Genomic DNA, 72089 nt, shown 5'->3' with positions numbered 1-72089 from the left:
CCCCACTTCTCTTCCTCACAAGGGTCTGTCCTGTGTCCTCTTGCAGCTTGCCAGTTTCTTCTGGCTCCCTCCCTCCTGCCCTCCCCTCCACTCCTCTTCTAATATCTACTTAACCCAGAATTTTCTTTTTGGAGTTTCCATACAGAACAGACAGCTCATGGTTCTAGAGCCACCGCAGTTCTCTAATATTTTACCATGCAAAAGTCCTCTATGACTATTTCTGTTAGCTCACAGATCACAAGGCCAGAACTCCTTTCTGGCCTCTAATGGTATTTGAACATCCTAGGAACCACCACAACGATAGGATGATGGTTTTCTCCATCTCACAGTCCTGTGATGCTCAGAATTACTAACAAAATAATCAAAGGATGTGGCTTAAGAATTTCAACAGTCTTCTGTGGTCGGGGTACCTTTTCCATATCTTCTTCTCACTCCACCTATTGCCTTAAGTCTGGACCCAGGAAAGGCAAATAGCTGGTCTGTTTTGAATAGTTGAAATACACTAAAGTCAAAACTAGGTCCAACTATATTTTGATTTTATATTTCTGAAATATTTGTCCAAAAAGCAGCTACCTCTAAACTAAATATTAAATAAATATCTTGGTCCTACTTAATTTATTTTGGAGAGTTTACAAATAATTATATTTTAAAGATAGATGAAAGAGAAAAAGAAAAATACCATATACATAGTACCATTTAAAAATTATATATCAATAAAGGTCAAAAGATCTGGGGCAGAATAGTATCCAGAGGGCAATGTGGATAAGAAGCAAGAAGCTACCAGAAAGCGTGTCTGAAGACATGGAAAATATCCCCCACTATGACTGCAGGTAGTGGCCATGAATCTTCATTTCTGGATGAGTTGATATGTAGAATTTTGTATAAAATAGAACCTGTATCAATACACTCTGAGCAGGTCCACCATAATATGTGGAAACTGAAAATCATATGTTTATTATATCACTTTATAATTGCACACTAAAGAACAAAGTACCAGAACTATGTTGTATACTAGATAGATAGATAGACCACCAATACCAATACCAACAAAAAAATCTTACAAATTTTTTTCAGTCTAGAAAAAACTATAGTTATTATACCTACTATTCTATAGTCCAAGGATTTGCTGAATGAAATAATTAGAAGAGGTCCCTCTAGAAGGTTCAAATATAGAGATACTTCCTGAAAGACAAACTATGATGGTCCTAGACTGAGGCCATGTAACTGTTCTGAAGCTCTGAGTTGTGTCCATTGTAAATTAAGTGGGGCAGGCTGATTGGAGAGAGAAATGATGGGAGAAGAATTGCCAATGTTTCCATATTTTAAAAGTCCTTTGGCCTAGGGTCTGGGATTTATCATAGCATGCTTGCCTGGGGTAATCTCAGCAGCACAAGTACAGAATGAAAATGACTATGGCCTGTCCAAGCCTTTCTTTGTGGTTATTTTAACCAGAGGTTTCTAGTGAAGAAGCATGACAGCCTAGCCAAGACTGAAGGAGCTGCTTTTGACTGCCATGAGAACAAGAATAATTTGTGTTGTGTGATAATGAATTAATTTTTTTGCTGTCAACGTTCTTATTAGTGTGTAAAGTCTTGTGTATTTTTTTTTAAAGATTTATTTATTTATTATATGTAAGTACACTGTAGCTGTCTTCAGACACTCCAGAAGAGGGCACCGGATCTTGTTACGGATGGTTGTGAGCCACCATGTGGTTGCTGGGATTTGAACTCTGGACCTTCGGAAGAGCAGTCGGGTGCTCTTACCCACTGAGCCATCTCATCAGCCCCATCTTGTGTATTTTCATTGCAGTTGCAAAAGTACTCCTATGTTCAGTTATCTATCCTTATAATAAGCCACCCTCTCAATACTCAAGGTTTAAAATAGTAATTGTGTGTGTGTGTGTCCCTGACATTTGATAGGATTCAATAATGCTAACTGCTGTTTGTTCCTTAATGTCTAGGATTTGACTGAAATGACTCAAACAGTTTGAGCTCTTTTGTAGTCTGAACAAAAAGAAGCAATAGATGTAGAAAACAAGAGAAGAGAAAGAACTCCAGGACTGAAAGAACTCCATCCGGTATGCAGAGTGATGCAAGCTGCAGCACAACATAAGTAACTTTCAAGAGAAACTACTGAGGTCAACTTCTCTTTTCCCCAAAGGACGAGCCTGAAATTTTTCTGGGCTTTCTGTTGCTTCCTCCGAGGTGGCATAGCATTGGGTGTGTGTGTGAGGGGGCTCTAACCCTGATTGGCTCTTTCACTCTCCTGATTTTAGCATAACTGCTTCCCTATTCTGAAGCCCTAGACAATGGAAATTGTCTGTTGAGAAGACTAATCTTTACTTATATAAAATGAGGGCATGACCACTCCAAAATGTAGTTGAGACGTTTTCAACTGTAGATTCAAGGGAAGAGTACAACCAGAGGTATCTGGAGGAGTCCAAAGCAGGAAGAAAAAAGTAATAGACTAAACAGTATCAGTAGACAGAACTGGACCATAGGGGGAGGGGAATCGGAAAAAAAAAAAGAGCAAAGACAAAAGAGGAGCAAGGAAGGGGACCAAGAACCAAGAGAGCAAAAAGAGTGTGTGTGGATGAAATGCCAGGACTACATAGCAGTGAGAAGCTGGGGAGAGAGAAGCCCATGAGCAGGAGAACTTTAGGGTAAGGGGTGGAAAGTTTAGGGTAATGGGCTGAGAATCATGGGGTGAGTCATGAACTCTGTAACAAATACTTGCAATGCTGAGAGAGGCTGGAGGCCAGAATGGTCTTTGGTATGCTAATGGATATCCATTTGTCTTCAGTTTCTTTTGGATCTGACATATTAACATAGATGGAGCACAAAAGAGTGAAAGGAATAAACAATAAGGGCATCTATGTGTCCTCTGTGACCTCTTTCAGTCTTGTGGGGTCAGGCCTTCATGGTCAGAAAAAATCCACTGGAGACAAACCAATGCTCCCTGTATCCTGTTTGTTTGTTTGTTTGTTTGTTTGTTTTCTTTTAGCTTAAAAACAAACAAAATGTAGAGTCTCACTGTGATAAGGTTCCTAGTAGGAGCTACATTTCTCATGAAGGAGACTAAGCTCCAAGTTATCCTATGACCCAAATAGAAGCAGTTCCCCTAATTCCCTTCCTATATTCAGGATAAGGCTCCAGAGGATTCCAGAGAGACCCAACTAGCTGTGAACTCAGTGGATGGATGGATGGATGGATGGATGGATGAATAGATGGATGGATGGATGGGTGGATAGATGGATGGATGGATGGATGGATGGATGGATGGATGAATAGATGGATGGATGGATGGATGGATGGATAGATGGATGGATGGATGAATGGATGGAAGGATGGATAGATGGATGGATGGATAGATGGATGGATGGATGGATGGATGGATAGATGGATAGATGGATGGATGGATGGATGGATGGATGGATGAATAGATGTCCAACAAAGCAGAGAAGTGCCAAGTAACCTGATTAGTGGGTAGTCTAAGGATAGAGAGGCACTAGGAGACTAAAGGAGAAAGGATGGGGGAAGTGAACCAAGGAATATTAAGCCAGGGGAGAGATTATCATTAAGGATAGTCTATTAATGCTAGTGTCAGGACTCATTCAGGAAGAAGTTAAAAATCAGCAGGTGATCTTCCTGAGATGGGTCCACCTTGGATTATAATTCAGGATAGAGTTTCTCTGGTAGGCAAAGCCCAGGAGAAATCCATTTTAGGAAAGATTCTTGCTATTGATATGGTTTCCTGTTATTATTAAATGTATATAACAATCACTAGGTATTATCCCACCCTTTTGAGCAGATCTCCGCAGAAAAACAAAAATGTACTGTCTTATAGTGATGCTATATAGACATATAGATGATTTCATAATCCTTAGTGATGATCTTATAAGAATTCCTAAAATTATATTAGTAATTGTTAAGCTCTTTTATAGTGGGACTACTATTAGGTTCTCTCTGATAATCAAACTGCACTGAGAACTCTGCCAGTCTTTAGTGTCACTAATTGCTTCTGAGATAGCAAGCAGGCATCTACTACTCAGAGCATGTTCCAAAAGGTTGTAAAACCATTAACCAGAAGTCATAAAAAGTGAACCTAATGATTTACTATAGATGCTAGGGCAGAAGATAAAGTATTGACTGACTTTATCTATACAAAAATTAATAACACCTTGGTCACAAAAGTTGCGGTTTTGAGTTCTCCATGAACCTGCAAAGCTGGTGACAAGTGATGTATGATGTAGCCAGATAATATTTCCTAATGGATATGCATGTAAACATTCTGTGTTGTGAACTTCCTGCCCAATTTATGATTTGAATTTATGTGTAAAATTGTTATGAAACTTTTATCTTGTGATCATGTATTCTGAAAGATGTATAAGTGCTGAGGACAAAGAGAGGGGAGCATTCTCTTTATCCCCCCTTTCTTAGCATTCTCCTTGTCCCACTTTTCTTAGCATTATTCTTATCCCTTTTTCTTAGCTCTCCTTATCCTGTTTATTCTTAGATTCCCTTATCCCCTTTTCCTTAAAGATTCCTATTCCCGTTTTCTTAGAGATCTTTCATAGGAAACTAGTTAGAATTCAGAAATAAAAGCTAAAACCACTTTTCCAAAGACCCTTTATCTTCCTGAGACTTCAACTAGCAGACTGGAAGTTAGAGCTGAGCAGTTCCTACAGAGATAGAACAAAGGCGACTTGACTTAATCCCCTGCCTTTAGGCTAAAGGTGTTAATCGCCTAAACCTGCAGCTTTTAACCCTCAGAAAGAGCAAGAAAGTGTTTAGGACCTTTTAGAAGCTATCAAGAGCATTTAGTTAGAGAGCTAGACTGTCTGGAGACCATCAGTGTTTAAAGCCACACCTGAGTCCAACTCTGTGTCTCATTTAACTTGCTCCAGGTCAAGAGGCTCCCAGCACTAAAGTATTTGAGTTCAACATATGATGATGTTTTAATTAATTCTTTATTGAGTCCTCTTATACACTTGTGCATGTACATATGGTGAGAAAGGTTTTTCTTTATTTTTCCTCCATATACCTTTTTTAATTATTTAATTTTCCATACAATATAGTTGATAATATTCTTTTCTTTTTTCCACCTACTCCCAGATCCCCCCACCCAACTTCATGTTCTGTTTCTCTCAAAATGATAACAAAACCAAACAAGCAAAATATAACAAGCCAAAACCAAACCAAACCAAAACCAAGAAAACTTACAATCCCCCTCTCCTACTCTGTGTAGGGTCTTTGATTTGAACCTCTACAGGTCCAGTGCATGCTGTTGCAGTCTCTTTGGATTATATATATATCACTCTTTCCTATCCACTTTTTACTCACAGTCAACTATCTTCCAGGGGTTTCCTATTGTCAGTGAAGAGGAGCACAAAATCTGAAAAGGCTTCTTGTGCTTCTTGTGCCCATGTCTCCCCTAGTCTATCTACCTAGATTCGGCCCACCACCATCCCATAGAGCATCTGCTATAGCCTTGGCATTGTTATTCTCTTCTAGAAATTTATTCTTCCTATTTTCCCTGGTTGATAGGGAAATGGCCCTCCTTCTTCATTTGTGTGTCTCCAAATCTTTCTTCATATTTAATTTCCAGTCAGATAAAACCTTCTCCATCACTCCAGTCAGTAAACTTCTTTGTGTGTGCTAGACAGGAATAGGTATGCAGATAGCAAGTGTCATGCCAAAGCTTATGCTATAGTTACTGTGCATTTCGAGCTGAGCTGTAAGCTCATAGCTCTCTAAGTGAGAGTAACATGATCTCACCTCTTATATCTCTGGAAGGCATGGCATAGCAACTGGAACATATAAAGCACACGATAAACATTCGCTGAATTCTGTAGTTTTGCTAAGTATTTCATATATGTCCTGATACATAATCAGGTTGATATTGTATCCAAAACTGTATTAGCTTTTCTGTTTAGTTTAGCTCAACAAAACAAAAGGAAAATGTTATTTTTCTTCAAATGCCATCTCAAGGAAGTACAAGAGGAAGTCCTGTTTAACAAGATCTTTAAATCATTGTGGTAGAGATCCTTGGGATTTCCACTGCCTAGAATGGAATGGCAAAAGCCATATTTAAACCAAGCAGAAGTACTTATGACAGCAAGTGAAACTGGGTCTCTAAAATGCAATTTTCTACAATGCACCAAGCCAATAATAGCTCAACAAGCTCTACTGAACACTTGCCACAGCCAGGTCCTAAATAATGGAGTCTTGGGTCATTAACACATCTCTCAGAGTGTAAACCAAAAAAAGAAACATGGTCTTTTCTGAGAAGACTGACACAAAACTTGGCTTTTACAGATAAACAAAATGTCGCCAATGAGAAAGTGTACCCTTGTGAGGTGCACCAGTGTGCATCAAGTATGTTTTGTGATGAGCTAAACTGTGGACTGTAGTGTATGGATGTGTTAGGAGAGGGGAATCCTAATCAGGGTAGCCTTGAGTATCAGGCTCTGAGTACTAACTAGGTTGTGAGCTGAAAATAAGAGGGACATTTGATAGGTCTAAAATAGGACTGCAACATGGTTAAATCTGTATTTTAGGATTGCTATTTGCACAACACTATTTCTAGTAGGTTGCATCCTAGGAAAACTGGTATTATGAGGAATAGACTTATATAAACCCTACATATGAAAAGAAAAGTGTGGCATCTGACTTTCTAAGCTCAAGTTATTCCACTACACATAATGATTTCAGTTGCGTCTATTTCCATAACAAATGTCATAATTCCACTTCTTATTTACAGGTTCATAACATTCTGGCTATGTATCATGTTTCCTTTATCCATTTTATTGTTGATGGAGATCTAGGCTAGATCTATTTTAGTCAAGTATAAGTATTGGAACAATAAACATGACATGTAGGTATTTCTGTGTTATGTTGACTTAACTTCCTTCAAATATATATATAAGAGTTACATAGGAGGTTGATATGGTCTTGCTAATTAATTTCTGAGGAGTCTCCATACTTATTTCCATAGTGGCTGCACGGGTTTGCTTTCCTGCCAGCAATGAATAAGGGTTCCCCACATCCTCTCCTGTATTTGTTCTCCTTTGTTTTCTTGATCATAGCCATTCTGACAAGGATGAATTGGAATTTCAAAACTGTTTTTGTGTCTCCCTGATGATACTGATACTGAACACTTTCCCAAGTACTCATTATCCTGTTGTATTTCTTCACTGGGAATGGCCCATTCAGCTTGCTATCCCATTTACTTATTGGAGTGCTCTGTTTTTTATGTGTTTCATTTTTTCAGGTCCTTATATATCCTAAATATTAATGACCTGTCTTATAGGAGGGATTTCCCATTCAGTAGATGTCTCTTGATTTTTCAATTCATGCAATCTCTCATTTGTCAATTTTTAGAACTATTTCTTGTTGTATTAGAGTCTGTTTCTGAAAATGCTTGCCTGTGCCTGTATCTTCAAGTGCTTTACTTAGATTTTCTTCTAACAATTGCAAAGTTCCTGGTCAAAGACTTTAATGTCTTTAGTTCATTTGAATTGATTCTTGTGGAGGGTGAGAAATAGAAATCTAGTTGTGTTCTTTTATATGTAAATCATTTCCCCAGGACTATTTGTAAAAGAGAGTATTTTGTCTCCAATTTATATTTTGGACAGCGTTTTCCAAAACAAGATGACTGTAACTAAATGGCTTTATTTCTGAGTCATCTATTCTAGCCTAACTGGCTTTGTTACAGTACCATGCTGTTTTGTTTTGTTTTGTTTTGTTTTGTTTTGTTTTGTTTTGTTTTGTTTTGTTTTGTTTTTACAATAACTACATGTCTTAGTTAGGGTTTTACTGCTGTGAACAGACACCATGACCAAGGCAAGTCTTATAAAAAACAACATTTAATTGGGGATGGCTTACAGGTTCAGAGGCTCAGTCCATTATCATCAAAGAGGGAGCATGGCAGTATCCAGGCAGGCATGACACAGGAGGAGCTGAGAGTTCTATGTCTTTACCCAAAGGCTGCTAGTAGAAGACTGACTTCCAGGCAACTAGGGAGAGGATCTTATACCCACATCCACAGTGACACACCCATTCCAACCAGGTCACACCTATTCCAACAAGGCCACACCTTCAGATGGTGCCACTCCCTGGTCCAAGGATATACAAATCATCTCACTATGTAATACAATTTGAGTTGGAATATGTGTCACATCCCACACTGTTGTCTCTACTAAGGACTGCATAAGTTATTAAGAGCATTGTGCTTCCATATGAGGCTTAAGATTTCCTTTTCTTACCATAAAAAAAATTCCTTTCCTTATACCCATGGGAAGAGATACAGAGACAAATTGTGAGCAGACACTAAAGGAAAGGCCATCCAGAGACTGCCCCACCTGGGGATTCATCTCACATACAGTCACCAATCCCAGACAATATTGTGGATGCCAATAAGTGATTGCTGACAGGAGCTGTGTCCTGAGAGGCTCTGCCAGTGCCTGACAAATACAGAGGTAGATGCTCTCAGCCAACCAGTGGACTGAGCACAGTGTCCCCAATGGAGGAGCTAGAGAAAGGACCCATAGAGCTGAAGGGGTTTGCAGCCCCATAGGAGGAACAACAATATGAACCAACCAGTCCCCCGCAGAGATCCCAGGAACTAAACCACCAACCAAAGAGTACACATGGAGGGACCCATGGCTCCAGCCACATATGTAGCAGAAGATGGCCTAGTAGGTCATCAATGGGAGGAGAGGCCCTTGGTCCTGTTAAGGGCTCTATGCCCCAGTAGAGGACTGCCAGGGCCAGGAAGCAGGAGTGGGTAGGTTGGTGAACAGGACCAGGAAAGGGGATAACATTTGAAATTTAAACAAAGAAACTATCTAATAAATACAAAAACAAAATTAAAAAAAATCTCTATTCAGGTCATACAGCAATGTAGATTTCCTTTTCTTGTTCTGAGAGGAATGCCATTGCCATTTTGATAAGGATTTCTTTAAATATGTAGATTGCTTTCAGTGACATAACAATATACACAATATTCTGCCTATTAACGAATAAGAAGTAGTTCTGTCTTCTCATGTCTTCCTCAATTTCTATTTTACACTTTCTTACATTTTCATTGTAGAGATCTTTTACCTCCATGGGTAAGCTCATTCACAACAATTTTTTTAAACAATTTCTTATTAGATAATTTCTTCATTTACATTTCAAATGCTATACCAAATGTCCCCTATATAGTCCCCCACCCACCCTGCTCCCAGCTCCTGCTGCCAACTTCAGCTCCTTGGGTACTTTCTCTACATCCTCTATTGGGGGCCCTGGGTTCCATCCAGTAGATGACTGTGAGAATCCACTTTTGTATTTGACAGGCACTGGCATAGCCTCACAAGAGACAGCTGTAACAGGGTCCGGTCAGCAAATTCTTGCTTGTATATGCAATAGTGTTAGTGTCTGCTAACATTATTATGGTATGGATCTCTGGGTGAGGCAGTCTATGGATGATCCTTCCTTCTGTCTCAGCTCCAAACTTTATTCACAACAATTTAAAAACTCTATAATGAGTGGGATTTCCCCCAACTTTGTTTCCAGTGAGTTTGCTATTGATCAATAGGAAGATGATTTATTTTGTATGTTGATTTTTATATCCTGCTACTCTGCTGAGAGTGTTTGTACTTAGCTGGTGGAATCCTTGAATCTAGTAATCTGCCTTTTTTCCCCTTCCTATTTGTATCCCCTTTAATTCTCAGAGTCCTTCCAGTAAATTCTTTTGTCACTGCTGAGTATCCAGATCAAATCAAATATAACAGATTCAAATTCAGTGCTATTGGAGGAATAAGCTTTGGCTCCACTGAGGAAATTCTTGAAAAATGGAACAACAGTGAAGAACCCACTGCTCCTTGTGGAACATCGTGATGAGAGGTGCAACGTGCTGGCTAAGTTGACAGTGTTTTCTCCATCCAGTTCCCCCGCTCTCCTCTGTTGGTGGATAAACCAAACTGCACCTTGAAGTGCAATTCTGTATGGCCTGGGTATTACTTCCCTTAGAATTCCTTCTTATTCCTATGCTCACAACATAAGACAACAAATCCTTTCTTTTTTAGCCTCACTGCTGAGACGTCTTCATTAGCAAGATAGTTTATAATTCATCTCATGTTTAAAAAAGAAATAATCCCCCCTTGATTTGTACCCTCTTGTAGCTTCACCACAGTCTAATACTTGTCCCAAGAATTTACTATAATATTAAATCCTTATGCTCCCATTCCCTTTACATTCTCCTTTAAATTCAGTCTGAAGGTTTCATATCCACCTATTACTAAAATACTGCTCAGGAAGATGTGGCTGGTCAAGAGAGAAATGAGAGGCAAAAGGAAAGTTGATAACTTCTATCTGTGGAGATGAAACACTCATCCAAAGCTTGGGCTTGTAAAAATGAGATGGAGAGTGAAGTCTCAGAAAATAGCATGCCCCTCTGGCTAGAATAAGGGCCTCAGCCATTTCTTTATCCCTGCCATGATATTCCAGAGAAAAATTCCAATTTATAGGGAACTATTATTTTAATGATCTGATAGCCAAAGGGAAGAAAGTAGGTTGTTTTATTTAGAATACTTTTACTCTTGTCAGTACAGTTATCCATAAAACCTTTGGGAGGCATTTATCTATCTTGTCAAGGGTAACTTACAAAGGAAATTCCCTCCCTTTGTCATCTCAGGCACCAACCCTAGTTGTAGGTAGATTTAATAGCCACATGTCTCTACCATTAGAAAATCTTGGGGGGGGGTTCCAGAACCCTTCTTCCCACCTCTCATTTCTCATGCGATTTTAGGTATCACATATTTTTAAGGAGCAGGGGTTGGACATAAAGCAGAAGTCCTAAACAGTTAGCCAAGCCTCCCACCGAGGGGACATTTCTATCCTTAGAACTGAGTTTCACTTGCAGATCATAGTTTAGATGTGAAGAATTAATGATGAGTGGTAAATTCTATCATTTCATTGTGACTATTCTATTCTGCCACCCCTGGAAACTATAGAGGAAGGAGGAAGTGTAAGGGCTCAAGCAATGGTTCCAAGTGCGCAAAGCATCTACTTCTCTAACCATCCTGGCATGTGTGAAATATTATGAAGAGATGCTTGTGTTACTACTCCCTTTGGCACTGAACAGCGTAGACAGAGGATGCCAAGAATCTCATGCCAGGAGAAGGAACAAGCTAGGACCCTTGTGCAAACCAGAAGGAGGACTAATTTTCTGGCAAGAAATGTACAATCTATCATATCACTTTTCAGGAGAGGTTGATTCTCAAAAGGAGGAAATGACTTGACCAGCACTGCCCAGCTCTAGATACTTCTTGACTTTGTTAAAAACTAAACCTCATAGGATTCTGAGGATGGTCTTGGTGGAGGAGTCAATAGACCTTTGTTCCTCTTCCCAATGTACCACCACATCCAACATCAACAGGCTTTCATAGGGTGCCATCTTGTGGTGCTCAGTGGGAATAAAGAAGAGAAGCCCGGGCAACCTTCTTGGAAACCTGTCCAGTTTGGTTGAAGCTAAAAAAATAAAAGAATAAAAAAATTTTAAAAAGAATGTATTAATCTTTCTATTCTGCTTTTCAGTATTAATTGTGTGTTGATGTTTGGTCTGTTGCTATGCATTGTAGTGATAAATGCTGGTCCCCAAGATCTGGCTGCCCGCAATGAGGAGATCCTTGGTCATGAGGAATCATCACATATACCAAGTTTTCTATGTAAACTTGCTCCTTAATTTAAAGCTTTGGTTAAATAAACATGTTGACAGCTTGTAGCTGGGCAGAAGAGAGGAAGGCAAGGCTTCAGGTGCAGGGCTCAGGGTCTGAGGCTGAGAATACCAGGAGAGAAAAGAGAAGAGGAAGGAAGAAGATGCAAGGGGTAGGTGGAAAGTGAGAACATGGCAATGAGGGCCAGACATTTGAAAAGGAGTGGGCCATGAGAAACATGGCAAGTTGTCCCTGAGGGTCATTGACTGGAAAGTAGACTGACTCACATAAAGGGTGAATATCTGCCCAGCTCTAGTGCTTTTGAGGTTTATAAAAAGTTTTGTGTCTTTATTTGGGAGGTAAATGATCAAAAGTGGGATAAAAACCTCCATTTAATTTTTTACATTAATTATGTCGTTCATTGAACTATTAAGGACAGATAGACAAACATGGTTAGGGGCTGTCTTAGTTAGTTTTCTATTTTTTTGTGATAAAACACCATGACCATGTCAACTTGTTAAAGAAAATATTTAACTTAGAGTTTAAAGTTTCAGGGAGTTAGAATACATGGCCATCATATAAGGTAGCAAGGCAGCAGCCAGGCAAAAATGGCACTGGAGCAGTAGCTGACAGCTCACATTTTGATGTGTGATAAAGAGATCGGAAAAGACCTTTGTGAAGTAGGCATTTAAACAGGGTTCTTTAGAACCATGTAAGCAGATGAGAGAAAAATAACTTTGTAGTTGATCGTTCTTAGCTCAAGAACATTGGCATTTATAATAACCCACACTGTAGTCCTGAACTTGTATGAGCAGACTTGCCTAAGTAGCAGATGTTGGCTGTCATGGTATGATTATGAGTTCACTATGCAGACTCTGTGACTTATGGCTGACCCATACCTAGTTATGTTCAGGCCTGAGTGCTGAGTGCCAGTATACTTTGAGATTTCCTCATAGTACAACACGACTATAACTACAGAGCGATAGTAGTGTTCGAATCTGAGTATAATGGGAAACTGTTGTGGTACCAAAGGTATGATATTACTAGCCAATTAGTGCTTTTGCTTCAACTAGACTGGTTAATATTTCTCAAAATATTTTGTGTAAATTCTTATAACTGCTGTATTATTAGAATTATGTTTTATTTTATGTAATTTTTGAGACAGGGTTTCTCTGTGTAGCACTGCCTATCCTGGAACTCACTTTGTAGATAAGGCTGGCATCAAATTCAGAAATATGCCTGCCTCAGCCTACCGAGTGCTGGGATTAAAGGTATGTGCCACCACGCCTGGCTCTAGAATTATGTTTTATTATATATTATATTTTAGTCTACAAAATATTTTGACCTTAGAGTTTAATGTGTTTGTATGTACATATGTGTCTATATATGTCTATATTTCCTCCCTCAAGATTGTGCTTCATAGACATTCCTGTATATAAATACTGTAACACTATATCATAAACATACCAAGAAATAACTAAGGTTCTCTGTTTTGAAATTATTACCCTCAGAAAATTGGAGTGGCTTCACAGTGGTGGGGATAAATTATAAGATAAATCTCCCACTACAATGTGTGCCTATTTTCATTTTTAACAAATATTACCTGTCATTTTCTTACTAGGTGTATTTATTCACTAAAATGTAGGTATGTCTTTTCCACATATGTGACGGTTTAGAGTGTGTACCTACTCCTATTGAATAATTTAAATCCATAATTTATGATTTATCCTGAATTGTAGACGTCACAAATAGGTAACATTGTGACCCACATCTCTTTGGAGTGAGGTATCACCCAATAAGTTGATTATTTTGTTCTGAATGACTGATCACTATTTCAACAAATGAAGTAGAGAATCAGATGAATTAGACTGGTGAACTAACTAGAGAGTCAGTAACTATTTACAGTAATCCGTGAGCATAGTGTTCCTATATGGTGAACAAAAAGAATAGTATGCAGAGGTAATGGTTCTTCTGTGCGTGTAGAAACATGGTGCTGAAAAGATGTATTAACTCTTACTGCTGTTTTCACATGTGATGTGGTTTATTTATCCTGACACTCCATCAGAGGGCTATAGCTTTCTCGATGAATTGGGCAAAACCTAAATATAAAGAGGTTCATATTTGTGAAAAGCTAATTAACCAAGATGGTAGGTTTCCAGTGACATGTCAGGGTGTCTCAATTCTGCAGAAGTCCTAGGCATTATCTACTTTATGACATCAAATCCATGGTCACTTTATCACAGGACAGATACTGCTACATCTGTCACATTTCAGCCTAGTCATTGCAAGGAAGTACCAGCACTTCTCCTCAGCTCACAGATGCTTAGGACTGGGATCCTTATCCTCACACCTGGCCTAAAGCCAACTACAAATAGGGAGATCTTTAATTGATATCTGGTGGAAATAAGAATGTTACCCTCAAAAGTGCAGAGACCTTGGGAGCCACACACCCTGGGAGAGGGACGCATAAGTACTCAGAATATCTACCCGGTTTTTAGAGGCCCCATTACCCTTGGAGCATCTCTCACATGGAGCTGAGTTAGAGGACTTGAATGGCCAGCACGATCCAGATGCTCCTCTTCCTTATCACTGTTCTTTTTCATCTGGATGCTACAAAGTACAGGAGCACAAAAGGAGAAACAAGGCACAGGGTACTTATTATTGTTTTCCAGGAGTCAGTAAATCAGTGAATGTCAAAGGATGAATGGATCAATACAGTTACATCATGTCCCTTATACTAAGTTCACTTCCCCAGTAAAATGTATGTGTTAAAAAGCTAAAATTTGCCGGGCGTGGTGGCGCATGCCTTTAATCCCAGCACTGGGGAGGCAGAGGCAGGGGGATTTCTGAGTTCGAGGCCAGCCTGGTCTACAAAGTGAGTGCCAGGACAGCCAGGGCTACACAGAGGAACCCTGTCTCAAAACAAACAAACAAACAAACAAACAAACAAACAAAAAAAACCAAAAAATAAATAAATAAACGAATAAATAAGCTAAAATTCCGTGTTCTATCTGATGAATGCAGAATCAGAATGTGTCAACTGATGGAGGTTGAAATATGCCTGTGAGATGTGATGAAGAGATTCTTCAGTCCTTTTGGGCTTCACAATGCTTAAAGGAATGATGATCATATGTGGTTTCATCGTGACATTTATTTTAATGAGGAGAATGAGATGTCTTGATAGTATAGGTGCTTGTCATTGCACCTGATATTCTGATTCTAACCCCAGAGCCCCAAATAATGGAAGGCAGAAACTAGATACCAACAGTTGCCCTCAGATGTGCTCCCTCCCAATCTGAATGCATGCGCTAGGTAGTTACAAATTAAAACATAGACTCTTATGTTGCTTTATATTCCCATCCTCTCGAAAGCAAAAGAAAAAAAAATTGGAAAAAAAGCTTTTTAGTTTTCTAATCTTTGCCTATACTCACCATCAGGAAAGACAGCCCAGTAGTAGCCTAAGTAAATCTAATCACATGTACTGATTCAGTACACTTTTACCGATGTCAAAATTGCTTGTGTAAATAAATGGTGCCATGAGCTGACAGTTATTTTCTGTCCCTCTAGTTTTACCTCAAGAATGTACTGACACACCCTTCTCAACTGATGACCATCCTCGTACAAAATCCTCACTGACCGTAAGAAGCCCTCTTCCTTTATATAAGAGAAAATTACTTTAATGATTCCTGCATGTGTTTATGACTATAGCACACTTGAAAAATTAAAGTTGACTGAGTGTTTCATGTATTAAATATTTTATTTAGGAAGAAAAGGAAATGTAATTATATCAGATCGGTGATTTAATAGAACTGTATCAGGTAGTGACTTTGAGTCAGGGCAGACTGTCTTCTGGACAATAATATTCTGCCTTCGATACCAGTATGTAAATTTCACTCAGAAGGTGGCAGGCATATCATTCATGTAGACTTGAATATTTATATAAGCATTTACTTCTTTTATGGCTTCTAGAGCCTGTGATTTAGGTTGAATCTGATTATGTTTCCCAAGATGGATGTAGGGGAAGCATCCTATGTTCTAGGATGGCATGTTCAGGTGCCAAGAACTTAAGACATAAGGATGCATGCAAATTATTGGAGTGCTTCACAAAAGGGGTTAGTATCACTAAATAGGTGTTAGCTTCACCATATTGTAATGTAACTCAGCTATCCTTCAGTAGAAGCCAATGCATAAGGTTGCCTGATGTGGCATTTAGTCAGTAAACATGGGAAACACTCTAGTTTTTGTCACAAAGTAGGCATCTTGAGGTATTCTGTGTCAGTATCACGTAATATCCTAATACGGAACATTTCCCCTGAGTCTCTAATAGGCAGTAAGAGTCAGTAGATTAGTAAGAGATTAGATCAGCTCGCCAGACTTGGTACAATTATGTCCTGTCAAGAGGTGGACCAAAGAGTTGTACAAACAGGATTCAGCATCATCTAAGTCTCTTAAGTGTTTTCTTTCCTGTATGTTACAGGTGGGCTCCAGAAAACGCCGGAACAGTATGTATCCTGCAGTCGCTGAAGACATGTGTTAGATATGAATTGTGTTAATACTGGTTGTCTTTTGTCTGGTTGTACCACAGTGAGCAAATCAGCTTGTATTGATTGAAAGATCAGATGTTTGTTCTAAAAAAAAAGTGATGCCTTCAGTGAGAAATTGTAGCCCTGTGTGTACAGCTGTTGCTTCCAGCTGTGACCTCTTTAGTTTGGTGTTTTGTGCACGAGGCTGCATCTAAACCTATCATATCTACACAGATATCCAAGTTATTCAACTCAATTTACAGGGTAAAAGTTTTGGAAAAAAATCAGAATAGACAATTTACTTATGTGTTTAAAGTTTGCCACAGTCACATTTGGTAGCTTGATTTGCATTTTTCTAGGCAGATGAATAAACCAAGATTCAGAGTAAGTGACAGAGATCTTTAGATATGCAGTGCAGCATTAGATTTAACACAACAGAGGGCATACAAAATAAAAACAGTGAAGAATTTCCAGTTTTCTAGCATCAGCCTGTAATAACTCAAAGTTACAGGAATCCCAAAGACTGCTGTGACTACCACAGTGCTCAGTGTAATCCACCTGCCTGCAGACATTAACAAGGATGAAAGAAAAGCCCATTTTTTTATGCAGATTACTGATTCTGTGCTACATTGAAATTGGCTATATGTATATGAACTGAGGTCGTGCTAGACTTTCTTGGTTCCTTCTAGTAAAACCTGGTGAAAAGCTTAAAAGAATTGACAATATTTAGCATGAACACAAAGAACAAAACAGCTAAGGCAAAGTATTCACTAAGAACTCTGGTCACCACCTAGGTACTGATCTTTGCTATCTAATTTTTAAACAAATATATAGGCTATTTTGTTTTGGTTTTATTTGTTTGTTTGTTTGTTTGTTTCTCTTTTTGAGACAGGATTACTGTGTATCCATGACTCTCCTGGAACTCTCTCTCTCTCTCTCTCTCTCTCTCTCTCTCTCTGGCCTGGAACTCACATAGTTCCATCTGCCGCTGACTACAGGAGTAAACTATCACTTCCATGGAATACACATACAGAAGTTGAGGTACATTCTATGCTCCAAGAGACTTTCCTCTCAGTACTGGTCAGTCTCCACATTTTAAGTGTGAATACTGAGAAGATATATTCAGCAGCGAAACACATGACTCAATATCATTATTTCAAGTGTTTTCTGCATAGTTTATCTATAGTGTTAGCACTTTGCTACACTGTGGTTTGATTAAGGGAAACTAGTGTGAGAATATGAACTAGCCCAGTTGTGTCAGTGTCAGAACATGCTTAGGATGTCCAGGACCCAAAGTCTGTATCCTAGTTCTATTTAAAATGTTCTCAGGATAGCTTCATCCTATTAATACTTATCCTAGAGAAGTGAAGGAAGGAGAAAAACAAGCTCAAGTTCATTCTTTTCTGTAGAGTGAATTACATGCTAGACTAGAATAGACACCTTTCCGGAAAAAAAAAATTGAAAAAACAGAGAAGGTCAGACTGGTGACAGAGGAATGACCAGGTATGGTGCCCTCTCACTGCCCTGGAGTCAGTACCAATATCTAAGCAGAAACTAAGAAAGGCCATACAGATGTGCACTGAGGATGTCACCTACAACGTGATGTGAACACACACTGCCTATTATATTACCAATGCCCCAGGCTGCTGTTCTTGTCAGTTCATGTTGAGGACATGTCCAGGCTTGGCTAACTGAAAGGAAGTTTCTATTCAGCCTAACCATCATGTGACAACTTGGTCTTGAGTAACTTTGAAACTGAGCAGTTTTTAGAAAATATCTCAATGTGGTCATCTGATCAACAAATCACTCACTGAGAGGCACAAGTCAGGTTGAAGTTCTTAGAGAAAGACCACATATAGCTTCTTAGGTAAATAGGGACATTAAATAAGTTCTCTGTTGCCCATGTGAAACCAACTGAAACCTCATGCTCCCTAGATGCATTCATATGTAGATAAGTCTTCTGTCATTTAATAGATACTACAAAGCAATTCTATGTGCTTTTCCTTGAGGGCTAGCCCTGTGTGTTTGTGTGTGTGTGTGTGTGTGTGTGTGTGTGTGTAATTGTATATCCATATACAATTTTGTTTTGAACTAAGATTAATACGGTATCAAATATATAGCATTGTAGTAAACATAACAGAGACCTGGTGCTTTTCTCTGTACATTGTCACACTGACATGAAGTTATGACTTACCTAACCATCAGTGTAATGCATGCTGGTTTGCACAGTGACTGAGTGATCTTTCAAAAGCTCCACTGTAACTCTGATGATGGTGCCTGAGGAATGGTCACGAGACAGAACGTAAAAACATAAACTCATTAATGGGTTTTTGCTGGGTTTTCGGTTTGGTTACTGATTGTATGTTTGTTTGTTTTTGCCATGAAGCTAACATAACTTGTCTTTGTTGTTGATGCATTCCAAGTATTTAGAATCATAAGAAATATCCATCACCAGGATCCTGTTGTTCCCATGGAGGCTGAAGGACATCAAGCCCCAACGTCATCATCTATACAAAAACAACAAAATGAAACAAAAGGTACAGAGGAAATAGAATAATTTTATTACATTATATCTAGTTGTTGTAGATCATAAGGTATGATACAAGAAAAACAAAGATGACCAGCTTAGATACATTTTCTTCTGTACATGATGTTAATTTGCATACTTCACTAGGTTAAATTCAACCACAGAATTTAAAAACGGATTTCAAATGTGCCACTTGTTCTCATTATGTAAGGAGAGAGGAAAAATGAGCTCAGTCCTGTCTGTGTCACTGTCACTTCATCTGCTGCAGACAGGAACAGTTGAGCCACCCTCTCTATTACCTGTTCACAGACACCTGAAATGTGGATGGATTGAATGTCACCCATCTCAAGAGTGACCCTGTGATTATCAAAAGTGTCAAGAATGAAGATAGACTAGGAATTGGATCACAGCATTTCTGGTCTGACCCCTTGGCAGTGGGTCCCTGGAGTGATTTGTTACACCCTATGCTTGGGAGGATTAACAGAATGGGAAAGACCAGTAGAAACAGGGAAATGGCAGGAGGGGTAGGAGGTTTCTGTGGGATACTTTTTCTTTCAATGGCATCAAGGTGACCACTGCCAGGTTGTGTATTCTTGGCTTCTGGCTCTGTGATTTGAAGGCAGGCTTTCACACTTAGCACTTTTCAGCCTATGTCAGTTCTTGCCAAATGACCGAGCCTGGCTGCCCCTGTGGTTAATAGCTCTCCATGGAAGCTGTGCCAAAGGCACTTTCCCAGTTGGTAGTGAAAAGGAATGTCTGTCTCGGCACAGTAGATTGAGTATGGAGTGCATACTTGCTGAGAACCATAGTTGTAGGAGTTTCAGGCAGAGATTCAGTGTAACAGGAGGAAAGAAACAGAGTGTTCATATCCAGCTCACCTTCTTGGACAGTCATGGATCTCAGCCCGAAGAACGGTGGCACTAACAGTGGCCCAGTTTGCTGCCTCAGTTTATCACCACAAGATAAAGTTCCACAGGCATAACCAGGAGACCTCCATCTTATCCAACTGAGAGAAGATTCAGATAAGATCCAACTAAGATAAAATGTCACCACATACAAACTGTTAAGGTCTCTTTGGGTTTTTAGCTTAGGGTAAACCAGTATTGATGGTGAGATATAATCCTCTCCTGTGCACTCAAATGACCTATAGATAAAGACCTTCATTGTGATCCCGAAGATGTAGGATTTAGATCCTGTTCCTGTGGTCTTTTGGGTATTTTTTTTGTAGTAGTAATTCATTCATGGTACCCATGTGACCATTTAGCCCCACTTTAAAGGACAGCTACAAATTAGACTGCCAAATAGCTAATAATGTTCTCTGCCATGACCTCCCTGAAACACTAGCAGTGCCCTGACAAAGACCTAATGTATGTCTTTAGCTTGTAGCAGCCTAAACTCCTCAATTTGACTAGCATATAAAGTGACTGAGTCAAGGGAGATTAGAGGCCGACATTCATCTAGGACCCTTTGACTTAATGCAGGAGAAAAGGTATACAACTGGCCTGTTCTTAGGGTTTCAAGTGGCATCCTTGGTTTCGCCTCCAAGATGCAGAGGCTGGGTTTAAGTGTTCTCCTAACATACTGCCAATGTCCCTCAGGATAAAAGATGCTGACTCTTGCAGATCATTTCTTCAGGAACCCGTCTTGCCATAGGATATTTCTTTCCTCTCTGCTGTCACTACTCAAGTCTTTCATTCTTAACATGGTCTGACCTGTCCCATCTTTTCTGGGGAGATGAGATTAAAATCTAAGGGATGTCTGTCCTCTTAGTAGTTTCACTATAACTTTTTTTGTAGGTTCACATCCTAGGCTCCTCAGAAGTATGTTTGCTTTTTTTGTATTCTCCCATTTCACAGTTGGTTTTGGCCTTCTTTTATAGACTGTATCTGCATATTGCCTATCTGCTTCTGAACCCTGAGTCAGAGATACAGGATTCAGCTTCTAGTCCCACCTTTTCGGACTTCCCTCTTATTACCTCTTACCTCATCCTTCTCCAGCCACTTCTCATTTTTCCTGGTTGCCATGTTGACTCTGGTCTATATGTCTGCCAACCATGGAAGCATCTGTGATCCTTTTCCACTGTTGCATTATTGTCGATGCTGCAAACTTTGTCCACACAGTGTGGCCTAACTCCTAGCCATGTCTCCAGCCTTGGCCCGAGGTATATTTTAGGTCTTTCCCTATTCTCTAAATGTTTCTTCTTCACAAAGCTCATGAGACTGACAAGAGCACTGGAAGAGAACAGAAAAGAACCTTTCTCAAGGAAAGCATCCCAGGAAAGGCAGTGTCAGTACACCATCTGGATTCGACTTTTACTCTATGAACAAAGGTAAAAAACTGCTGTTGGCCAGCAGATGCTGAAGAGGGAATAGTGATTATCCTGTGCTCAAAAGTCATCTCAGGAGCTGTTATCTCTGATTCTTATCATAAGATTTGTTTTGTGGGACCAGTAAGGTACTTGCTGTAAAGACTGAAGACAGGAATTTGAGCCCAGAACCTATATGGTTTACTGAAAGAACTGGGTACAAAAGGTTCACCTCTGCTGGATGGACAGACAGTTACTGAGCCTCCCAAATATAAGAAATATTAAAAAAAGCTTTTGAAAGATTTATTTCATTGTTACATTATGTAACAGATGCTTTTAAGTTGCTTTAGATTATCATTTCCTAGAGAGCAAATTCTGTTCCTCATTTTACTATAGGGTCTGCTTAGATCCATCACAACTCAAAAACCAGGTCAATGGCTGATGACAAATACTTTTTGTAATCAAGCTGCTATACATTGATCAGGGACACAGAACAGACTTGTGAGTTGAACTGTGACCCCAAAGCCAGAATATCAGAGTATTTGAGGTTGCAAATGAAGAGCTTCTGTGTTTAGTTATTGTTACCTTTTCTACCAATAAGGATTTAGGGATAAAGGCTTTCCTTATGTAAACTGATACAGAATATAGGTTTTACAGTATAACCAATCAAATCCACTTGTTACTCTGTAGTTAGAAACAGCCCTTGCGTTTTGGAGAACAAAGGATTAAAAATGGGTGTTGTGGTATAGAAAAATCATTATCTTCTGAAAAAAATGACAGTGCTTGGGGCACGTTTCTTTTGCTTGTTCCCAACAATTTCTCCCCAAATCCTTTCTTTGCCTCTACTTACCTTCCGAGAAAACAGTCCAGCTTTATCCCAACCACCTCGTTTCCTCTATTTAGTTACATATACTAAGTCCACTCACTTTTACCCACATCAAGTAAATAAGCAGTGCCATGAGCTGACAGTTACTCTGTGTTCCCCTACTGTCAGCTAAATGTGGTGACGCTACAACTTCAGAAGAGGACGAGGAAAAGTCACCACTGCGGAGGGTTAAGGTAAGATGGACTTTCCTTCCTGTAAGGTAGAAAGGTCATCTCAGTGGTTCCCTTTTGTTTCAGTGGGTATCACATTTGAGTCATGACACTAGCCAGAAGCATCATAGGTATGAGAGCATTTACTTAGGAAGAGGATGGAATGGAGGAACTGTACCAACTTGGTCTTAGTTCAATACATCACATTGTGCTGCAATGTTATGTCCTGAATTATAAGGCTAATCACTTTCAAGTGGGTTTCTCCAGTTTATCCTACTCCTCATGTTTGAAAGAATACATGAACTGAGCACTCTCCACCCACACGCTAGATACCATAAGTTTCTTATGCACCAAACGTCGGGTCATGTACTCAAGTTAGCTCTAAACCCTGGGCAGTAGAAATAGAATATGGATTACTGAAAATACAAGTTTTCATATGTGATATAGGTTTTGGGACCCTCTAGAGGCCAGACATGTTTGTTTGATCTACCTATGAATCAGAAAAAGTATGAAAGATACAGGTTTTGTCACAAGTACAACGCTCTATATAATTTATGGCAACCACAAATAATGTATCCATTAATATAGTCATCACTTGACTGTGATTTTTCATCCTTACTGCAATTACAACACATATATCAAAACCATTTGCATATATTACCCTGCATGATCGTGGAATATAATGTATTTTTCCTTCTCAATTGCAGGTCGCTTCTAAAAGAAGCAGACATAGTACGTATTGTGGAATTACTAAAATAAGAATTGTTGTAAACAGTAGTTGTGTTTTGTCTGATGCAACACTGTGATCTAAGATGGTAACTGATAATTAAAATTTTGGTTCCTGTGTGTGTGTGTGTGTGTGTGTGTGTGTGTGTGTGTGTGTGAGAGAGAGAGAGAGAGAGAGAGAGAGAGAGAGAGAGAGAGAGAGAGAGAGACAGAGACAGCGACAGTGACAGAGACAGAGACAGAGACAAGAGAGAGAATGTTTTTACAAAAAAGGAGAAGAAAAAAACTTATGGAGATATCTGTGGTCATTGAGCTCATCAAGGTACAATAATCCCTATGAAAGAGTTACTACTTTTAGGATTTTCCTGCAAGATATCAAATTTATAAAGATCTCAAGTACTATCCTGACTGCTATAGTGAGGAGAAGTCTTAGACTGTGTCATTTACCAGGCAGCAGACAGTCAGTTTTGAAAGGTATAGAAGCACACATACTTATTTTCAGGTGACAGGGCCTAAAAATGAAACACAGTGCATGAGAACAGAAATGTAGTGCAGATGTGTCCCAACTGAGTTTCCCATGGTTCATTCTAATAAGGTCAAGAGAAAGGCTTAAGGGATAGACCTTATTAGCATGGACAAAGTACAAACCATTTTAGGCACATGGTCAAATAAAAACTCTAGTCACCACCTAGAGATTGATCATGCTATCACATTCTTTAGGGAATGTAGGAAACTTTACTTCATGAGGCAGGTGTGGTGTGGTGTGGTGTGTGTGTGTGTGTGTGTGTGTGTGTGTGTGTGTGTGTGTGTGTAAGTTTCTGGCCCACATCTCATACAGCTCCACCTGCCTTTGCCTATTGAGTGCTGGTACTTATTAAGGGATTACACTACCACACCCAAAGGGAATATACCTTTAACTGTCAGGTACACTCTATGCTCCAAGAGTTTTATCTCTGAGTGATAGTCAGTCTCCACATTCTGAGTGTTAATACTGAGTAGATACATATTTTTGGCAGTGAAGCATGAAACTCAATATTATTTCAAGTGTTTTCTGCATAATGCAACTACAGTTTCAGTACTTTGGTATGCTGTGGTTTGATTAAAAGGAGCTATTGTACTAATATGAACTGGTGCTTCATCCCAGTTGTCTCAGCACCTATTTAACATGTCAGGACCCAAAGTTTGTATCCTAATTCTGTATAAAACGTGCCCAAGATGGCTCAATTCTATTAATACTTATCCTAGTAAAGTGAAGGAAAGAGAAACACAAGTTCAAGAACATTCTTTTCTGTAGACTGAATTACATGCTATACTAGAATAGACACCTTTCTCCCCCCAAAAATTAGAAAACAGAGAAGGTCAGACTGGTGAGGGAGGCATGACCAGGAATGGTGCACTCTCACTGCCCTGGAGTCAGTACCAATATCTAAGCAGAAACTAAGAAAGGCCACATAGATGGGCAATGAAGATGTCACCTACAAAGTGATATGAACACACATCACCTATTATATTACCAATGCACAAGGCTGCTGTTTGTGTCAGTTCATGTTGAGGACATGTCCAGGTTCGGCTAATTGAAAGGAAGTTTCTATTCATCCCAACCATCATGTGACAACTTGGTCTTGAGTAACTTTGAAACTGAGCAGGTTTTAGAAAATATCTCAATGTGGTCACCTGATCAACAAATCACTCACTGAGAGGCACCAGTCAGGTTGAGGTTCTTAGAGGACGACCACATATTTCTACTAAGCTAGGGCCCTCCTATAGCTTCTTAGGTAAACAGGGAAGATAAATACATTAAAAAAAAAGAATTGGAATCACAAGACTTGAGTCATCAAAGCTTAATCCTCCCTTGCTTCATAATATACAAAATGAGTATCAAACTCTTTTAACAATTTTCTGTACTGTCCCACATGGAATATGTATAAAGTATACAAATGTATGGAAAGCTAGATAGACATAAATATATTTACCTTACATGAAAAAAGATACATTCTCTATTTCCATTTGTAAGTAACTGAAACCTTACCCTACCTAGATTCATTCATATTTAGATGACTCTTCTTTCATTTAACAGACACCACAAGACAATTTTATAATATAAGTGCTTCTTTGAGGGCTGGCTTATTCGAGAGTGTGTCTGTAGATACACACTTGTAAATGAGTAACCAATTAAAACCTCACCCTACCTAGATGTACTCATATGCAACTCATTCTTCTGTCATATAGCAGTGTTTTTTCCTTGAGGGCTAGCTTGTATAATTGTGTGTGTGTGTGTGTGTGTGTGTGTGTGTACACTTGTGTACCAGTAACCAGCTGGAACCTCATACTACCTAGATTTATTCATATGTAGCTGGCTCTTCTATCATTTAACAGACACCACAAATCAATATATACTTGCATATGCATATCCTTTTAACTGAGAATTGTCATAGGATGTATAACTATGTATAACATCATAGTGAACACAACTCAGAAATGAGAGAGAGCATAAATTACACTAAAGATAAATAAAATATACTATATAAATTTCCTTATATATATGAACAAAATATACTATATAAATTATATTCTATATTATATATATACATATTATAGTGCATATGTACTTTGCACTCATATATTTTGCAATGAAGCCTCATAGGGAGTCAAATATTAAACATCCTAGTGAAAACCACACAGGAGTGAATGAGCATATAAATTTCACTTTGTTTATATTGCCCTAAGAGTGATATGGATTCTGTTTACCACGTACAGCACTAACATAAGAGAGCACTGGTTCTCTTCTCTGTACATTGTCACACTGACATGAAGTTTTGACTTACCTATACCATCAGTGTAATGCATGCTGGTGTGTATAATGCACTCTGTGATCTTCCCAAAATACCACTGTAGCTCTGATGATGGTGCTTGAAGAATGGTCATGACATGGAACATACAAACACAAAACCATTGCTGATTTCCTCTGTTTTTCTACAATGAAGCTGACATCATTGTCTCTGTGAATGCATTCCCAGGGTTTATGTTTCTGAGAAATAAGCGCCGGAGTGGCAGTCTTCTCCCAGTTGATGCTCAGGAATGTGACTTTATAAATAAACATTGTGAAGGCAAACCACAAGACGACCTAGAAGGTACAGTGGAAATGAAAGACTGAATCATGTTTCATAGTTATAGAGCATACTGTTATGATACATGTAAAACTGTGAATATATTAGTACTTTTCTATGTACATATTGTTAATTTGCATATTTCATTAGTTGAGAATCAACCACAGAATTTAAAAATGGATATAAGACACACTGTTTGTTCTCATTAAGTAATGAGAAAGAGAGGAAAAATGAGCTCAGTCCTGTCTGTGTCACTGTCACTTCAACTGCTGCAGACAGGAACAGTTGAGCCACCCTCTCTGTTACCTGTTCACAGAAACCTGAAATGTAGATGGATTTAATCTCAACAGTCTCAAGAGTGACCCTGTGATTATCAAAATTGTCAAGAATGAAGACAGACTTGGAATTAGATCACAGCATTTCTAGTCTGACCCCTTGGCAGTGGGGTCCCTGGATTGATGTGTTATACCTAGTGCTTGGGAGGCTTAAGGAAATGGGAAAGAACAGTAGAAACAGGGAAATGGCAGGAGGAATAGAAGGGTTTCTTTTCTTTCAATGGCATCAAGGTGATCCCTGTCAGGTTGTGTATTCTTGGCTTCTGGCTCTATCATTTGAAGGCAGTCTTTCAGTCTATGTCAGTTCTTGCCAAATGGCCAAGCCTGGCTGCCACTGTGGTTAGTAGCTCTCCATGGAAGCTGTGCCAAAGGCACTTTCCCAGTTGGTAGTAAAAAGGAATGTCTGTTTCAGCACTGCAGTTTGAGTATGGAGTGCATACTTGCTGAGAACCATAGTTGTAGGAGTTTCAGGCAGAGATTCAGTGCAACAGGAGGAAAGAAACAGCGTGTTCATGTCCAGCTCACCTTCTTGGACAGTCATGGATCTCAGCCCAGAGAACAGTGACACTAACAATGGCAGTTTGCTACCTCAGTTTATCACCTCAAGATAACGTCCTGCAGATGTGTTTGGGGATCTGGATCTTGTCAGCTTGAATAGTGAGATTAATGGTCACAAGTGCCCACAAACATTTATGGTTATTTTGTGGTTTTATTCTATGGTAGAGCCAATCTCTGTGCTGGTGGATAGCATTCTGTGCACACTAATGACCACTTCTACTATGGTCCTAATGATGCAAAAAAAGCAAATTCTGTCCCCGTAGTTCCTTGGTTTTATCAGAGTAGTGTCTTCTTGGTATGTATATCTTTAGCTTGGAACAGCCTATACTCCTTAATTTGACTAGCATACTAAGTGATTGAGTCAAAGGAAGTTAGAGGTAGACATCTATCTTGGAGCCTGCGACTTCATGGGAGAGAAAATATCTGTATTCTGACCCATCTTTGTTGCTTTCTGAGGTATTCTAGGTTCAACCTCCAAGATGCACAGGGTGGATTCAAGAGTTCCCTTACATTACTGCCTATGTCCCTCAAGATAAAGGACATTGACTCCTGGGATTCAGTTCTCCAGGCACCTATCTGACCACAGGATGTGCCTGTCTGTGTGCTGTCACTTCTTGAGTGTCTCCCTCTTGGCATGGTCTGACCCATGTGTACATGTGGTTATAATTTAAGAAGTCTTTTTCCTCAAAATGGGTTCACTATAGCTTCTTCAGTAGGCTTATAGCCTAACCCCCTCAGGATATGTGCTTCTCCTGGATTCTCTCAGTATGCAGATTGGTTTGGTATAAAATTTCAGTAATGCTTATCGGCTTAATGAACATTGTCTATCAACAGATTGTGAACCATGTGTGTCTGAGACACAGGATTCTGCTTCTACCTCCCTCCCTTTTCAGTCTTTCCTCTTATTACTTCTTGGCCCCATCCTTCTCTAGCCACTTCCTTCTCTTTTGTAATTGCCATGTTGTCCTGTGATCCAGTTCCCTGTTACCTTATTGTTGATGCTGTGTACTAGAACACACTGTCTACACAGTGAGGCCTAACCCCAGCCATGTCCCCATCCTCAGCCCTGGGATAACTAGGTCTTTTTGTATTCACTAAATGTCTCTCCCTCACAAAGCTCATGAGACCGACAAGATCACTGGGAGAGAACTGAACAGAACCCTTCTCAGATACAATATGACAGGAAAAGCTGTTAAGTCTTAGTATGGCATCTGAATCCGACCTTTACCACATGGACAGGTACATCCTCGTTTGTCTTTAGGTCTTCCCTCTGTTTAACTTGCCGTATGAGAAAACAGTCCAGCAGCAGCAGAACCATATTGTTCATCAGGTTTAGTAACATGAACTAAATTCCTACACTTTTACCCACATCAAGTAAAGCCCAGTGTAACAATAAGCAGTACTGTTCACTTCTTGTCCCCTAGTGGTAGTTGAATGTTCTGATGGTGCAACTTTGCCAGTGGACAAGGGGAAAGGACCAGTGAAAATGTCAGAGGTAAGAAGGCCTTTCCTTTCTCTCATCTAGAAAACTTACTTTAATGGTCCCCTTATGGTTCAGTGGGTATCACAATTGAATCCTGACAGTGATCAGGTATATGACTTTTTAAAGCTTCTCAAGTTTTAAAGATCTCACTGGCTGAGCACTTAATATGCACATCCTGGGCACATGGAGCTTTCTTTCAACACATCAAACCCTGGAGCATACACTTAAATTATTTCTAACATAGGTCACAGAAAGAGAAAACTTCTTAATGGAAAATACAAGTTTTCACAGGTGGTATGCGATATAGTTTAGGGAATTTTCCATAGAGGCCAGACTCTGCCTTCGAAGCATGAAAAAAACATGTGAAAGGTCTTTTCCACGAAGTACAGAGCTCCAGCTCTTCTGTTACATCACTAAATAATGGATCCATTAACATAATCTCCACTTGACTGCACCTTTCTATATTGACTGCAACTAGAAATTATCAATGGAAAGACCAAAGATTTTAGCAGGCACTACTTAACAGGATCTAAGCTTTAAAATATTCCATTTTCAATTGCAGATAACATCGAAAAAACGAAGATGTGGTATGTATTATGGAATCACTCTCTAAAACACATTTTAGATGGTAATTGTGTAATACTTTGTCTTTTGTGTGATGGAAAACTGTGATCTAAGCTGCTTACTGATGATGTTGTTGTTGTTGTTGTGTTTTTTTAAAGGAAGCAGCATTCTAAGTCATAAATAATGGCCATGTGTCTGTGGTTTCTGTGTTCAATAGTGATTCCTTTATTTTAAAAGGGGACTTTGTTCACCAAGGCATGTCTACATCTTTTTTCCCAAGAAAAAGACCCCAATTATCCAGACCACTTTCTAGTCAAAAATTTATAAATAAAGAAATTATAATACAGCTTAGCTACAAGACTGTGCTCAAACTTCATCAGGGCCATGCAAGGCCAGACTATGGGCTTGTATTCCGTCATAGATGAATAAACCAGAGTTCAGAGATGATTCTGAGACTGCTTAGCTATACATCTCAAGAGACACTTATTATCCCATCAAGAAAAGTTCCATCTTCTGGCATCTGCCTTGCCATAAGACAAATTGATAGGGCTTTGAAACTCTACCCTGGCTGCTGCAGAGGTCAGAAGCCCATGGTAGTGTGTCACTCAGCAGACAGCCAACAGGCACAGCTCTGAAATGTAGAAAAACACACGCTGCTTTTCAGGTGACAGAGCCTGGAAATTAAATGCTATACATGGAAAAGTGGGGGTGGCTATGTCCCAAGTGGGATTCTCATAGTCGTGGCTCACTCCAGTAAGCTCTGGAGAAATGCTTTAGCAGACTAGATAACATCAGAATAGGCACAAAGAGCCACACAGTTTAGGAGCAGTGTCCACTAAGAACTTCAGTCTTCATTTGCTTGATCTATGCTGGATCATTATTCCAGCAATACATTTCATTTTTTATTTTGTATTTGATTGTTAATATAATTTCATTAATTTTGATAAGAAAATGCAATATGTTTTGTCATATTTATCCCTTATAACTCTCTACACATACTCGCTCTCCCTTTTCAATTTTTCATAAATGCATAATGCATATCCTTAAAAAACCTTTCTAGACCAATTTATGCTAAACATGTATAGGGGCATCCATTGACACATGCGTTGACCTTCAGGGGCAATATCTTTAATTAAAACTGCCCCCTCTCAGACAAAAGCCATAAACTATCAATAAGTTCTTAATTAGGTATGAGAAGAGCTTCTGAACCTCTCCCCTTCAAGCCACAATATTGTCTTCCTTGACTTTGTGAAGGTCCTATATGAGCATCCAGCGATATACATTTAAAGGAGAACTAGACTCTGAACATCAATGATACTTTGTCATGGGTAGTTAAATTCCATGTTTCCTTTTCTATTTTCCTCTCCATGGGTTTACATAGTCATCAGAGAAGAGTGTCACCAGATATCCTCTTGTCCACGTTCGTATGTCTGCTTGCTCACGCTTTCACCAGTAAGGTGATGGGTTAAGAGGATCTATTATGGGTTAGAATAGGTAGCTTCATTGGCTTAGTTCATACCTATCATATCCAAACCCCTGAGTTTCCCAAATATTCCATATAATGAATCCATGATGGCACAATCTGCAATCCTTGGTTTAGAGTTTTGGATGTAGGGAAGTTAAGTTCAAGGTTCTCTCTCTCTCTCTCTCTCTCTCTCTCTCTCTCTCTCTCTCTTTCTCTCTCAATTTTGTTATTGGTTCTTTATGAACTTCACATCATACACCCAAATCTTACTTATCTCCTCCTCCCCTTGTACCTTCCCTCCACTCGTGCTCTAACACCCAACAAAGAAAAAATATTGTGGGAGTTGTAGGGTGTCAGTGTGTCCCACAGTATACCATTTGTCTATACTTCTTTGCTTAAAATAATCATTGTAATGGCTTGTTGATCTGATACATGCTCCTGGCTTCTGATACTCTATCTGAGGTTCCAGTACTGGAACATACTGGGTATCCTCTGGGATAATCTATTGTTGCCAAGTGTCATGGAGATCCTGATATTTTCTATGTATAGTGCCAGACCCTTCACACACCTCAGAAGGTCATTGATGGGTTAGATGTTGGGTTGAGCCAATTAAAAATCCTGAAGACCTGGCAGGTCACTAGTCTGTTCAGCCTCCCAGCTCTCTCACTCTCCCACACCCAGGGACAGCTCACCAGAAAACCCTGCAACCAGAGCTAGCTCTATCCTGTTGCCCAGGCAAGGTACAAAACCCCTCTCCCAAGTGTTGCAGTTAGTGAGGGACATGGTCAGTTCTCCCACTGTCATGACTCGGGGTTTGGGCATCTTTCCCACCTGCTATAGATGGCAGAGGAGCAGAGAGGGGGGAGGGTGGCATCTCTCCTCTTTCTACACCACAGTCCATCAGACAAGAGAGCAGGGCTGGCTCTCCTGCATTCACACGTTCCAGGCTGTCTTACGTGCAAGCCCCTCATGCAGGGCCAGCTCTACTGTACTGTCCAGGCAAGGTACATGATCTGCTCTCCCAAGTGCTGCAGCAAATATAGAGGCAGGGATAGTTCTTCTGCTTTCATGACCCCAGGGCCAGCTCTCCCACCTGCCATAGATGGTAAGGAGGGAGAGGGAGGAAGGGTATCTCTCCCTCATCCACACCACTATATAGGAGATGAGTAGAGCCAGCTCTCTAATGCTCCTGTTCGCAGCAGTGACTCACAGTCTTCAGCCATCAACATGTCCCCGGGCAGTGACCCACACCAGAGACATTTGCCTGGATTTTGGTGGTAACAGATCCCTGATACTGCAGGTCCAAGGTGGCAGCATGGACCAGGACCCCACCATGTTCCCAGGTAGCATCTCTGACTACTCACATCAGGCTGATCCTCACTACCCTCAAGTCTCTGGTTCAGCCTCTTTTCATTGTGCCCTCATCCTTCTGTTTCTCGTTCTCTTCCACTTCTCCACTACTAACTAGCTCTCTTAGTGGTGCCCAGTGCCTCTGAATGTCTGGGATCATTTCATGAGTGGTCCCTAGAGTGTATGTCCCACTTGTGTGTAATGGCACTGAGATTAGCTCCCTGTCCAGGCTTCATGGCACTGGTCTGGTGTTCATCACCAGCTTGTTCTTGCCCAGCTGCCTGAGTGGCTCAATTTGAAGGTCATCTATCTCGGGCTCACACCAGCCCAGGCCCACAGTCCTACAGGGAGTTCTGTCTGGGCCTGAGCAGTGGTGCTGGCACTAGAAGGATGCTTGTCTCAGGCTCACGTTTTCAGTGAATGTTAGACTACTAATCATTCACATGTTCATAAGTCAAAACACTGAGTATAGACATATCTTCTCTCTTCTCTGCCACCCAGTGACACACGTGTGACATAGCAGTCACATCTGCAGTGCCTCCATCTTCCTTTTTTCATAATGAATTTTAAGCCTGCCTAGCCTAGAGGCCTTTTTCTTCATCATCGTTGTCATCATCATCATCATCATCATCATCAATAGCAATGTCTAATGATAACAACAACAACAACATGGCCCCAAAAGGTCTCTTGATGGAAGGAGAGTTTGTAGAAACTAATCTTCCCCTTGGTTGGATGATCAAATTCCTGGATAGACACATGCCCATGAATATATGATTTGCACTAACTGAAATTGGTAGGTTATTAAAATAAAATGAAAAGGACTTGAAGTAGGTAAGGAATGGAGAGATAGAAATGGAACCAGGAGGAGTTGGGATGTAGGGTGGGAATAAATAGGAACAAAATAGATTTTATGGAGTTCTCCATTAAGAAAATATTTTATTAAAAATTTGTTGAAGAAACAATAAGCAGACCCAATGGACATTCATTCCTTGTGTAGCCACGTACACATCTCATGTCAACTCATGTTGAGCGTTTATACAAGTTTGACCAGCTTTCTTTGTCCAACCTTCACGTGACAACTTGATTTAGAATGACTTGGAGTCTGAGGCATCACAGAAGACATGCAAGCATAAATTGCCTCTTGGTGTGGGTATTTGATGGTCACTGGCTGAGAGGAACCTGACAGGCAGAAGACACTGGAGAAAGTATCTATTTTATTTGCTGGTTCAGAGCCTTTCTACAACTTGGAAATTCATATCTTGAGTCAGAAATCAAAGGCAGAGTATCTATTTCTTTGTTTATTTCTGTCAGGGAGTATGGCCAGAGCATCATGGCTAAAACTTACACAGTGCCCAGGCATTGAAAAACCAGAGGAGATGTATTCTCCTTACCTTCCAAACTACAGTGATATAATGTATTCTGCATAAGCTGTCAAATAATCTGGATAGGCAAAAATTTGTAAAGCACACAGCCACTGGCACTGTGGATGTCACAGTCACTTCCAGCAAACAGCCACTGGCACTGTCATAAGTCAGTCACTTCCTGCTCAGGATTCATCCTTGCTGTCTAGTGGGACTATCCTCACCTTCCACACCACCACAGAGCACATGTGCAGTCGTGTGCTTTTCACTGTGATTTAGCACTATATGCTTATCTTGTACACCAGAAAGGTTTCTGTGGGTCTTTATGAAACTTCAAGTTTACTGGCACAATGATGTGATCACAGAGGGAATGCAGGAATGTATGTCTCTGTGTTGTGATGCTCTAAATGGGATTTGAATGCTGCCTATCCAGCACTATACCAACAACATGTAATCAGGTTGTGCCTCTTTCTCTGTTGATGCACCTGAGTTAATTTAGACTTTACCTACAACATCATGTGGTACATAGTAGACTTTATCTACATAGTTATGTGATGTACAGTACATTGTACACTAAATTCAGTGATCTTCCTGCAGCGCCATTCTAATTACAGTGACTTACCTAAAGAGAAATATGATCAAATGTACACTCAATTCTTCTCAGTTTCCTCTGTTTGTTCACCATGAAGCTGGCATAACTCTTCCTATGAATGTATTCCCAGTTTCTGCAATCTTAAAGAAATTTTCTCGAAGGCGAGTTGTGGCCCCCATTAAACTGAGAAAACCTGAAGTCCTCCCTGGCACCTCCAAAAAAACAGCACCCATTACAACAAAAGGTACTGTGGGAATTCTCGACTTCTGTTCAATTACATAACTCTTTGTAAAAGTTTTGCTGTAGTTTTTAATATGTGAATATTGTTAATTTATCTAGCTCATCAGTAGAAATACAAACACGGAATTTAAAGATGCAGTTAACTGTCATCTTTGCTTTTCATTAACTAATGGCAAACCAGAGGAAAGCTGAGACTTACCTTGTACGACTACTCCTGGCTTCTCCTGCAGTAGACGTGAATGACTGAGCTGCATGTCAGCCAGTCTGTTCCAGGCATGGATGACACAGATGTGGAAAGCCTCAAGAATGAGGATGAAATTTGAATTAGATAAAGGCATTCCTTGTCAGGTCCACTGAGGGACAGCCCTAGGAGTAGTCACCTTACAACTTGTGCTTGGGAGACAAAGGGAGTGGGAAAGATCATTAAGGACAGAGAAATATGTGAAGTTTCTGGGCATTTTCTCTTTGAAATGTATATTAGTTAACAGTGGCAAGGTTGAGTGCGCTGTGCTTCTGGCTCTGTTATTTAGAGGCTGTATTTCCTGGAACACTTAGACCTTCCTTCCTCTGCCATGCCTAACACCCAAGTGTGGGACTCTTGTTAGTTTGGGTTTTTTTTAATTAATTATTTTTACACTCCATAGTTTATTCCCTGTCCACCCTCCGACTGTTCCACATCCCATACTTCCTCCCCACCCCACCCCTATGCCTCCATGTGGATGTCCCCACTCCCACTCCACCCGATCTCTAAACTCCATGGGGTCTCCAGTCTCTTGAGGGTTAGGTATATCATCTCTGAATGAACACAGACCCGGAAGTCCTCTATTGTATGTATGTGTGTTGGTGGCCTCATATCAGCTGGAGTATGCTGTCTGTTTGGTGGTCCAGGGTTTGAGAGATCTCAGGAGTCCAGATTAATTAAGACTGCTCATCCTCCTACAGGATCACCCTTCTCCTCAGCTTCTTTCAGCCTTGCCTAATTTAACAACAGGGGTCATCTTGCTATTTATCAATTCTTAATCTTAGATCATGAGCCATTGGAGTTCTGTTTATGAAATTTCCCCCTATTCCAAGAGTTCAAGGGTCTTTCCCACTTTCTGTTCTATTAGATACAGTATATCTGGTTTTATTTTGAGGTCCTTGATCCACCTGGACTTGAGCTTTGTGCATGGGTCTATTTTCATTTTTAGACAGACAGACAGACAGACAGACAGACAGACAGACAGACAGTTAAACCAGAACCATTTATTGAAGATGCTTTCTTTTTTCCATTGTATATTTTTGGCTTCTTTGTCAAAGATCAAGTGTCTGTAAGTGTGTGGTTTTATTTCTGGGTCTTCAATTCTATTCCATTGATCAACATGTTTGTCTCTGTACCAATACTATGCAGTTTTTATCACTTTTGCTCTGTAGTAAAGCTTGAGGTCAGGGATGGTGATTCTACCAGCTGTTCTTTTATTGTTAAGATTTGTTTTCATTATTCTTTTTTTTTTTTTTTTTTTTTTTTTTTTTTTTGCCTATCCAGATGAATTTGAGAATTGCTCTTTCCATGTCTTTGAAGAATTGTGTTGGGATTTTGATGGGGACTGCATTGAACTTATAGATTGACTTTGGTGGGATGGCCATTTCTACTATGTTAATCCTGCCAATCTATGAGCTTGGGAGATCTCTCCATTTTCTGAGATCTTTTTCAATTTCTTTCTTGAGAGACTTGAAGTTATTGTCATACAGGTCTTTCACTTGCTTCGTTAGAGTTACCCCAAGATATTTTATATTATTTGTGGCTATTGTGAAGGGACTTGTTTCCCTAATTTCTTTCTCAGCCTGTTTATTATTTGTATAAAGGAAGGCTACTGATTTATTTGAGTTAATTTTATATCTGGCCACTTTGCTGAAGCTGTTTATCAGCTGGAGAATTTCTCTGGTAGAGTATTTGGGGTCGCTTATGTATCATATCATATCATCTGCAAATAGTGATACCTTTATTTCTTCTTTGCCAATTTGTATCCCCTTGATCTTTTTGTTGTCTTATTGTTCTAGCTAACACTTTGAGTACTATATTGAATAGATATAGGGAGAGTGGGCATCCTTGTCTTGTCCCCGATTTCAGTGGGATTGCTTTAAATATGTCTCCATTTAATTTGATATTGGCTGTTGGTTTGCAGTAAATTGCTTTTATTATGCTTAGGTATGGGCCTTGAATTCCTGATCTCTCCAATACTTTATTATAACTCTCCTTGGAAATTTTGTTGGGCTGACTTTCCCAGAAATAGTGATAAAGTACTCTTAAAAAAAAAAAAACCCCACTGTGTAAGCCAGCCCCAATGACGTGTTTTGCTTATAAGAGTTGCCATGGTTGTGGTGTCCCTTCATAGCAATAGAACCCCTAGTTAAGACACATCTTTAGCAACAGAAAGTTGACTTTGCCATGAAAATTGAGTTTGGAGCCCATAATTAGGAAGTATCAGATGGATGCAGAAAATAAGGGAGAGTGATATTGCAGCCAAACCTTAGAGGCAAAGGAAAATGAGTGAATGTCCTTTGTTGACTTTTCTTCCTCTTATATGGCCCAGGATTCCATCCAAGAAAATGATTGTACCTATAGGAAACAGGTCTTCCCAACCTGAGTTAATCTAATCAAAATAAACCCCAAGGCCATGCCTGGAGGACTCAGATCTCATTAGTTGACAGCTGATGAGCTGTCATTCAGATGGACAACTCATGCCTCCAAGATTCAGAACATGGGCTTTGGAGTTCTAGTAAATTACACCTATTCCCAAGACTAATGAACCATAGCATAGGTGTTTGGACACCAGTTCTCTTAGCACCTCTCTGGTAATAGGGCTGTGTCTGTCCTCCATGCTGTCAATATTTGTGTCTTTCCCTTGTTGCAGGCTTACCCATCTTGCCATTTTTAGGGGAATAAGTTCATAATCTCAGAAATTTGTTTTCTGCAAGTGTCTTCCCTGAAGCTTCTTCATTATGCTCAAGGCCTTTGCTCATCACAAGTGTGTCAGCTTCTCCTGCATCCTCTCATCATTTAGGTGTGTTTGGCTCCACTGGGATAGGCAGTATTAGTAGGGTTAATGCACTGTGTTAGTCACTGCAAACACAGGGCCTCCTGCTTGTATGTAGTAGGTCCTACAGAGCCCCATGCCCCCTCCCCTCTAACCTCATACACCTCAATTGTCCTCCATACAGTTCCTTGCCTTTATCCTTCTACAGATGCTTCTCCATGTTCCAAGTGCCATAGTGGTTCTACAATCTGTACTAGACTATCCATAGAGTCTTGGAGGTTTCTTCCCACAAATTACCTTGTTCTTGATACTGCATAAAAGAATACATTGTTCATAGAATATAGCTTAACCCTCTGGCATGCCCACACCCTCACACGGAGAGATCTTTTCTTTCTGTGTTACGTCTTTCTCACCAAACTCACTGAGCAGATGAGACCACGAAGAAAATAGAGGATAGAAACCTTCTTAGGGACAGTATACCCAGAAATAAAGGCTTTCAACTCTTACCAGTTTATCCCTTATCTGGTGGACAAAGCTAAGGGGATCCTGGTGATTAGTTATGGTACGGCTATTGTCAACAGCAAAGACAGAGTTGAGCTCAATATGCCATCCAGAAGTCTCATACACAGAGCAAGACTATACACATTAGAAGAAAAAGAAACCCAGAAAAAGTTGTTCCAAACTATATGGATAGTAAGGAAGAAGGCCAGGGAGTGACTGACAGGGGGCAGTCACATTAGTCCTTATTGAAATCGCCAGTGCTTTGAACCAAATTGGAGCAGTATCTGGTCCCAAATTTGTTTCAGTGCTTCACTCTGTCTCCACCAGTAACTGTGGTCAAGGCAGCATCTCATGTACAAAACCCCTCTTTTCCATGGGAGGACAGAAATCCCACTGAGATATATCCACCATTCTAGCCTGCTGTAAATGAAGTCAAATTAAAGTATATGTTGTTCACATTGACCTTGTGGGAGAAAAAATCCCCATTTAAATGTGTTATATTTGGACTTTCTTTTGAAATTTTTGTCAACTCTACAAAGCTTATATGTGTACTGCATGGCCTAGGAACAATATAAACTGAAGATAAATGTGCATATATAAATTTTAATTTATATCTTACATTTTATTTCCACAAAATTTATATACAGTATCATCAAAATATTAAACTATCATTTACATATTTACAAGCCATATATAGTGATTCCATTTAAAAGATTTGCAAGCAAAATCAGCACACCCTTTCTAATAGCTTTATAAGATTAGCTTCAGGGTAAGTTAAGGGCTCTGTGGGGAAGAGCAATTGCTGGGAAAGCAGGAGAGCTCAGTTGGAATCTCCTCACACACATAAAAAAGCTGGTCAGAGCTATTCATATTTGTAATCCTAAACTGCTGGGGGACTAGGCAGAGGCATTTCTGATGTTTGCTGCCTGTCAGCCTAGCTCCAGACGCTGTGAGAGAGGCTGTTTTAAAGAAAGGGGATTGATAGGTCACGTTATTCCATGCCCTCTTCTAACCTTTATGTCTTATTGTTCCACTTGACAGGCACATACACACACACACACACACACACACACACACACACACACACACACACATGACAAGTTTATGTTAAGTTCATTATATACAATTATAACAATCTCATAACCAATGTTCATTTCTGTTGTAATAAGGTCAAGAATTTCAAACATATTGTAACATCCTTGGGATTCTAATCCCAAAAGTTGTAATCAATTGTGGCTTTCTCATATAGTTCCCTGCTTATAATATATGTTTTGTTTCAGTTACTATATTTAACCCTTCACTTGATAAATCAAGCTGCCAGACAACAAAAAGCCTAGTATTTGCAGAAGTATTCACAGAAAAGGTTTTTAATTGAGGAAAAGGTGTAAAAAAATTAAAAAAAAAAAAGAGCCCTCCACTCGATTTCTGTATCCACAGTGAGATGTGACATCATTTTCTATAGAGATGATAAAGAGGCCTAACTTTATTTAAAAAAAAAAGACATCAGATATTCTATGTAAAATGTTTATTTCATTAAAGGTTGCATTCCTAGCATCTTGAATTTTCAGGTTACTGGTATTTTGCTTAATTTAAATATCTGTTCCCAAAGAGAAGAGAAAAATGTAACTATATTATAACTTCAAAAGTTACAATGCGGTGTGGGGAATCCCCTTCCCTCTAAAGCTAAGTGTTCTGGATAGTTTTTTTTTTTTAAACTTGTCACAGCCAGAGTGAGTTGGGAAGAGGGAATGTTCGTTCAGACAACAATTCCACCAGATTAACTTGTAGGCAAGCCCGTGGTGCATTTACTTCATTGATGATTGATGTGAGAGAACCCAGATCACTATGGGCAGTGCCAAATCTAAGTTGGTGGTTCTGGGTGCTAAAAGAAGCAGGCTGAGTGAGCTACAGTGAGCAAGCCAGTAAACAGCACTCCTTCATGATCTTTGTGTCTGCTCCTGGTTCCAGGGTCTTGCTCTGTTTACTTCCTATCCTGACTTACCTCAGGAACTGAGTGTAAAGAGAGAGTTGTATCCTGAGATAACCTCTTCCCTCCACAAGTTGTTTATGATCATAGTGCTTTGTCACAGCAATAGACACCTTAAATTCAGACACCACATAAACCATTGAGGAATATGGGATTATGTCATTTTCAGGAAATAGATCTAAGTGCATATAATTGTCATATTAAATGTCTTACATTGATAAAGACAAGGACAAGGTCCTTTTGTTTCATTTGAAGGTCTAGGGTTTTTATGTAAAAATAAAGTTACATGTGTATATGAACAAAGTAAAGGTTTCCTTGGTCAATAAGGAGGACAAATGAGAAGTGGGATGTGAGAAGGAAGCGGGAGGTGCAGGGACAGTACACATGTACTGTATTCTTGAAATCATGTGTCTTTGTGAAGCAGCACACTGTGTGATGAGGTGAGTGCACTATGCCTATTGAAAAGATTATGTTCACAAGCTGAGCAGTGAGGGTACACACCTTGACTCTGAGCACTCAGGAGGCAGGACTGGATCTCTGAGTCTGCGGCAAGCTGACTCTACAAGAGTGAGGTGCAACACAAAGTGCCAAGGCTATACAGAGAAAACCTGTCTCAAAACGCCCCTCCCCCAAAGATAAGGACTTCTTTTCTTATTCAGGACCCTGTGCAGTGATATCCCTGAATTTGAGACATGAAGTTCATTTTGCTCTACCTGCAGTTAGTCCTCAGGTCTCACATGGTGGACAGAGACACCAGACCCTGAAGATCTCCTCTAACTGCCATGTGCACAGAGGCACAACCATGGCTCCTCTAACCAGAAAAATGCAATGCACATTTTGAAAGATTTCTTTATTCTTAACACAATGAGATCCTTCTTCCTCATTGAATCAGATTTTGTTGTCAAGAAATCCAAATGCTCTGCTCCTCATTGGTCCTCCGTGCTTCTCTTTGCAACACTTTGTTTTCAACAATATAATTCACAGTTCTGAAATGAGCAGCAAGCAACCTCTGCCTAATAATTCGACTGAGCCACACATACCAGCCTCATAGACATCTATACACATCAAGCAAAGTCTCTTAGGGTAATTAAAAACAGAACCACAAATTGACAGTTACTTCCTCTCCTTTCAGTGTTACCTGAAAAAGCTGAAACTGTACCTTCAACAAGGGGACAGGAAGAGACACCAGTAGGGATGGTGAAGGTAAGATGACCTTTCCCCCATCTAATATAGAAGGCTTTCACTATCCCCGTATGTTATAATTATGTTGATTAACAAAAGAAATGTGTATCATGGGTATTAAAGGGTTTGCTTAGGAAGAACAGGAAATGGAATTGTACCAGCTTATTCCTAATACAACTGAACATAGAAGCCTGCAGTGTCTTTTAGCACAGTTTGTATGAGGGAGCCATTTCTCCTGGAGATAGAAGTTCCTCTTTACATCAATGTACAATTTTAACTCAGAAGTTGACAACTGCTTCTGGTTCCTATAATTTGAATGAAGTCTCTGTGTGTTCCTCAGAGATCACTGTGAGGGAAGTTTCCAGTGTATGGGTGTGGAGTGCTAAGACATGAGTATTGGTGTAAACCATTGAGGCAGGCCCTGGTGTAGAAAGGGTTAATCTCACAATCAGGTTATAAAGGTGCTTATGCATGCTGCAGTGTGGCTTAGGAAATACTCAGAAGAGACCAAACTGGTTGTTTACTCTGGCCTTCAAACCAACAAAAGTGGTGGGAAGTGCCACAATCTATAAACCCCAGCTGTTCTGTGACACCATCATAAAACATACTAATATATAGGACTTTTGCCCATTTTCCTTGACATCGTACCATGTTGACATGCATTCCAAAGACCCATGGAAATAGAATTCAGCATGGCCTTTGCCTCATACTGTTTCCTTTAAATTTCAGGAGGAGACTAAAAACCGTAGACACAGTATGTATTATAGAATCTCTTAAGATACATTTTAGAAAGGAATTGCATAAACACCGGATATCCTTTTGTCAAGTGTACAGTGGTACTCTAGCTCACCTACTAGGAAGAACTTGTATTCAATTGTTTGTTTGATTTCTTTGTTTGTTTTGTTTGTTTGTTAGTGTTCATTTTTTTCTTAAGTATTACCTTAACTTAAAAGAAAATCTGGAGGTGTATGTCTACCCTAACTGGATTTAAGTATGATATCTCTAAGTTGTTTAAGATGTGATATACCAGGCAGTGTCTAAATCTGTTTTCCCTCAAGATAAGTACCGTAATTACACTGTTCAATCTCCATTGACAAAGTATTGAAGTAACAAGTTAGAGTATAGAGTTTAACCTAAAAATATGAGTTGAAAGTTCATGACATGTGGTGCATTCATTTCTTTATGGTGTTACTCTGTGAGGTGAATGATGAGGCTCTCTACGCAGATCAACAGACACTTTGTGGAACAAGGACTTAGTGATGCCTATATTACATATTTCCAGCATCTTCCTTCAGTAGGTCCAAATTACAGAGAGCCCAGACTCTGCCATGACTACCTCAGTGGGCAGAGCCAGGGCATTGCTGTCCAAGGCCTGCAGACATACATCCACAATCATGAGAGGTAGAAAAGCTCACACACTTCTAGGCAGACCACAGATTCTGACAATTGGAGCCCAACACTGCATGAGGGGACATTTGTCAGCTACATTGGCACCAAGCTGCCTTTCCAGTCTCTTCCAGTAGAGGGTTTATCTAGGTGTGACCAGATAAAAAAGAAGCTCTCCTTTTTTTTTTGCACAGCTTCATGTGAGAACTGGGTTGCACTGACTTGGAGTCTGAGTCATCAGTGGGACTCTGCAGGCTTTGGTACCCTCCCAATTCTGTTCCTCAGTGATCAGTTTCAGTTTCTGATAGCTAGTTGACAGTGTGAGGATGGTGGGGGAAGGCCCTGTTTACTGATCCAGGAATCCCACAACGTCTTTTGGGTAGAAAGGTAGAACATGTGTACCTTCAGTTGTATCTGTCAGAGAAGATGGTCACTGATGCATGAATGCAGCTATCATTGTAAGCTTGGGTGAAAAGTCAGAGGGTCTCATAGCTTGTTACCTCTCTATATCCAACTAAGGCAATACCATACATTGCCCATGAGATTTAGTCGATAACAGTAAAGAGTAAACAAGTGTTGTACAATGTTCTGGAATAAATGCATTCCTGACTCCAGGTACAGTTACTCCTATGCAGCTGAGGTCTTCTGGCATGTCACAGACATCACAGGGCACTCCAGCAATGCCTGTGCTTTTCCTACAGTATACACTAAAGAGATTGATCTGTTCTAGCCTAGTGAGTCTCATGGGAAGTCCTTCTCAACCACCTAAGGAGGAAGTCTTTGTGTTGTAGTGAAGAGTTGGTGGCTGAAGGCAATGCATGGTGTCACTTTGTGCTTGTGGCTCTAAGAAGGGTTAGAGTGATGCCCATTGGATAGCACACTAACACAGCATGCTCATTCGTGTGGCTCTTCCTTCTGTGTTTTCATATCCATCTATATTTAGGCTTTATCTGGGATTCTTGTAATGTCCATTCAATGCCTAACTCCTTGTACATAACATGCAGTTATCCTCCTGAAACACCAGTCTCACTCTGATGACTGCACCAGGAGCAAGCAGTCAGATCAAAGGCACAAATAATTCAGTTGTCGTTAGTTTGCTTGAGTTTTCTGCCACGAAGCTGACATGATTCCCTATTATAACTGCATTCTCAGTTTTTTCTATCTTAAGAGGAATTTGTCATAAGACAACTGTAGTCCCTCAGGACACGCAGAGACCTTCAGTCTCTAAGGCTACATCTACAAGAACAACTGAAATAAAAGCAAAAGGTACTGTGGGAATTTTATAATTTTGTCCAAATATATTTAGTAGCTAAAAATTATTTTGTTTAACATGTAAATCTATAGATAAGTTAATACTATATTTACACATGAATATATACACAAATGAATAATGTTCATTTATATATGTATCATATATAAGTGTATATATAAATATATATGTAATATTAAGTGTAAATATATCCCCAGAATTTTAAATGCATTTAATGTCACCTCGCACTCTAATTCAATGGCATGAACCAGTCTGAAGCTGAGGCTTACCTTATGTGAGTCATTGGGGCGTCCCGTGGTATAGACAGGAATGGGTGAACCACCCTCTCATACTTTCTCTCTCAGTTCCTTGATGTAGTAATTCTTGAATATCTCATGATTAAGGGTAGATTTCAAGTGAAGTACCAGAATTTCTGGTGTGATGTGAGTGGCTAGGATCCTAGGAATGGTCATGTTACACATTGGACTTGAAGAGAGTAAGAATGTGGGAAAGATATCAGTAAAGGGAAGGGAAATGGCTGCTTTTGAGGTCAGGAAGTGCATTTTGTTATTTGAATATGGTTTTTCCCAAGACACTTGCTCTTTTCAGCCAGTGTCACTGACTAACATCCAAGCTTTTGCTTACAATAGCTACACTTTAATGTCTGCCTCACCTATTTTTCCCAGTTGTAGCAAGATACTGTATATAAAACAACCTAAAGAGGAATGGCTTTGTTTTTCAATGAAATTTAATCTTATAGACCATAAACAGGGTAAAGCTATACCCAGACACTGATATTTATGACAGAGTCACAGTACAACCCAGTCCAAGAGAAAGAAACAAAAAAACCAAAATAATGAATGCCTGTTTTCAGCTCACTTTCTTCCTTTTATATAGTCTTGATTCTTTCCTAAGTAATAATGTCACACAGTTTATTTGGCTTCCCACCTCAGCTAGACTAAATGCTATAATCTAACACTTTCATGTCCAGTATCTGAATATCATCTATTTGAGAGCTGAGATTAACCACGACAATGTCCGTGATATATTGTGTGTATATAACCTGGATAGAGGCAGTCTATCTGATGGGGGACAATGTTTTTTACCTGCACTCACAGAATTCTGTAGGTAATAATCTGGCAGTGTAGACCCAGTGCCCCTTCCTGTCATCCTTCAGGACTTATAGCAGCCCATATATGATCTTCTGTTCACTGCTAACTCTTGCTTCATGTGGTACCAACATAGTATAGTTGTTAGATTGCCAAAATGGCTGTTTACACTGACAGAAGTACTATATCTGCAATGTCCTGTTAAGTGAGACCTAGTGTTAAGATGTGCTCATTTCCAACATATGCTCCTCAACCTGGACTGCCATTTGAGATGATTGAAGTATTCAACATATCTGAGTCTCTAATCTATCAAGTGAGGAGAGACCTGCTCTCTGGCCCCAGCATTGGCTCTTTTTAAATGAATATTTGGTTCAGGCTCCTAGATGCAGAGGGTAGCTTAAGGAATTCCCTTAAAGAACTGTCCATATTCCATGAGCAATGGGGTTCACCTCCTCTGGAACCCATCTTGCCATAGGCTGCATCTGTCCTCTGTGTTGGCCATATTTGTGGTCTTCTAATGTGATCATCTGGCCTGCTTCCCTTTGAAGGGACATGAATTTATAACCTGAGGAGTGTGGTTTTTTCCAGTGTCTTCCCTCTTCACTAGGTTCAAGGCCTTTGTCTTCACAAATGTGTCTGATTTTTCTGCATTCCATCATTGTACAACTAGGCGTAGCTCCTCTTTATAGGCAGTCTCTCTGGTGTTAATGCATTGTGTCTCCTCACAATAAACTTGAGAGCTCTTATTTCTGAGCAAAGTGTCCCTAGCATCTACCCCATAATCATCCATCTCCTTTCTCTAGTCCCTTCCTCTGGGTGCCACCTTGTCTCTAGACCCTGTCCTTAGAAACGTATCAAAGTATGGATATTGTTTCTACCTGGTAACAATGAAACGTGGCTCAAAGGAGTCACCATGTTGAGTTTCCATGTGCCTGGTCTTTTTTTCCACATTTTTCTCTTCCTAATAATCTCATCAGAGTCAGAAAACTACCAAAAGGGAAGAGGACAGAACAGAAAACATCTTGGAGAGTACATGCCCAGAAAGATGGTTGAATCTTAATAGGTCACTTGACTCATTGCATTTCCTGGTAGACAGAAGTGTAAGGCTGCTGTGGAACACCTGAGGCACTCGAATATGAGAAACAAGAGGGAGGAATTGAGTCTAAAATCAGTTAGAAGTCTTATAAACAGTGTGATAGAACACAATAAGAGAACATCTAAATAAACAAAAATGTCAAAGAAGCCTGAAAAACGATTTCCCAAACTATGGAGAGGAACAAAGATAAGTCACGGATCTGTGGTCATCTCTTTGGACCCTTTTGAATCACCTGAGCCTTTGACAGCAATTAGTGCAATGTCTGCTCCTAACTTGACCCTGTGGAGCCTTCCATGTACACACTTTTTGTATGTGACTTCATCTTCAATAGAAAGGCCGAACCCTCTAAGATTTGTCTACCTTTGAGCTTTATCTAGGAAAAGTCACATGTCCTTGCAAAAAGGCTTCTGTTCATATTTTGAATTGTATCATTTAAAAGGCTTTCAAATATACTTTACAAATCAGAAATGTCATAATCACAGAATACTGTATGTTCATAAGCACTCAGAACATAGGTAGATCACCCATTTTTCAGTGTACTTCCATAAAATGTAAAATGTGTGATGAAATATTGTGCTTTACTGGAGCATGATATAGCTGTCTCCTGAGACACTCTTCCAGAGCCTGACCAATACAGATGTTGATGCATGCAGCCAACCAACAGACTGACCACAGAGACCCCACTGGAGGAGTTAGGGGACAAACTGAAGGAGCTGAAGTGGTTTGCAACTCTATAGGCAGAACAACAATATTAGCCAACCAGACCCCCCAAATCTCCCAGGGACTAAACCACCAACCAAAGAGTACACATGGAGGGACCCATGTCTCCAGCTGCACACGTAGCAGAGGATTGCCTTATCTGGCATCAATGTGAGAGGAGGCCTTTGGTCCTATGGAGGCTTGATGCCCCAGCATAGGGGAATGGTAGGCTGCTGAGGCAGGAGTGTGTGGATAGATAGGGGAGTTCCCCCATAGAAGCTGGGGTTGGGGTAAATTAATGAAATAACCAATAAAATAAATAAATAAAATTTTAAATTGATTTTTTTTCTTTTTTATTTCTTTTTTGTGTGTGTTTTTGTTTTTGTTTGTTTGTTTGTTTGTTTGTTTCGAGACAGGGTTTCTCAGTATAGCCCTGGCTGTCCTGGAACTCACTTTGTAGACCAGGCTGGCTTTGAACTCTAGCTCCTCCATTGGGGTCCTGTGATCCATCCAATAGCTGACTGTGAGCTTCCACTTATGTGTTTGCTATTCCCCGGCATAGTCTCACTAGAGACCGCTATATCAGGGTCCTATCAGCACAATCTTGCTAGTGTATGCAATGGTGTCAGCTTTTGGAGGCTGATTATGGGATGGATCCCTGGATATGGCAGTCTCTAGATGGTCCATCCTTTTGTCTCAGCTCCAAACTTTGTCTCTGTAACTCCTTCCATGGGTGTTTTGTTCCCAATTCTAAGAAGGGGCAAATTGTCCATACTTGGTTTTGTTCTTCTTGAGTTTCACGTGTTTTGCAAATTGTAACTTATATCTTGGGTATTCTAAGTTTCTGGGCTAATATCCATTTATCAGTGAGTACATATCATTTGAGTTCTTTTTTGATTGGGTTACCTCACTCAGGATAATGCCCTCCAGGTCCAACCATTTGCCTAGGAATTTCATAAATTCATTCTTTTTAATAGCTGAGTAGTTCTCCATTGTGTAAATGTACCACATTTTTTGTATCCATTCCTCTGTTGAGGGGCATCTGGGTTCTTTCCAGCTTCTGACTATTATAAATAAGGCTGCTATGAACAAAGTGGAGCATGTTTCTTTCTTACTAGTTGGAACATCTTTTGGATATATGCCCAGGAGTGGTATTGCAGGATCCTCTGGTAGTACCATGTCCAATTTTCTGAGAAACCGCCAGACTGATTTCCAGAGTAGTTGTACAAGCTTGCAATCTCACCAACAACGGAGGAGTGTTCCTCTTTCTCCACATCCTCGCCAGCATCTGCTGTCACCTGAATTTTTGATCTTAGCCATTCTGACTGGTGTGAGGTGGAATCTCAGGGTTGTTTTGATTTGCATTTCCCTGATGATTAAGGATGTTGAACATTTTTTCAGGTGCTTCTCTGCCATTCGGTATTCCTCAGGTGAGAATTCTTTGTTTAGCTCTGAGCCCCATTTTTTAATGGGGTTATTTGATTTTCTGGAGTCCACCTTCTTGAGTTCTTTATAGATATTGGATATTAGTCCTCTGTCTGATTTAGGATAGGTAAAGATCCTTTCCCAATCTGTTGGTGGCCTTTTTGTCTTATTGACGGTGTCTTTTGTCTTACAGAAGCTTTGCAGTTTCATGAGGTCCCATTTGTCAATTCTCGATCTTACAGCACAAGCCATTGCTGTTCTATTCAGGAATTTTTCCCCTGTGCCAACATCTTCGAGGCTTCTCCCCACTTTCTCTTCCTCTACCATCTTCATTGGATTAGATTTTTCTTGTGTTACAAGTGTGTTAGGATATTCATAGCTTACTTAGTAGCATTGTAGGGTTTTAGTGGTGCCATATTGCCCTGTTTTGTTTTGTTGTGTTTTGTTTCTTTTTGTTTTGTTTTGTTTTGTTTAAAGATTTATTTATTTATTATTTGTAGGTACACAGCAACTGTCTTCAGACACTGCAGAAGAGGGTGTCAGATCTTATTGTTCATGGTTGTGAGCCACCATGTGGTTGCTGGTATTTGAACTCAGGACCTTCAGAAGAGCAGTCAGTACTCTTCACCACTGAGCCATCTCTCCTGTATGGTTTTTGGTTTTTTTATTGCTGTTGGTTCGTGTTTGTTTTATGTTTATTTTTGTTGTTGTTGTTGTTCTTAAGCTGACCTTTAGTTTTGTTATCCTTTGTTTTGTTAGGCCTAATAGATCCTGACGCCAGTAGGCTTCTGGGGTAGCAGATAGAGCTGGTTGGCCGAGATGGCACTAGGCCTCCTAGGACGTTGACAGAGCTGGTCATCTCTGATGGCATCAAGCCTCTGATTGTCTGAGTGACAGCGGGCCTACAGGGATATAGTCAGAACTTATGGTTCCTGATGGCTACAAGCCTCGGAGATTGCAGGTAGGGATATGAATAGGTCTATGGATCACAGAGCGGATGGGGCAGACCTTATGGCTGATGAGCTTGCGGGGGAACCCAGTGGTCAGGGAATTCATGCATGAGGATTTAGCCTGGTTGTCCCAGGTGGCTGCAGGTCTCCAGGGATGCATTCAGAGCTATAGTCCAGGTAAGAAAGTACAAAAGGGACAAAGTAGAAGAACACACTGGTGCTGAGTATGCTGGGTCCACTTTACATCATTCTATTCCTCCTTCTCTCCAGTCCAACTCATCCCATATTCTCCCTTCAAATATATTACCTCTTCTTTTATAACTGTTGTTACATAAGGATAAATCCATTTAATGTTACTCTTAGATGTGTGTGTGTGTGTGTGTGTGTGTGTGTGTGTGTGTATGTGTGTGTGTGTGTGTGTGTGTGTGTTTAGTGCAGTTAGTTTGGAATTAGAAAATCTGTGAGGGGCCCACTCCTGGAGAAAACTGATTCTCTCTAAACACTGATTACCTGTAGCTCTTGCTATACAGTGGCATATCAATAGAGTTGGTCTTGATGCTGGTCCTGTTTAAGCAACTATACAGTTGAGATTTCATGGCCTTATCATCTTTGTCATATCTTTTCATTAGATCATTTTTATACTAAGCCCTTTCTTTTTATAGTTTTTTTTAGATATTCTGGATATGAATGCTGTGTCAGAGATGCAGCGGGCAAAGACTTTCTCTTCTATTTTCATCTTCAGGGTTGATTTTTGTTGTTGTTATACAGCCCTTTTTGTTGTTTTATACGTTATATTTGTCCATTTCGGCCTTAATTACTGAGTAAATGAAGTCGTATTCAGAAAGCCTTTGGGTGCTGCCTCTTTGTTTGTTTGACTGTTTCAGCTTTTAAGCTTTCACTTTTAGGCCTTTGATCCATTTAGAGTTGATTTGGGGCAGAGTAATAGACAAAGCTCTAATTTCATGACTGAACATGTGCTTTCCCCACTTTCTCTGCTTTCCCCTCACCATTAGTTGTAGATGCTGGATATGTTTAGTTAGAATAATGACCAAGTATGAAAAGTTTTAATTGTGTGCATGAGTTGTCTGTGTTATTGATATACATATCTATTTTGTTCCATGACTATGCTATCTTTGTTACTAAAAGTGCAATATAGGATAATATCTTTGATGTTAATCGCTCCAACATGGTCACTTGCACAGGATTGCTTTGGCTACTCTGGATCTTTTTGTGCTTCCACATGAGATTTTAGGACTTTTGTATTTTTGTGAAGAATGTCACATGAATTTTGAATTTCATTGCATTGACTATTGGAATTTCTTTGGTAGGATGATCATTGTTAATTCTACCAATCCAAGAGCATAATGGGGATTCCACTTTCTAGTGTCTCCTTCAGGGCTATAACGTTTTCGCTGTAGAGATCTTTCACTTCCCATTTTAAATTTACTTCTAAATATTTAATTTTGGAGGCTACCATGAATATGAATGTTTCCTTGATCTCTCTTTCAGCTTGCTTTGTATTGGTATAGAGAAAGTGTTCTGATTTTTAAAGTTGAATTTATATTCTAGCACTTTATTGATAATATTTCTGTTGGGATTTTTGAAATCTATACTTACATGAAACATCACCTTACAATAGGGATACTTTTAGTTTTTCTATTTTTATACACTTTGGTGAAGGCTCTGGCTTAGCTTCAGTAAGTCAGAATGCATATACCATCGCTATCCCTGGCCTGAGTCTGAGGGGAAGGCAGCAGGGACAAAGGGAATAGAGTCAGATTTACCAAGAGAAATAGCAGATCCAACTTATACATGGATCTTGAGGAATTTGTGGATACAGAGACATGTGGTAACAATTCTGTTTCAGACTAGTTCAAAAAGCAAATGGATCTGACTACTACTTGGATCTAAAACTGAGAAGTGAGATGGGGTAAGGGTTCTAGATGAGAGCTAAAAGGACAGCCCAAGTCTGTAGACTCCCCCTGTCTCTGAATCTACATGGTCTGAATGGATGGTCAGAGATGCCCAGGGTACTGTGAGTATCCTAGGCTACACTTAGGAAGAAGAGTCATCCTTTCCAAGAAAATGGATGCCTCCACCATGCCCAATGACCTGAAATTGAAATCTCCAGAACATATATGACAAATGAAGAGAAAGGGATCTACAAGTTGTTCTCTGAAATGCAAAAGTGTCCCACCAAACAAAATATGTGTGAAAACGTAATTGAATAATACACAATCAAAGATGGATTATTATGTTACTTTGGGTTCCCCCGACTTGAAATGTAGCATTTCTGTTACTCATATCTCTCTAGGTCTTTCTTTAATGTGCCTTCAAGGGAAGACAAGCTAGCAGCAACCCAAGCAACTTGCTCATTAGGTCTAATCACCTGCATTTGCCCACACTTTTCCCCACAGCAAGCAAGGATGCTGTGTAAGTTGTAAGCAGTTCCATGAGCTGACTGTCACTTTCTGTCCTCTTAGACATACTGGAGAATACTGACAATATACATGCACAAGATGCCCCCAAAAATACATCAGAGACTATGGAGTCGGTAAGAAGGCCTTTCTTTAAGAGAGAAATGTTACTTTAGTGATCTTATTCTTCAGTCAAAAGCCCATTTTAAGAACAACATTGAGCAGGGTTTTCTTGGGTCTTGAGAGACTTAGCTTAAGCAAGGGAAAAGTGGGATTGTAGTAGCCTGGTCCCGATCTTGAGCTAAACAAAGAGCACCAAAGCACCCAGTGTCAAGTGTCACAGTCTGTATGATGGGACTTTTTACTTTGGAGAAAAATGTTCCTCTTTTGGGAAATGTATAAATTTCATGTAGAAGTTGACAAGCATGTCAGGTTTCCTTGACTTATATGCAGTATGTCCCACAAAAGTCAGTGTGGAGGAAGCTTCATATGTCCAGGTGGGGATGCTAAGTGGTAAGACTTACCACAAGCATTATTATAAATAATTGAGACCATATTACAGAAGGGATTAATTCCACAGCTGACTTCTAAAGCTGCTCAAGCATGTTGCAGTGTGACTTTCAGAACACTGGGCAGAGGACAAACAGTTAGTGGTAGTTAATATGGCCTTTGAAATAGGAAAAGTGGGAAGCGGCACAACTAAGAAATTCTGGTCTTCTGTGATACCATCACAGAATATACTAATACATAATCTTTCACTTAAAGATACTTACCTATGTTGATTGGCATTAAGAACATGTTGATATACTTTTCAAAGACCCATGCAAACAGAAACTGGCATGACCTGCACTGCATACTCTTTTTCTCTCCTTTAAATTTCAGGTGGAAAATAAAAACCGCAGACGCAGTATGTATTGCCAAGTCTCTTAAGACATATTTTAGAAACAAATTGTGTCAATTTTGGGTAAACTTATATGTGAATGCAACACTATGATCTAAGTTACCTCATGAGAACAACTTGGATTTTGTTTTTTAAAATGGTAGTTTCCTAAGTTAAAAAAAAAAAATTAGGCTAAAGCCATTTGTGTAGATTCACTGGATCCATCTAGGATCTCTGTAGTTAGTTTACAATGGTGTATATCAGGTTGCATCTAAATCTGTTTTTGTCCAAGATAGTCATCCAGATTATCCACTCTAATCTCTTGTGAGAATCTATTGAATTACCATAATAGGATACACATTTAACCTACAAAACACGAATTGAAAGTTCATGACATGTGGTGCATTCATTTCTTAATTGTGTTACTCTATGAGGTGAACGATGAGGCTCTCCATGCAGATCAACAGACACTTTGTGGAACAAGGACTTCGTGATGCCTGTATTACATATTCCCAGCATCTTCCTTCAGTAGGTCCAAATCACAGAGAGCCCAGACTCTGCCATGACTACCTCAGAGGGCAGAGCCAGGGCATTGCTCTCCATCTGCCCACAGACATACATCCACAAGCATGAGAGGTAGAAAAGCCCACACACTTCTAGGCAGACCACAGATTCTGACAATGGGAGCCCAACACTGCATGAGGGGACATTTGCAACCTACAATGACACCAAGCTGCCTTTCCAGTCTCTTCCAGTTGAGGGTATATCTAGATGTGACCAGATAAAAAGAAGCTCCCCCTTTTTCTTTGCACAGCTTCATGTGAGAACTGGGTTGCATTGACTTGGTGTCTGAGTCATCAGTGGGATTCTGTTCCTCAGTGATCAGACTCAGTTTCTGAGAGCCAGTTGACAGTGTGAGGATGGTGGGGGAAGGCCCTGTTTACTGATCCAGGAATCCCACAACTTCTTTTGAGTTGAAAGGTAGACTATGTGTACCTTCAGTTGTATCTGTCAGGGAAGATGGTCACTGATGCATGAATGTAGCTATCATTGTAAGCTTGGGTGAAAAGTCAGAGGGTCTCACAGCTTGTTACCACTCTACATCCCACTAAGGGAATAACATACATTGCCCATGACATTTAGTCGATAAGAATGAAGAGTAAACAAGTGTTGTACAATGTTCTGGAATAAATGCATTCCTGACTCCAGGTACAGTTACTCCTATGCAGCTGAGGTCTTCTGACATGTCACAGACATCACAGGGCACTCCAGCAATGCCTGTGCTTTTCCTACAGTATACACTAAAGAGATTGATCTGTTCTAGCCTAGTGAGTCTCATGGGAAGTCCTTCTCAACCACCTAAGGAGGAAGTCTTTGTGTTGTAGTGAAGAGTTGGTGGCTGAAGGCATTGCAAGAGTGTGGCTGTGTGCTTGTGGCTCTCAGAAGGGTTAGAGTTATACCCATTGGGCAGGACACTCATGACAGCATGCTCAGTCGTGTGGCTCTTCCTTCTGTGTTTTCATATCCATCTATATTTAGGCTTTATCTGGGATTCCTGTGATGTCCATTCAATGCCTAACTCCTTGTACATGACATGCAGTGATCCTCCTGAAGCACCAATCTCACTCTGATGACTGCACCTGGAACAAGCAGTCAGATCAAAGGCACAAATACTCAGTAGTTGTTAGTTTGCTTGAGTTTTCTACCAAAAGGTGACAAAACTTCCTCTTTTTAATGTATTCCTAGTTTCTGCACTATTAAAAAGAGTTGAAGAGAAGCAAGCTATGGGTCCTCTAGAGGTTTGTGGACCACAAGTCTGCAATATTCCATCACCTAAAACAAATGTAAAGAATGATAAAGGTACTGTGGGAATTGTAATTGTCTATAGTGGTTGATAACTTTTTTATCTCATGTGTCAATTTATAGAAAAGTTTAAGGCTATTTTTCCCATGGAAACAATGCCATATATCTATATCTTTGATTGAAATACAACCACAGAATTTCAAAATGCATTCAGTTTTGGGTCTCTCATTCAATAGCATGAAACAGTGCAAAGCTGAAGCACATCTTCCCTGAGTCGGGAGGAATTCCCCTGTAGAGACAGGATTTGGTGAACTGCCCTCTAGTGCTTTCTCTCCTATGAGAGTGATGTAAATTGATTGTAGCAGATCTTTCTAAAGAGTGACCTGGTATATGTCCAGTGACCCATGATTGAGGGTTAAAGTCAAACCAGGTACCAGAATGCCTCATCTTAATCAAGTGGCAAAGATCCCAGAAATGGTCAGGTTATACCTGTGTTTGGAGATGAGAGTGTGGGGACAATATCTGTAAGGATGGGGAAAGGAGAGGTTCGTGTGCTTTTCCACTTACCGGTGCACACTGCTCATGGTGCCTGGGGTGCTCTGCTTTACTTGCCATTGTGTTGCTTGTACACAGTTTCCCCCAGACTACTGTGATACTACGAAACACCCAGGATTTCAAGTTCAGTGAATAGCAGTACATTTCCATTGTGTTGTGCCCTATCTAAATAATTTTTGCAGTTGTTATAAAATACCAAGAAGGAAACACCGTAAGGAAGTAATATTTTATTTTTCAGTGTAATATAAGCTTACAGATCATTTACATAGGGAAGTTATGTAAATGGAAGTTTGTGGCAGAGTCACATTACAACTTTCCAAAAACGGGGTGGGGTGGTTGCAGATATATACATCACAAAGAAGAAATGTTATAAAGGCCAGAAAACTGCATATTTATAAACGCATAAATGACATATAGATTATCAATTTTGCCATCTACTTCTATAAAATGTGCACCATATATGACAAATTATTACAATTTACCTCTTTTTAGTCACACTTTCCAAGATTGTATCATTCTTTACTTTGAGGGATAATTTCTTGTAATACAAGCCTCCACTTTAAAATAGTTGTGTACAGAAAACTACAGACTGTGCAGATGGCCCCATGGGTAAGAACACTTGCTGTGAACACTAGCTGTGAACTACTAGTTTGAATCCCCAGCACACACACACACACACACACACACACAGACAAAGGGTGGGACACTTCTGTACACACCTGTTACCCCAGCAGAGTCAGGGCCAAAAATGGGAAATTCTGGGTCCAGCATCTACACCTTGATTGAAGGAAGGAAGTGGGGAGACATGGAAAAGCAAGATTGTTTTAATTTACACTTAGAGAATTTAATGCGACTACTTTATTTATATAATTCTACCCCCCTCCCCAGTCCAACATATCCCAAGTTCCCCTTCAAATATATGACCTCTTCTATGATAAATATTATTGCTACATAAACACTTGAGTTTATTTAATGTTGCTCTTAAGTATACATGTTTAGTGCTGCTAATTTGAAATCAAGCTATGAGGGGGGTTCACCCCTAGAGAAAACTGATTCATATTCCATATTCTCTCTCTCTCTCTCTCTCTCTCTCTCTCTCTCTCTCATCACTGATTAGCCATAGTTCTTGATCCAAAGTGGTCAGTCAATAGATGCTGGCATGATGCAGGCCCTGTTTGAACGATTGTATGGGATCTCATGTGTTTATCATCCCTTTCATGTCTAGAAGACACTATCTAGCAGCATCTATCCTATCCCGCCATCTCTTAGAATCATTCCACTCATCTTCCAAAATGTTTCCTGAGCATTTTGACATGTAGGGGTTAGCTTTTCCATGTACAGATTTAGGAACCCACAGTTTGTCCTCTGACCTCAACAGGCAAACTGAGGCACAGTGGTCCCTCCAAATGGAATACATGTGAAGACTTGTGTTTCATCTTACACGGCAAAGACCGGTTATTTTATGCTGATTTGGGTCCCTCCTCTCTGCAAATGGAACAGTTCTGTTACTAATACCTCTCCATGTCTTTCTTTACTTTAATTTACCTTCAAGGGAAAGCAGTTCAGCAGCAGCCCAGCCATCCTGTTCATTAGGTCTAGTCACATGTGCTAAGTCCTTGTACTTTTATCCTCACCAAGCAAAGATGCTGCCTAAGTAGTAGTAGTAAGCAGTACAATGAGCTGACTGTCAATGTCTGTCCCCCTCCTCTTAGCAGAGAATGTCACTGCAGCTTCACCAGTTAGCGAAGACCATATATCAGAGTTCGTGACAAAGGTAAGAAGCCCTTTCTTTTCTATAAGATAGAAAAGTTACTTTGGTGATCTTTAGCTTAAGGAAGAAGAAGACAGAGAGTTGTATGAGCTTGTTCCTGCCTGAATAGAGCATAAAACTTCCAGTGTTGGGCAACATAGTTTGTGGACAGAAACCTTTTTATCTGAATAAAAAGTTCCTCATTAGACACATGGTATATAATATTTATTCAAAAGTTATCAAGCATACCATCTATAAGAATGTGTGTTTTTCCTTAAGGGTCTGCTCCTGCTTGTTTCTTGAGTCTGTCATCTAGAATGAGTTTGAGTCATTCCCCAAAACTATGTAGTGGGAAGCTTCATGCAATGTATATTTGAATGCTGAGGGTGTAATACATTTAAAACATGATCATTCATTGCAACTAATTGGAGCCCCCATAGAGGAATTAATCTCACAAAAGGGATTATTAAGTTGGTCTGCCAACCAAAGGTGGTCTGATCTTACCTCGAGTCAACATAAGTGTGCAACATAATAGTTTCTGCCACTAAGTGCATAGCCTGGGTTTTCTGTGACATCATCACATAAAGTATCATGCAAGCCCTTTTTATGTCTTTTTCCTATGTACTTTACACTGTGCTGTGTCACAAGTGTAAACCAAAGAACTATGCAGACAAAACTTAGCATGTTTTGTCATGAGCCTCAAAGTGTTTTCTTTCCTTTTAATTACAGGTGGAATCCAAACAATTTAAATGTATGTATTATGGAATTTCTTTCTCAGGACACATTTTAGATAAGAATTGTAGAAATACTAGCTGTCTTTTGTCTGGTACACTACAGTGATATAAGATTTCTAGTGGGAGTGAAAATTGGGAGTTAAAAGGGGGAAAAGTGATACCTGAAGTACCCAGTCACGGCCCTGTGTCTACAGTAACTGCTTTCAACTCTAATGCCTTTAGTTTGGGAGGGGGGTGGGTTTTGTGCACCAGGCAGTGACTGCATAGGTTTTTCCCCAAGACAGTTATCCCTGTTACACAATCCACCTCCCAGTGACAAATGTGTCAATTCAAAAAGGAAGATACACATTTTACCTACAAAAATGTGTTTTAACCTCGCCATACCGATGGGCAGCAGATTTATTTCTTTGTGCAGTTCTCAGGAGAATCATAACCCAAAGTGTAGAGGTAATTCATCAGCCTCTGTAGCCATAGAGCTTAAGGAATACTTCATTAAGGGTTCAGCAATCCCTGTGCGAGTGTTCCAGCTTCCTAGCATCTGTCTGCAGTAACCCCACCTAGTGAGATCCCATGCACTGACAAGCACCAACAGTCAGCAGAAGACTGGGCAGTGCTCTTTATCTCCCTGAAGACATTCACAAGTATAGAAGATGAGAAAGTCCACATGCTTGATCAGATCAGAGAGTTTGCGTGTAGGAAGACACTACATTAAAATAAATAGATTGAGTGTGTTTGATAACTGGACTTACAATAGAAATGTCTCATTACAGTTAGAACTGGTGAAAAGGCTTAACAGACTAGTCAACATTAACAGGATCTCAAAGAGCAATGTCATGGACAATTTCTGGGCAATGTCCACTAAGAACTCCAGTCAGCCCTTGGTTATTGGGCAGTGCTGGATCAGTCTTTTGTTATTTATATTTCTTTAAATGTAAGCTCAATTTTGAGTTCCAATATTACTTCTATCACTGGTGGTCAGTCTTCATGCTGCCTGTTAAGTCTGAGCACTCAGTGCAACATTATAGGCAACTCTGAGTTATGTGGGCAACTCTGACTTATATAGGCAGCGTTTGGCTGGGATGCTGGATGTGTTAAAGTACCTTCACAGTCAGGCCTTTGACTTGAAAAGAATTTGTCATAGAGAGCTAAAGTGGGCAGGATGTATAGTCCAGTTGGTTTAGTGTATTCCTTGTATGTGAAAGGTCCTAGTTTTGATCCCACGGACTATAATATGTGCCCATGGGGGCACACTGTGTGAACCCAGATCTGCTGAACTAGAGTAAAGAGAATCATAAATTCAAACTCATCCTTTTATACATTGGTATTTTAAGCCTAATCTTGTATCAAAGGCATTCTGGAACTTAAAAATGTACATATAAAGAGTGGGCTTGAGGCAAATGCTCCCTGGAAAAGGAGGTTTTAGAAACTGGAATTTGAAGAGTCAGAATAGAGAAGGTATGGCATAAACTTAATGTACCACTTAATGTCCCACACTGTCCTTCCAGCTTCACTTTATCTGGGTTGTTCATGTAGTGGCTGAGGATGTTTGTCATCTAGAAAGCAACATGCATACATGTCATCCAAATGCCAGATCACCTTTCATGCCTTGTCATGTTGCAGACATCAAGGTTTAGTCAATAGAAGAGAAATTTTGTTTTTGCCAAAACATCTCATGTGACAACTTGATTTAAAATAATTTGGAGTCTAAGTATTTCTGAGAAATATACAAGAATCTATAATTCCTGTTGATCCAAATCATTCACTGCCAGGCATGTGATAGGCAGAAGAAGTAGAAGGAATGCCACATATTTGTACTAAGCCAGGGTTCTCCACTCCTTTTGGATAAAACTCCAATTTTGAGTCAGTGATTGAAAGGTAGAGACCATCTCTCTCTCTCTCTCTCTCTCTCTCTCTCTCTCTCTCTCTCTCTCTCTCTCTCTCAAGCTGCTTCTGTCAGAATTTGATCCCAATGAAAAGAATATAGTATAGTAGCTAAGGATGAAAAATAAGATGTTGTACAATATTCTATATTTCCCAGCTCTCTTAATGCAATACCATATGTTCTCCATGACTTATAAATGCCATGATTAAGTAGAAAATGAAAACTCAACAACAGTCATGTTCCCCGACCTGGATCCAGTGGAATACTCACTCTGAATTCAGTCACCAGAGTCTAGCTTAATTCCTCTGGTATTTAACAAACCTCATTTCTGACAAACATCTGATATTTAACAAACAAAGAGCATTTCTGCTATACATGAGCATTTCCTTATGGTTTACCATGTAGAGTTATCTTTGAAACCTGAAATCCTCATGGGAAATCCTTCTGAAACTTACATTGTTTGAGAGAAAGCATGGAGAAAGAACAATTATACGAACAACGTTGCATACTTGTGTTTCTCAGATGGATATGGCTCCCATCTTGTTCCATGCCCATAACACACTCAAGTCCTGCTGCTCTTGCTGTATTGTCATAGCCACACAAGTGTAGATATTGCCTAAGGTGTCTGTGTAGTGCTTAGTCACAAAATGCAGTGACCTTCCTGAAGCGCCATCCTGACGCTGATGATTAACTGGAAACAGGGAATGAGGTCATTTTTATAAACACAGAAGCATGATTAATTTTCTGTTTTGCTGCCATAAAGCTAACCTAACTCTCCCTGTTGTGAATGTGTTCCCAGTTTCTTCATTCTTTAGAAAATTTTATAGGAAGGACTCAAGTCCCTCCCAGGCTCCGGAGAAACCTTCAGCCCATAAAGGTACATCCAAAGAAACCCAACCAACTATTAAAACAGGTACTGTAAATACTGAGGATTTGCTTCAGTTATCTGTAGTAGTTGAATATCCTGTGTACCTTATGTAAAACTGAACAGATTTAGCATATTTTTATACGTGAAAATGCTAATGTATCTATCTCATCAGTAGAAATGCAACCCTAAAATGTACAAATGTACCTAAAGCTCACTTCAGCTCTCATTGAATAACATGAACTAGAGGAAAGCCGAGGCACATGTTGGATAAGCCAGTGTGCTTCACCTGATGTAGGCAGGACGAGGTGAGCAACTCTCGGTACTGCTTGCCCCCACGTGTGAGTGATCCATGTGGATTAGCTCTGAAGAGTAAAGGTGAATTATATAAAAATCCTTGGTGGTCAGATTGAGTGAGAGAGCGTCCCAGCAGTGGTCATGTTACACTCTGTGTTTGAGAGAATGAGAGAGTGGAAAAGAAATCGTAAGGACAAGGAAAACGGAAAGTTTCTCTGATTTTCCTCTTTCGGAGGCATAAGGATGAGCAGTAGCTGTCTATGGAGATGATACCTAAATTATTTTCCACCCCCTTTAAAAAATACTTTGAGAAAAACAACCTAGAGATGAAAGGTTTATTTTGCGCCTTAGCTTGAGAATGTGGAGCATCTATAAAGAGAGAGGAGCCCAAAGTGGTGTCACGTTATAGCCACAGGTCAATGTTTAGACCTGTTTCAAGGGCACCCAGAGAATGGCATGGCTAAAGTGGCAGAAAGACTTTTGAGCTTGGCCTGGGAAACAGAGGTCAAATGTGTGATTTTTAGTTCATTTGTAGTCTCTTCTCCTCATCCTGCACTAACTGGCATGTAACATGACTAAGACAATGGAGATTAGAGAGCTGGCCCTGTCTTATAACCACTGATCTAGTGGGTGGGGAAGAACCTTGACTTGGCCCAGCATTGGGCATTTTTTTTTCATGCATTCTGAGATCAATGTATAAGATGAGGAGGGTGGACTTGATAGTTCCCATGAACTAGTAGTATCCATGTACTAGGGCTTAGGAACATGATTTCAGCCCTCCTAGGATCTATCTGGACATTGCCTGTCTATCTTCTATGCTTTAGTGTACTTGTATATTTCACTCTTAGAATAAGAAGTCTGTTTCCTCCAAACATCTTCAGTAGGTTTAAGGAGGTATACCTGGTTCTCCTGCATTCTCATTGGGTACTGCTAGCTTTGGTCATCTGTGTAATTTGAATAGATTCTGTCTTCACTGTAATCTCGGGGGCTCCTGCTTCTAAGCAGTGTGCTCCATAAAGACCCAGGCCTCTCCTTCAGCCCACCCTCTTCACTCTCCTAATACCTTATAACCTCTTTCTCTTGTCCTTCTCTAACATCTTCCTCCTGATCAGTACCACCTTAACTCTGAGCTCTGTGCCTGGCAATACATGGGATCTTTGACTTCCTTAGCATCTGGAGAGAGACAGAGAGACAGGGACAGAGACAGAGATAGAGAAAGGAGAGGGGGGAGTGAGAGAGAGAGAAGAAGAGAAGAGGAGAGGAGAGGAGAGGAGAGGAGAGGAGAGGAGAGGAGAGGGAGAGGAGAGGGAGAGGAGAGGGAGAGGAGAGGGAGAGGAGAGGGAGAGGAGAGGGAGAGGAGAGGGAGAGGAGAGGGAGAGGAGAGGGAGAGGAGAGGGAGAGGAGAGGGAGAGGAGAGGGAGAGGAGAGGGAGAGGAGAGGGAGAGGAGAGGGAGAGGAGAGGGAGAGGAGAGGGAGAGGAGAGGGAGAGGAGAGGGAGAGGAGAGGGAGAGGAGAGGGAGAGGAGAGGGAGAGGAGAGGGAGAGGAGAGGGAGAGGAGAGGGAGAGGAGAGGGAGAGGAGAGGGAGAGGAGAGGGAGAGGAGAGGGAGAGGAGAGGGAGAGGAGAGGGAGAGGAGAGGGAGAGGAGAGGGAGAGGAGAGGGAGAGGAGAGGGAGAGGAGAGGAGAGAGGAGAATAGAATGGCCCGGTGTAGTGGCACACACTGCACTTGGGAGGCAGATGCAGGTGTATCTCTGAGTCCAAGGCCAGCCTGGGTTACAGACCAAGTTCTCGGACAGCTACACAGAAAAATCCTGCCTTGAAAGGACAGTAAGAAAAGAAAAACAAAAACTAATCCAAAGAACTCAAAAGTATACTAGATGTCCTAGAAATACTATAGCATCCAGAAACATGTTTACTATAAATAAATAAAATGGATAATGATTCATTTTTTAATTCCATAAAATGTATGTAGAATGTTAAAAATCAAAATATTTCTCTATTTACAAACACCCTGGATATGTGGTGTTTGACATTAGAAATATGATACCATCATTGTGTATGCAGATAATGTTCTGAAAGAAGAACATTTGATATGAAAGCAATGGGACCTGAGTCTGAATCAATAAGACACACAGAAAGACCAGACATATATGTCTGTGCTTATAAACATAGCACTGTCTGTGGTAGGGACAAGAGCACATCTCTGCCAGCGTAACTTGAGCTTCAGTGAGAGACCCTGCTGAAGGGAAGAAATCAGAGAAGTGAACAACACAGCAGACTAGTGGATACTCTCTTGTGGTCTCCAGGAAAATGGGCACAGGCAGGTACTCACTCAAAGGCATGGATATGCCACAAGCTGAGGATACTTACATGCCCACGTACACATGGACTCACAGACACTGGACTTTAAACATATTTTAGCTTTAGTTTTCTTTGGTTTATAAATCCTTTGCCTACCTATGTTTATGTGTATGCACCATGTGAGTGCCTTGTGCAGACAGGGCTCAGAGGACAGGTCAGATCCTCTAGAACTAAAGTTGCAGATGAACATGAGCCACCATCAGGATTCTGGGACTCAAAACCAGCTAACCTGCAAAAGCAACAGTTGTTCGTAACCTCTGAGTCATCTCTCCAGCTCCTAGCACTTGGTTGCTTATATGGCAGCACACGGCTTCTGAGATACTCTATTCCCTGTATAGAGTAACTCAAAAGTATACTCTTTTCTATGAACATTTTTGTGTACATTTAAACTTATAATTTTTGATTTAGCCTTTCCACACATCTTTTGTAAACAAGACATTGCTATAAAATGAATGGTTTTTGTCTACTTTGAAATTATTGTTTGAAATCTTACTTTTTTAGTGACTTTCTGAATGAATTTAGAATAATTATGCTATTTCACGAAGTGTGTCCAGGGTTTTCGAATAAGTTTTAACTGTATAGAAACAAGGGTATCGTAGACTTCGTTCTGGAACTCTGTTGCTCTGTTGGGGGGTAGCTTCAATACACCAGAGAATATAGAATTCTAAGCACTACCTTCCTATCTGAACAGAGCTTCAATATCAATGGGAAAGACATAAAGCTTCATGTGTTGGTTGTACTTAGAAGAGTCTCTCTCTCTCTCTCTCTATCTCTCTCTGTGTGTGTGTGTGTGTGTGTGTGTGTGTGTGTGTGTGTATGTGTGTGCATGTGTGCATGTGTGCGTAGGTGTGTATGTGTGTGTATGTACATTGTCCTCCATGAGTGTGGGTTTTAGATTGTCAGAAGAATGTGGGAAGCATGTAGATCATCTACAATATTCATTTCATTGTGATTTCATTCTATGGAATGTTTGCCTCTGAGAAACCACCAGAAAAACATTGTCAGTCCATACTTTCAGCAGCAGATTACTTGGGAAAATTCTTTTCTTGTCCAAGGACAGAAATTATGTAGCTCTATTGGTCCACTCTAAAAATAATGTCTGTTCCAGAGAAAAGCTATGCAATAACCCCACCTCAGTCCTGCTCCAACACAATTTCTGAGGCAGTCCTTTCCATGATTATATGACTGTCCCTTTGTAGTCCATGCACTGAGCTGAGGAGTGGAGCATGACACCACTGAAGGTTAAATGCCATGTAGTTCATTGTACTTGAGTACTCACCTTCTGGTTTGCTGTGAGCCTCAATGGTTGCCAGCATTCTGGGGTACCCAGATGTACTGCAGAGGGGAGACATTTTCATAGTCTTTACTTTCTATGTTCACCGCTGCTACTCTATAAGCCATATTCCATTGGGTGCCCTAGATTATCTGATCCTTGAGAGATTTTCCTTGAGAGTTCGTACTAGATGCAACCTAGCATAAGTTTAAACTCATATTTCTTGGTCTTAGAAGACCAACGCTCTGGTCTAAAAGTGATTGATATGAGTAAGAGACTTGAAACATTGGAAGACTTTCTTGCTGTCATCTTTTGCTCTCATCATAGTGTAAGTGTTCCATTTTCCTTCTCTTCCTTGCTCTTCACTGACTCAGTGCAATCACTGAGGATGCTCCAGTAGCCACTCAATCTAGCCTTTACAGCGCAGACATCCTGTTGTATAAGTTAAGCAGTGTTCTCTAAGGAAGCCATGGCCCAAAGCCACCAGCGGTTAACAGTTACTCTGTCTTCCTAGAAAGTCAGAGTGCACCTGAAATTAAAGAAATATTTTATAGAAAAGAAGAGTTCGAATACCATGATGAGGTAAGGTGACTTTTCTTTGACTAAAATAGAAATGTTGCTGTCTGAATTTCCTATTTCATTTGAGTTTGGCTCTCAAAATAGGGTAGCATTGTTATGCATACTATGCTCTGTTTTCTGGAATGATAGCATAGTCCCTTACCAATAAAAGCCTTATGGGGAAAGAGCTTTTCTGAATGGCACAGTCAGGTCCAGGATGGATGCTAGCACCCATCCCTCTTGGAAATGATGTTCTTCCTTGAATTGACTACTTTGCAGTTGATGACTGAACGGGACTTAAAGATGCATCATTCACGAGAAGATGTGGGTTTGTCACAGATATATCTTATCTCTTCTGCCATCTATTAATGTTGGCAGAACCATGCCTTTTCAGTACCAAGGAAGAGAAATAAAGACATGTGCCTACAAGTCACATGGAGTTGTCCTCATAATGTCTTTTTTTCTGTAATTTCAGGGGTCCTGGGAAGAATACCAAAGCTGTAAGTATTATTTAACTCCTTGATGAGAAAGAAAATGTAACTGCTAAGATAGGTCTGGCATCTCTTACTGGCTTCTCTTTGATGGGCCAACCAACTTGTTATTTCTGGAAGCAAGTCAACATGTTGTTTTTTGGGTTTTTGTTTTGTTTTGTTTTTTTAAGTTTCTTCTAGATATACTTTTATAGTCAAGTTTCTGCATAGGTTTCCGTGAGACTGTGTACACAGAGAATGCTGGGGGTTGTGTGCTTCAGTGGTCTGTGATTTTGAGTGTATGAGATTCTGTGTGGTGTTATGGTTTATGGGAGACATAGTTCACACTTTAATTGAAATTTATAGTTTATTATCTCATTGTTCTCCTTGGCATTTGTGCCTGGATATTGTTATCATCCTTGCTTCAGAAAACAACCTAAGAATTCCTGGCTCTCAAAATTGTAGACAGAGAGAAAGTGAAAATATGAGTCTCTTCATGCTGTGGAATGCCCTTGCTTCCTTCATTTAAGAAGACCTGAAGACAATAGCATCATGGCTGACAGTGCAGCTTGTAGTTCAGAGGTGCTGCCCATCCATGAAGAGTTGTGTCTGTTGTCCAGTTAACTGCATATGTAAACTAAGATGTTGCCACAGATGCTTGAAAGCATTCATGTGAAAAGTCCGAAGACTCCCTGCTGTGTCTGGTCTTTTTACACAGTCCTTTGAAGTTAAAAGCAATCATGAAGGACCCTAAGGTGGCTATATCAGTAGGTTTTGGACTTGTTTTAGAAGCTGACTTGAAACATAAAAATAAAATTACTGAAGTACTATAGTACACTTGATAATAGCACTGTGAGAAATAAGATTTTCCAAACTTGCTTGCCAATCACCAAGGAAAGATTTAGTTGAAAAGCCCTGGGCAATTCTGAAAACCACCTGCTAGTGGCACAGATCTAGTGTAAACAATTACACACACTGAGCTTTAAAACTTTTTTTTAAATTAAATCATGTCCTATTTCTTTTTTCTCTTTGTGACCATCCTCATACCACCTACCTTGTTCTCTCTCAAATTCATGTCTTCTGAACACCATTCTTGTGTGCATGTGTGTGTGTATGTGTGTGTGTGTCTGTAATGTATGTATGTATGGGTCTCCTGTTTGGTTTTAAAACACCAACTAATCAGCTCTGAAAACTTACATGCAAATAACGCAAAGTGTGGATCAGCTGGATTTCTTTTGTATTGTTTAAAGGGGTTTTAGTTAAGGAACAAGGATCCTAGGTTTCTTTTTGTTCTGGTTTTCCCCCTCTTTTGAACATCCTTCTACAGTGGAGAATGGACTCAAAGCAGTCCAAGCTATCTCCATATACTCATGTGCAAATTGAGAATGTTCCCTGAGGCTTTTATAATCACTAATTATTAACAACCTGACAGATACTCTGTTTTATCCTAGATTTCCCACATGGTATCCGTGTTCCAGAATCAAGACAAACCGTAAGAATCCCTTTGTTCGTCTTCTATAGAAATGCAGGTCTAACTGTATTCCAATTGTGTTGCTTTTTGAAAATTGGTTTTCTCTGTGGAATTCAGAGAATTGTTTGTTTATTTGTCTGTTTTACCAGTGGATCTCCAGCTCTCTGGTGTGATTGCCATCACCATATTCATTAAAATTGAACCACAGAGGCAGTTCCCTCAAAAATGACTTTTCATGATCTATCAAGGATTGTGTGCCTGCAGTATAAATGGGCTGGAAAGTTCACTGTTGGAAAGACTCTTTCCATCTTTACCTGTGTCATTTGCAGCACCATACGATATATGTCTATTGTTCTCTAAATCATCCAGAGAAAGCCAGGCCATTGTGACATATATAATATGAGCCAATCCTGACAATACTTTCTTTTTTATGATTGCAGATGGCTTCCACCCTGATAGGGAGTTGTAAGTATCTGAAATCCCTCCCTTGTTCAGGAAATATCTTAGGGTTTCATTTCTGAGAAACCTCACTCCAGGTCCCTTTTGGGAAGAAGGGCTGAAAATTAAATGAGAGATACTGGTTCTGCCATAGACGCTCCATGGAAAATCCCAAGCAGAACTGGGCTTAATTTCAAGCCAGTGTGACTTCATGTGGCACACTCTGTTCTGATTTTCTTCAGGTATAGCCGAGGTGGGAGAGACGGATATGGAAAAGGAACAAAACGCTGTGGATAGTACAGAGAATTTTCCTGGTAAGTAAGAGAATGCCCTGTGGAGATCAACAGGAAAGGGGCTCATGAAGCAGTCGGGTTGTACATTCTGTTTGCCAGGCTGAGGCAGTGGGAAAGGCATCAGTGAGATGTAGGTTTGTTTGATTCTCCTTCCAGCTGTAATGGTAATGTATAGAAGCAAAGAACAGCAAACCCCACTGGCAATTAAAGATGAGGTAGGGGAGTTTGGGGAATAGCTTTTTAAGCAAGAGCAGTGACTGCTCTACCAGAGGACTGAGATTCTAATCTCAGCACCCCACATTGCTTCTTACATCCATCCATAAATCCAGTTCCAGTGTATCTGATGCCCTCCTCTGGTCTTGATTTGCACTGCATGCATATGGTACACAGGCACTCATATGCAGGCAATACAGCTGAAATAAATTTAAAAATTAAAGCATTCTCCCTGCCTCTGATGTTGCCAAAGCTCCAATCCTTTGACTGTAATTAGGAGATCTCCTTGTGCACTGCTTGTTTGACATCTGGCGTTCACTTCTGATTGTTGATTTAGGATAGAACTATCAGTGGAGTACAACTCTCTATAGTCACTGATATGAACCTGAATACAAAGGTCATGAAGTGTGGGCCCAATAATGCCGAAGAAGGAAATCCTCTTCCAGCTGGTCCTGCAGGATTTATCACAGCACCTCTATGGTCCTCTCTTGCCTGTTAAGTCTCTCTATAAAGGGCACTCTATGGGTGGATGGCAGAGTGAGTGGTCTGGCCTCACTGCAGCACCCTCTCTAACATGAGGAGTCAAGGAGCCAGTGGAAAGTTGAAGCTAATCTATTGTGAACCAATGTGGCTATATCCTCTGCAGGCAGAAGTGAGTGAGCCACTCTGTTTATTTTCTTGCAGAAGCGATGGAGGTACAGGAGTGGGAGTTCAGAAAAGTGTCGAACAGTGTTGCTCCTGGTAGGTAACTGCATTCTCAGTCTATACTGTCATATGAGGAAGGTATCAGAAGGGGAAAAGCATAGAGGGAAGGATATATGTTAGCTCATTTCCAGCTTGTGTTTTCACACTAAACTGACCTGTAAGGTGAATGGGTCACAGAACATGTTGACACCTGCATTGGAAACTCTGGCCTAGTACTTGACAGTGAATCTAGAACTCTGGTCCATCTATGACCTCCTCTTCAGATATCCCTAGTTCAGAGTGTGCACATATGTTCCCAGGATTTAAAAGGCATGGCCACTTGTATTTTCTTTCCAGTGTCCTTTCTGGCTTTATCCTCCTACCTGAGTCTGAACCTTATTTTCCTGCCTTGTCTCATCAGATCTCCTTGCTTTGTCTTCCTGTGTGTCACAACTTTCCTCTGAGCTCTCTGGGACTTTTGTGTACTTCATGCTTAGTATATTTCTCACCTGTCTTCTCTTGTCAGAGTATGAATCAATGGAGAGTATATTCCCCAAAGTCTTCTGTGAAACCCCTGCAGTGGGGTCAGGTTTTCCTTTATTGAAAAGTATGTATGTATGTATGGATGTATGTATGGATGGATGGATGTATGTTTGTCTGTCTGACATACTGTCCTGTGTTCTACTTTGGATGCATTGATTCTGCCTTGTGTAAACTCAAGGAGGACTCCTCTTTCTGATTCCTGTGTCCACAGAGATGCAGGAGCCCACCTCATAGGCCACATTGTCTGAACACCCTAATTCTGTCTCTTATCCACAGCCTTGCCCACCCTCTTCCCTATTTCCTGAGTAAAATGGTGACTCTGTACTTGGTGCCTAGTAACCCATAAAACCCTTCTACCTTGTTACTGATTCTGCCAACTGGGTTGCACTGGCCACCAGATGTGACCTAACCATCTAATATGTGGTTCCCTGCATTCCTTCCCATTTTGTGCCTAAGTTTATTCAGTTGTACTCTTCCCTTGAAATTTGGCCTCACTTGAATCCCATAAAAATTTCATTGGGAAGTGTATACAATGGGACATTGCTTAGGGACATGCCCAGTAAGATATAGTTGAATCTTACCAGATCATCTGGTTCATGCCTTCCCTTGTGGAACTGTGGGGAAGGGTTGTATTTGCCCCACTGGGGAAAGCAGGGGAGCTGAACAGAGTGGGGACACGGTTGCTGGTCACAGCACAGACAGCAAGAAAAGCTTTGTTTCTGATGTAAGAGGAGACCCAAAGGGAACGTCCAAAAGTTGCAACCAACAAAATAAAAACCAATAGAATTTTTTTCCCAGACAATGTTGATATAAGAAAGATAGGGCATGTGTTTGAAGTCACTCACCTAGTAATGTCAACTTGATCCTTGCAAGAAATACCCAACAGGGTCCCAGAGCTTTGTGCCACAACTTATTTCCTATTTTGAACCTATTTCTACTCTATTTCCAGCGGTCGATCTATTATTTTTAGCGCCACCAACATCTTCGGATGACGAAGAGTCTTATGCACCCATAAAAAGAAAGAAGAAGAGGAAAAAGAGGAGGCGCTATTACTAGTCAAAACCCTCCATTTTTGCTCCAGTAAGTACAGCAAACCCAGTGGCTTCAGGAACTTCAAAAGCTTTGAAAGGGGTTAGGGGGAGTGCACAGAGAAACAGAAACAGAGGCAGACGTTCTGAGCCTCCAGTTTACCAGGATAAAGAATTGCTGTATCAAAACCTTGTAGAGTTGTCAGGAGATATTGAGAAAAGAGCGATGGATGCAGGGGGGCTGATGGTGAGGGGTTGTGGTTTGGAAGGACAATGTTAACAAGATAGAACAGTAGTCTGAGGTACAAATCCCAAGGTGGGAAGGAATCTGGCATCCAAGGAAACCATCAGGACATGGAAAGTCCCCATGGAGGGTTTCTTACTTAGGGTTACTATTGCTGTGATGAAACACCATACAGAACTTGGGAAGGATAGGGTTTATTTGGCTTCCATATCCTTAATCACAGACCATTGAGAGAAGCCAATTCAGGAACTCAAACAGTGAAGGAACCTGGGGGCAACACTGATGCAGAGGCCATAGAGGTCTTCTGCTTACTGCTCCTGAATGGCTTATACAGCCCACTTTCTTATAGAATACAGGATCATGAGTCTATGGATGGCCCCACACACAATAGGCTGAGCCCTCTCACATCAATCACTAATTAAGAAAATGACCTGTAAGCTTGCCTCCAGCCTGGTCTTGTAGACTCAATTTCTCCACTGAGGCACACTCCTCTCAGATGACTTTAGCTTGTGTCACGTTGACGTTAAAATAGCCAAGACTAAGGTCATGAAGTACCATGAGGTTGGTGGTACTAATCATGTCAAAGAATATATAAATGGCATCAAGAGTCAGAGTGGGGAAGTAAGGCTGAAAGGTGAGAGTGGAGAAACCTCACCATGCAAGACTCAATAACACTCAGTACAGTGTACCCTTCTTCATTCTAGGCAGGCTGGTTCAGACCATTCACCATTGAAGCGGGACCACCTGCTGTGCTGCTTCTCATCCCTCTCCTTTGATGTGACACTGCCTGCCACCTGCCTGAGGCCTAACCTTTTCTCCAAGATTTTCCTGAGTTATCAGCAAACTGTGAATTTGGCAAGTTTCTGCTAAAAGGCTGGTCTGCAACATCACAGTAAACTTGGTGTGACTGAGGACTGGCTTCCCTCTTTATAAACTGCAGACTATTATTAAACATTTGAGCCCTGATCAGAATCTTGTCTTGGTTCCATCTCTCTCTCACACATCCGCCTAGTTTCCCTTTCTTTCAGCTCCAGGTTGTCTCCCAGGCTCGAACCCATACATGAGAGCCTCAGGCCGGCCTCAACAATTTGGCATCCATGCAGGGCCTGGGTAAGGCAGAGGACACTGGAAGAAACACTGCTGGTTTGAAGCTCCATGGAAGAAGAAAAGAATTAAAGAAAATTCGTACCGGAGAAGCAACAGGCAAAAGGTTGCTAAGGTGTGGTATGGGCTAAGCTGAAACAGCACTAAACCTGCGCACTGGATTCGCTTACATGCAGCAGTGATATCAGGATCTAGGAACGTAATAGGAAGTCGGCCGCAGCTTCCAGGAGCTGCTTTTTAGGTGAGAGAAATAAAAGGGTTTAGATTTAATAATCAGGCAGATTTGCCTCAGCCTAAGAACTGCATCAGGTGGGAGGAAAACTCCCAGAGACAGAGATTATTCCCGCTGTGCCCTACAGCAGAAGTTCTCTCCCCTCTTTGATGTAACTGTAACTAAACAATTGAAATGCATGTATGACAAGAACTTCAAGTCTCTGTAGAAAGAAATTGAAGACATCAGAAGTTGGAAAGATCTCCCATTCTCATAGATCCATAGAATTAACATAATAAAATGATCATCTTACCAAAAGCAGTCCACAAATTCAATGAAATTCCCATAAATATTCTAACAAAATTCTTTACAGACCTTGAAAAAGCAATTAGCAACTTCATATGGAAAAACAAAAAACCCAGGATACCTAAAACAATCCTGTATAATAAAATATATCTGGGGGTATCACTATCCCTAATTTCAAGCTGTACTACAGAGCAATAGAGATAAAAAAAAATTCCATGATATTTTGTATAGAAACTGACAGGTTGATCAAAAGAATCAAAGTCCCTGAAATAAACCCTCACAACTATTGACATTTAATTTTTGACAAAGAAGCCAAGACCATCCAATGGAGAAAAGGAAAGTATATTCAACAAGTATTGCTGGTCTACCTGGATGTCTGCATGTAGAAGAATGCAAATAGATCCATGTTTATTGCTCTGAATAAAATTCATGTCCAGGTGGCTCAAAGACCTCAACATAAAATCAGATAAGATAAATATAATAGTGGAAAGTGGAGAATAGCTTTGGGTACATTGGTTGAGGAGACAATTTCCTGAACAGAATACCAATGGCTCAGGCACTACAATCAACATTTCATAAATGGGACCTCATGAAATTGAAAAGTATCACAATATGAAAAAATCTCACCAAATCTACATCTGAGAGTTTTAAAATATCTAAAATATATATGGAACCTAGGAAGTTAGACATCAACCTAATAACCCAAATAAAAAATTGGAGTACAGATCTAAACAGAATTCCTTTTTTTTTTTTCCTTTTTTGATTTTTCGAAACAGGGTTTCTGTGTGTAGACCTGGCTGTCCTGGAACTCACTTTGCAGACCAGGCTGGCCTCGAACTTAGAAACCCGCCTGGCTCTGCCACACAAGTGCTGGGATTAAAGGTGTGTGCCACCATGCCCGGCCACTTAAACAGAATTCTTAACAGAGGTATCTTGGATGGCTAAGAAACACTTAAAGAAATGATTGATGACCTTCATCATCAGGGAAATGCAAATCAAACAACTCTGAGATTCCATCTTATACCCATCAGAAAGGCTAAAATCCAAAACTCAAGAGACATCACATGCTAGCAATGATGAGAAGCAAGGGGAACACTCTTCCACTGCTAGTGGGAGTGCAAATAGCTATTGTGGAAATCAACTTGGCAGTTTCTCAGAATAGTTCTACCTAAATATCCGGCTGTATCACTTCTGGGTAAATACTGAAATGATGCTCCACCATCCGGCAAGGACACTAGC

General features: G+C 40.3%; 1 protein-coding gene and 1 non-coding gene across 3 annotated transcripts; one reads left to right on the top strand and one right to left on the bottom strand.

Moving 5' to 3' along the window:
* Positions 1 to 12667: 12667 nt before the first annotated feature.
* On the top strand, positions 12668 to 70188 carry LOC147002161 (uncharacterized). 2 transcript variants are annotated; one of them, XM_085828147.1, is made up of 27 exons: positions 12668 to 12730; positions 15266 to 15336; positions 16176 to 16200; positions 18645 to 18758; positions 22048 to 22112; positions 22796 to 22820; positions 25832 to 25945; positions 28239 to 28309; positions 28860 to 28884; positions 33760 to 33873; positions 40507 to 40577; positions 41286 to 41310; positions 43095 to 43208; positions 50954 to 51024; positions 51770 to 51794; positions 53514 to 53627; positions 55841 to 55899; positions 56605 to 56626; positions 59291 to 59404; positions 63802 to 63869; positions 64321 to 64345; positions 65767 to 65807; positions 66227 to 66251; positions 66467 to 66538; positions 67415 to 67471; positions 68907 to 69037; positions 69934 to 70188. In XM_085828147.1, exons 1-26 carry the CDS (start codon positions 12706 to 12708, stop codon positions 69011 to 69013), a joined length of 1659 nt encoding a protein of 552 aa, XP_085684273.1. In that variant the 5' UTR covers positions 12668 to 12705; the 3' UTR covers positions 69014 to 69037; positions 69934 to 70188. The 2 variants fall into 2 exon arrangements, with proteins under 2 accessions (XP_085684273.1, XP_085684272.1); XM_085828146.1 differs by having other exon boundaries at positions 55838 to 55899.
* LOC147002162 (small nucleolar RNA SNORA17) lies at positions 32096 to 32227 on the bottom strand. The gene has a single exon (XR_015044589.1). It is a non-coding gene; the product is annotated as a small nucleolar RNA SNORA17 (small nucleolar RNA).
* Positions 70189 to 72089: the final 1901 nt, after the last annotated feature.

The sequence above is a fragment of the Mus caroli genome, unplaced genomic scaffold (assembly GCF_978045245.1).
Source record: "Mus caroli unplaced genomic scaffold, Mus_caroli_1 scaffold_11, whole genome shotgun sequence".
Classification (NCBI taxonomy): Eukaryota; Metazoa; Chordata; class Mammalia; order Rodentia; family Muridae; genus Mus; species Mus caroli.
This window is presented reverse-complemented; position numbering and strand designations above follow the sequence as displayed.

What these genes read in the sequence shown, in the direction of transcription:
- LOC147002161 (XM_085828146.1), top strand. Translation starts at nt 12,706, where the DNA reads ATGGGAAACTGTTGTGGTACCAAAG. An exon ending in CATCAGAGACTATGGAGTCG is followed by an intron (nt 51,025 to 51,769) that starts GTAAGAAGGCCT and finishes TTTAAATTTCAG; the next exon opens with GTGGAAAATAAAAACCGCAG. An exon ending in AAATGTAAAGAATGATAAAG is followed by an intron (nt 53,628 to 55,837) that starts GTACTGTGGGAA and finishes CCCTCCTCTTAG; the next exon opens with CAGAGAATGTCACTGCAGCT.